General features: G+C 33.3%; 6 protein-coding genes and 1 long non-coding RNA gene across 12 annotated transcripts; 6 read left to right on the top strand and 1 right to left on the bottom strand.

Annotated features, from left to right (window-relative positions):
* Window positions 1-224: 224 nt before the first annotated feature.
* On the top strand, window positions 225-2,105 carry LOC122583677. The gene is made up of 6 exons (XM_043756057.1): window positions 225-618; window positions 703-784; window positions 882-948; window positions 1,129-1,311; window positions 1,416-1,476; window positions 1,906-2,105. Exons 1-6 carry the CDS (start codon window positions 225-227, stop codon window positions 2,085-2,087), a joined length of 969 nt encoding a protein of 322 aa, XP_043611992.1. The 3' UTR covers window positions 2,088-2,105.
* A 1,909-nt stretch (window positions 2,106-4,014) lies between these two features.
* Window positions 4,015-7,982, top strand: LOC122581055. Its single transcript, XM_043753193.1, has 2 exons — window positions 4,015-4,223; window positions 6,140-7,982. Exon 2 carries the CDS (start codon window positions 6,178-6,180, stop codon window positions 7,762-7,764), a length of 1,587 nt encoding a protein of 528 aa, XP_043609128.1. The 5' UTR covers window positions 4,015-4,223; window positions 6,140-6,177; the 3' UTR covers window positions 7,765-7,982.
* Window positions 7,983-9,026: 1,044 nt separating this feature from the next.
* LOC122581056 (probable 3-deoxy-D-manno-octulosonic acid transferase, mitochondrial) lies at window positions 9,027-14,045 on the top strand. Of its 4 annotated transcripts, none has more exons than XM_043753196.1 (13): window positions 9,027-9,264; window positions 9,596-9,689; window positions 10,460-10,502; window positions 10,876-10,998; window positions 11,099-11,218; window positions 11,296-11,374; window positions 11,468-11,584; window positions 11,695-11,792; window positions 11,932-12,022; window positions 12,137-12,256; window positions 12,363-12,433; window positions 12,551-12,728; window positions 13,763-14,045. In XM_043753196.1, the coding sequence occupies exons 1-12, from the start codon at window positions 9,078-9,080 to the stop codon at window positions 12,725-12,727; spliced, it is 1,320 nt and encodes a 439-aa protein (XP_043609131.1). In that variant the 5' UTR covers window positions 9,027-9,077; the 3' UTR covers window position 12,728; window positions 13,763-14,045. The 4 variants fall into 4 exon arrangements, with proteins under 4 accessions (XP_043609131.1, XP_043609130.1, XP_043609129.1 ...); XM_043753195.1 differs by lacking the exon at window positions 13,763-14,045 and adding an exon at window positions 12,960-13,080; XM_043753194.1 differs by lacking the exon at window positions 13,763-14,045 and having other exon boundaries at window positions 12,551-12,823.
* A 4,357-nt stretch (window positions 14,046-18,402) lies between these two features.
* Window positions 18,403-20,751, top strand: LOC122581054 (leucine-rich repeat receptor-like protein kinase PXC1). Its single transcript, XM_043753192.1, has 2 exons — window positions 18,403-19,787; window positions 19,907-20,751. Exons 1-2 carry the CDS (start codon window positions 18,464-18,466, stop codon window positions 20,569-20,571), a joined length of 1,989 nt encoding a protein of 662 aa, XP_043609127.1. The 5' UTR covers window positions 18,403-18,463; the 3' UTR covers window positions 20,572-20,751.
* A 3,399-nt stretch (window positions 20,752-24,150) lies between these two features.
* On the top strand, window positions 24,151-25,836 carry LOC122584011. The gene is made up of 2 exons (XR_006321385.1): window positions 24,151-24,245; window positions 24,703-25,836. It is a non-coding gene; the product is annotated as an uncharacterized LOC122584011 (long non-coding RNA).
* A 250-nt stretch (window positions 25,837-26,086) lies between these two features.
* LOC122583676 lies at window positions 26,087-27,511 on the top strand. The gene has a single exon (XM_043756056.1). The coding sequence runs from the start codon at window positions 26,087-26,089 to the stop codon at window positions 27,509-27,511; it is 1,425 nt and encodes a 474-aa protein (XP_043611991.1).
* Window positions 27,512-37,164: 9,653 nt separating this feature from the next.
* Window positions 37,165-41,749, bottom strand: LOC122583791. 3 transcript variants are annotated; one of them, XM_043756164.1, is made up of 7 exons: window positions 40,806-41,726; window positions 40,133-40,277; window positions 39,980-40,033; window positions 39,807-39,898; window positions 38,728-38,963; window positions 38,471-38,632; window positions 37,165-37,590 (listed from the first exon to the last, which is right to left on the bottom strand). In XM_043756164.1, the coding sequence occupies exons 1-7, from the start codon at window positions 41,519-41,521 to the stop codon at window positions 37,493-37,495; spliced, it is 1,503 nt and encodes a 500-aa protein (XP_043612099.1). In that variant the 5' UTR covers window positions 41,522-41,726; the 3' UTR covers window positions 37,165-37,492. The 3 variants fall into 3 exon arrangements, 2 of the variants coding, with proteins under 2 accessions (XP_043612099.1, XP_043612098.1); XM_043756163.1 differs by having other exon boundaries at window positions 39,980-40,277; window positions 40,806-41,732; XR_006321325.1 differs by having other exon boundaries at window positions 37,352-37,590; window positions 38,471-38,649; window positions 39,980-40,277; window positions 40,806-41,749.
* Between the last annotated feature and the right edge of the window lie 19,199 nt (window positions 41,750-60,948).

Below are 60,948 nucleotides of genomic sequence, written 5' to 3'. Positions count from 1 at the left end.
ATAAATTTGTCGATAATTTAACTTTATTAATTCAAGTTCCAAAAGATAATTAAAACCAAAAACCGTAGGAGGGATAGCAATACTGTAATTGGTTAAAATAAAACGTTTCATATTCACGATATCATCTGTTAATTCCCAAAAGCCAGTTACAACATATTTGTCACAACTCACAAACAATATCTCACATCAAATCTTACCTTAAATCAATAACAAATTAATTAACAATGGCAACCAAAAGTTCTATCACCAACAGTGTTGTTCATGCTGCTTCCAATGACACTAGTAACAATAAAAACGAAAAAGAAACAACCAAGAATGTGGTCGTTGTTGCTTCTGATGACAGTAGTCCTATCAATGAACAAAATGATAAGAAAGCAACAGGAATCAAGAATGTTGGCAACGTGCCTAATGAGAGTACTCCTAACATCGTAAAAGAAGACGAAAAACAAAAGAAAATTGATACAAGTATTATTTCGTTGGATAAACTTAGTCTTGGTCCTAAAAAGAAACTACTTGTGCTTCCTCTTGGCGGATTCATTGTTCACCGAGCACATCGTAGGGGGCTAAACACCATCCCCAAAAACCGCCGTCCTGATTTCTCTTTTGGAAATTTTTTTGGTGAGTAAAAACTTTTAGTACAATCTAGCCTATGAAGGGTATCATTTAATGTTGGGTATTTACATTATTTGAATATATCTACAGTATACAAAAGGCCATTTTGTGAAGAGTTTTTGAAGTTTTGCTTTGAAAGATTTCATGTTGGAATATGGTCTACTACTAGCGAGTAAGTATATATATTATATATATTTCTTTAAATTTAATTTATATATTTTTAGTTTGATATTATTTATTATTGACTTTTATCTATTTTTTCTTTCTAGGCATAATTTACTAGGAGTGTTGAACCCTGTTATGGGAGATCTCAAAAGCCAGTTATTGTTCACTTGGGTGAGCTGAAACTGTAAACTTACTAATTTTGCTATTACATGAAAAGAACTCTTCGCTAGAAGTATTAATCGAACACTATGTAAAAAAAATTAGGCGACTAATGGTTAGCAAAATCTTTTACTATATACTAACTTGATTGACAAAATACTTATTTTGTGTCATTTGTGTTTACACTTCTAGGATCATAAACAATGCACAAATACAGGATTCACGTGTTTGGGTAGCAAAGACAAACCTTTGTTTCTGAAAGAACTTGATGGTATATGGCAGAAAAAGTACTCGAATCTTGCTTGGTGTGATGGTGAATACTCGGCATCTAACACGTTATTGGTCACTGATCCTGTGAAGGCTCTTTTAAATCCTGTATTACTCTATACCCTTTTCTTTTACTTACCAGTGTTCATGTTAGTTTACGGGTCTATTTACAAACAATTACATAGTTTTATTTTTATATTTTATTTCTGCAGCCAAACACCGCGATATTTCCTCAGAATTATGATCCTGAGGATAATGAAGATGATTTTTTAGGTACAATTAATAATTTACATCTGTACTAGCACTCTAGCTGGTTTCGGATATTATGGCCCATAATGTATGTTATAAAATTGGAAAACAGCCCAAAACTGATGTCGTGCTAGTATGGATTGAAAATGAAGGTTGTGTTGGGTTGACCTGAAAGGCTGAAACACTTTTTTTTTTTTTTTTTTTTTATCTAATTACTATTATAAGTTTCTTATTTATTAGATACATCCTTAGAAAAATTTTATCAATCAATTTAGTAAATTTTATTTATAGCTGCAAAATATGTTCTCGATGGTCGTTATCCGTGAAGTGGCGTAACCAGTGTAACCCATTTTACTTGTTCTTTTTAGCTATATTCATTTTTATATTCTTTATATTTTTAGTTAAAAAAATGAAAAACCCTGTATATATATATAATGGATATATGTTGATTAGGTCCAGGTGGTGAGCTACGAATGTTCTTGGATGGGCTCGCACATGCTAAGGATGTGCCAACTTATGTGAAGGATCACCGGATAGGGGAGCCTGCAATTACATCTTCTCACTCGGATTGGGGCTATTATTCGAAGATAATTCGTGCTCTCGGGAAGAAGGAAATGACTGATCATAAAAACTGATCTGATTTATGAAGTTAATCCGGGCTGTTACTGATTTTCTCTAATAATCTTTTGTTAGTTTGAGAAATAAGCTTTTATATTTCAGTCTAAGAAAGTCTCTGGTTGTAACTTTGGACGTATCAATGTCAAGTACATGTTTTTTAAGAGAATCATGTACTACACTTGATAAGTTTGCATCAATGAATTGTATTTTTTTTTAATCCAAGTTACGTAAGGCAAAAAAAATAATATCCAAAAATAAATATATTTTCAGTCTTTATTATCCTTTTAATGACGGATATTAGATAAAATAATTTTTTTCCAAATGCAACAAACATCATTGAAACCTTATTTTAAGTAACTATGATAAACACAATGAAAAATTTGCATCCACCAAAACATCTTTGAATTACTAAAGGGCCTATTTTATCAAAGTTGGCCCAAAATGTCTCATGATGTATAATCTTACCGGACTAACGGTATTACCAACAAGGCAACAAGACATAAGTCCAATAACCCACAAAACTCAAAACCTATGTCATTCAATATAATTATTTAAATTTTAAATACAACTTATCATCTTCAGTCAGCATAAATAATGGCTCTTTTCTTAATTATAAATCCTTGCTTTGATATAGTATATAAAAAAAAATGTCAGACAAAAGTAGATGCCAACGAATTTGGTGTTAACAAGACAAATTATCCATCCCGACTGCCTTATAAGTTACAAATAATAATAGAAAGATGCTTTTTAAATGTCACTTTTCTTGGCCAAGATGAAAATTGCAATTAGACAATTACGACAATGTAGGACGAATATATTGTTTTGCACCTAAACGACCGGAATCTACAACTTACAACAGGACACAAATAGCCACTGGAAAGAAAAGTACTAGCTGTTTCTAATTACTTTCTACCAACAAGTATACGACAAATTAAAACATATAAATGATTTTGTTCCACTTGGCGAAATCAATAAAACATTGTAAAATCCATATGTATTATAAAAATAATACATGTCTCAAGATATATAAGCTCATGTGTTTATATTCTTGTTAATATTATTCATATATTTGTTATGATTCATACGTATGTCATCGTGTTCATAATTAAGAGAGTTTTGTTTGATCATAATTAATGTATAGTAATAACTATAAACTTCGTTCATATAGATTTGATTTAATCTATCGAAATCTAAAAACAATACGACAACCTCCTTGAAGAAGTGTTGTGATGTATACAACATAAGATGCGAAATCGAAACAATGTTAAAAATTGATAAATGTTAAAACCTATGACCAGTTGTGGATGTAATACCAACTAACTTCCGCATATACTCTTTTTTGACTACTAAATACTTTCATTGATTGGCCCAAGAACACACTTGTAAATTGATACTTACATTTCTAGTAAAATTTTGATGGAATAAAAAACTAGCACTTATATATAATTTTGAAAGCGATTTGTAAGTTGTCTTCTTCTTGTCTATTGCTTGAACCGAAAATAAACCTTGTGCGCGCAAACGATACGCGGGTTTGAGTGATAAGTGGAAGATAAAATTATTTATTTTCCTGGTAAAATTGATCGAAAAACCATTAAAAAGACCCTCTCTATAAACAAAGTTGCTATTTTGCGTTGAGTTTCCTACAAAAGCATATCTTGCGTAATTGTTGGTAATCCGTCGTACTATTATTTAGGATGATTATGTTGCCAAAAACTAGTTCCAAGTTTTATAATAATACCTAACTTGGTAGGCAAAACAATTACATAAAATCGATTTATTTGTAGGCGTATATTTTTGTCGAATCTTTTATCGAATGAATCAAACCATTTTTTTTCCTTTAATCGAATTTTTGACAATAAAAATATACTTAATCTTTCACGTACCACTAACACCACCTCCAATACCACGTCGTATCACAGACATATCACCTAAAGATCCGCAAAACATATGCCAAGAAAAAAAAAAAAAGTCCCTAGGATTCGCCGACTTGGGACGCATTTATTTCGAATCATCCCATCTCTCTCTCACTCGCCATTTCCTTTCCCTCTCTCTAAAAATAAAACCTATACATACATGACATTCTGTCTCTATAATGTTTCTATTTGACCGGTCAATGCTCTGCTTAAAAACCCATCTCAGCTTGTATATTTTTGGTAAGTTTTTCTTGATTCACATATACCCACTTGCATTAATGTCTTAAATCTGTGATTAGTTGTGCAATTTCATGTGAGTTTTGTAAAAAGATTTGATCTTTAGTTTGCATTAGTTTCATTTAATATGATTGCAGTATGAAATTGGGGTTTTAGTTAGTACCTTTTGCTTGTTCATATTTGGATGGATTGTTGCATTGTTGTGTCAAATTTGTGATTTATTTTTGTGAAATTTCATGTTGGTTTTGTGATTTGCTAACAAAAATTAATAATTGAGAGTTAAATGGTTTTTTACTGAGTTTTATATTCTTGTTCATACTTAGATTATGTGCTATTTATAGACTCAAATCTGTAATTTTTTTCGGAAATTCAATCTGGGTTTTGTAAAAAGTTGAGATCTTTTATTTGAATTCTTGTTAGTTTGTTACATTTATTATCTATCAATCTATCATAATGTATGCAGAGTAAATGATTTAGTGGCACTTTCGTAATAAGTGTTTTACTGTCCAAAAATAGTGAATTGATGTGCAATTTCATTTGGATTTTATAAAAAGATGTCATCTTTTGTTTGCATTTTGGTAGTGTAAGCAAAGTATCTTTCTTCAGATGCTGAATGGAGTTTTTTACATATTTTTTTAAACCTACTTTTTTTTTTTGTTGCATTATTGATTCAAATCTGTGGCGTGTTGTGAAATCTCATGTGGGCATGTAAAAGATCCGATCTTTTGCCGATTTCAGACGAAAAGTTGAATATTTTCGGGTGGTTTGTTTCTTTGTTTTTGTTTTAAACTCAGATAGCATGTTGCATTATGAAAATCTGTAATTTGTTGAGAATTTCGTGTGCCTTATGACAAAGAGACGAGATCTTTTTCATTTATTTGATTTTTTAAGCTACGGCTGCTTCAATGTAGATTTAAATCAATTTGGAGTGAGTTTGCAGGATATTGTTTTCCAAGTTCTTACTACAATCAATTGTTGATAGGTCAATTAGAACATTTATCTGGTCTTAATCAAGTGTTACGAAGCTTGATCCCGTAACTCTTTCTTTTCAAAAGCAAATGAGTTAGCGTTTAACTTCATAGTTAACGAGATTTATTGAATAACCAATAGTTTAATTTGATAATTGTATTATAGAAAATTATTCATTGGTAGCTTAATATCTTGAAATATCCAAGTAAATTTTGTTCAAAGGTCTAGGTTTGAATATTGAAAGTAAACTTGCGTTGAGGAAGGAGTAGGTTTTTTACATTGTATTTCTTATATTCAATAATTAGATTAAGAGCCTTTGTTAAAAACTTGACACCAGGTTGTATCTCTTTTTTTTTTCCCCCGGAAAGGAGGGTTTATGTTCATTCTTAAAGAAATACCATAATAATAGAAGTGACACAATTGCAATTCGAGGCTAATGCGATAATAATAAGGAAAGATGTATTAAGCCAATATGGTATGATGGTCTTGCAATTAGGGAAAGAGGTAAATTTTAGGATGTGGATTTTGAAAATTATTACGGTCTATGATTTTGAGTAGTAATAATAATAATAATAGATGTAATAAAAAGTGGTGTTTGGATGTGCTTGCATTGTTTGGAGTTGTGATGATAATATTGTCGACTGTTTGAGTGTTTGACATATTTTAATTTGTGTACAAATTAAAGAATAATATGACCGAAAAGGACATTCTTTTGAAAGATAGAGACATGTCTTGTAAGTTGGGTATGCAAGCCCCCCAATCTAAGTAAGTTAAAAGAAGGGAAAGTTAGGTAATGGTAATATATTCTTTGATAATGAAATTTGTTGCACTCTGTATGAAATGTGTTTACTAAAACAATAAATTATTGATTTTTACCACTTGTTTATTTGGTTGTTAACTTGCTAAAGGAAATCCTGGCTAATTTTGGAAACTTATGATTTATGTATCAGGATTAGTGAATATGTTGGTTGATTAATTATTTTTAAGAATGGGGATCGAGGCAATGAAAGAATTATCATGGTTTAGTCCTATTTGGAGGTCCTCACGGAAGTCGACAGCCTTGGACCCAGAAAGGCCCGTTATTGGAATAATGTCATTTGAAGTCTCCAGATTGATGACTAAAGTAGCTAATATATGGCAGTGTCTGAGCGATAATAAAATGTCACGATTACGAGAAGAGCTCACTAACTCCCTTGGGACACGAAAGCTCGTTTCAGACGATTATGGTTATCTCATGCAGCTTGCATTGATTGAGATTGTTGATAATATTAAGTGTGTTGCAGAAGCAGTTGCTAGGCTTGGGAAAAAGTGCACAGATCCAGTCTATCGTAATCTTGAACACATTTTCGATAACCCCTTGAAGATTGATATAAATTGGTGTGGTTGGGAGTATAAGCTAAAGAAAATGGAGAAACGGGTTAAAAAGATGCAGAGATTTGCTGCGGTTAATTCACAATTATGTGAAGAGCTTGAAGTATTGTGTGAGCTTGAAAACGGGCTGAAAAGAATGCAAGATAGTAATGCAAATCAAATGAAATTGAATGAATTTGAAAAGAAAGTTTTGTGGCAACGTGAAGAAGTTGCTGGTTTGCGTGAAATGTCTACCTGGGTTCGATCTTATGATTACATTGTAAGGTTACTTCTTAGATCTCTTTTCACTATAATCCAGCGAGTGAAGGTTCTTTTTGGAATGTCAACCCAAATTGGATCTCCTAAAGTAAGTGATTACCCAGAAGGTCGCTGTTTTGTTCGCAGTAATTCCATTTCTGCCCTTTCTGTTTATCCCTCTGGAAATATTATTCAGAGGTCGGCGTCAAATCTTGGAGATAAACCAAAAAGGAGACTTCAAACTCACTACCCGCGACAAGCCTTTTGTGGGACGCACACCCCCGTGAAATCAAGAAGTTTGGCTCAAATTGGACCTCTAAGAAAATGCATGACATCTGATCTTGATTCTCCTAAAACCAATGGTACAATTCAATCCGCTTCCGTGTTACTTGATTCCAAGAAAAGATTTTCAAAAGGTCAAAATAGTAAGAAACCAACACTAGGTGATGCAGCTTTAGCTCTACATTATGCGAAGGTGATCATATTTATCGAGAGATTAGCCATCTCACCACACTTAATTAGTCCCGAATCACGTGAAGATTTGTATCATATGCTAACTACAAGTATCAAGAACTCACTTAGAGAAAAACTCAGTATATTCTCTAAAAGTGATGCTTCAAAGGTATATAATCGTGATCTTGCACAAAGCTGGAGTTCATCAATGCAGAAAATACTCGATTGGTTGACACCACTAGCTCATAACATGATAAAATGGCATTCTGAGAGAAATTTTGAGAAGCAACAAATGGGTTCAGGAGGAAATGTCCTTTTGGTGAATACTTTACACTATGCAGATCAAGTAAAGAGTGAAGAGGCAATCACAGATCTTGTTTTGGCTCTTCATTACATTTCAAGATTTGGTAGAGAAGTTAACGATAAAGCGTTTATGGAGTCTGCGTGTGGTACAGATTGTGATGATTATATGCTTCATAACCATAAGTTAGCTTCACTTGCATTATATGACTAATTTAGGCCATAAGTTTTACGTCGTCTTGACAAAATGGCATTCGCGCATCTGGGTATCTACTTATCTTGACCACAAATAACATAGTTTGTTTCCAGATGCATATATGTGATTGTAAATAACATTCCATGTTGCAAGATGCTTGTGGTTTGTTCAAACATGTAACGTATCGTGGCACATTTGAGCTTTACTTTCATGCGTATATTATCTCTTTCAAGGTATCTGTTCAAATTTTGTATCCTCAGATGTTTTCCTCGGTAAATGTATATTGAGTTGCCTATGTTCTTTGTTTAGTAGGATTTGCACTATTATTGCCAACTATGTTGTCATTTGCACATATCTTATTTTTATATCCATTCACAGCATAAAATTGCCCTCAAATTCCGATCTTGAAGACAACTGTCATATGGTATCCCTGGTGATATAACAAATGAGCACTTACAAATGGCCAAAACAAAAGGCTAAGAAATTGTAGACAACGTTTGTAATTGTGTGACATTCATAGGAATTTATACAGTATACTCGAGGATACCCAAAACCAAATATATCCAAAGATTATATGAGAAACATGATCGATCATATCATGGATGCTTAGAAAGTAAGAAGCATTGATTATATGAACCGACTTTGGGCGGGAAGACCCAGATTCAAGTCTTAGGACTAACAGGTCTTGTCTCTGTCTAGATGGGTTGGTCAAGCTAATAATACCCTGTAGTTATTCGGTATCATATACGAAGTTCAGATTATAACGTGTTTAAAAAACAATGAATTAGTAAGTATCGAGTTTTACCCAAAGTTTTACCATTATTGTAGGACCAACGTGTCTCCGTCTTGATGGATTGGGCCAACTAATAATAGCCTTTAGTAAGACGAGAGCAAGTACTCGCGCGTTGTGGCGGTGAGATGGTGGGGTTAATAGGTTATAGAGTGTGATAGCCAAATACCTTACCCATACGGGCTCCGTCCTCGGATTTAAATATTCGTCGAAAGTATATCGAATGACATATCTAATGAAAGAACATGAAATTTTAAGAACGCCCATATAATTTTTATAATTTATCGATGTACAGTTTTTGAAATAAAAATTTTTGAATAAATTGAAAAAATATTGAAACTTAAAATGTAGAAATGGGAGATTTGTTTTATAATATAGTATGTATATATATATATGTAAAAGTATTCCAAAAATTGAAATCAAAGTTACACTTTTAACCCCTAAAAAGTTCCAAATACACATAATTAACTTCTTTCTTTGCCGGAGCAACTGAAATTAGCTCTCAAGCTTCAAAACTGAGAAAAACGGAAAAAATACAAAAATGGGTGAAGTGATATACAACATATACAAAGCAGTTACATATACACTCTCACCATTCATCAATTTCCATATCCGCTTCCGCAAATTCCGGGGCCTTGAACATCCTCTGCGGTGGCCGGAGCGTCTCGGCCGGCCGTCTCTTCCTCGACCACCTGGCCGTCTTATTTGGTTCCACGCTGTTTCCTTAGGTTTATATATGTATATATATATATTTCTTTTAATTTTGTCATAATTGTTACTTTGGGTGTATTTGATAGGTTAATTGTTTGCAAATGTATACAACACTCTAATTGTATATGTATTGTATTAGCTGTGACGTCACAATAGTGATTGATACATACAATAACAATATTTAAAAGTTTGATACAGAGTGTTGTGAAAGTACTACTAACGGAGTAACGGATACGTATGATAACAATATATAAAATTTGACTATATATCAAACACTTGTTGTATTATAATGTATATGTATATTACTATTATTTAAAAAGATTATGTAATGGTATTGATGATGAACAGGTGAAGGAATGTGTGTGGTTCCTGTGATTAAGCGGTGTGTTGAACAAAGACCTGATGTTACTGTTTTAATGACTACAACTACTACTTCTGCATTGTAAGCAAAATTCTGTTAGTTTATTTTTCCATTTGTGTACACGAGTAGATGGAGAACGTCTCCCGTGTTTAGGTTACCCGGAGGCTATCCGGATATGTACTCGTCTTTAGCAGGGTATTCTTTTGTTTCCATTTCCAAACTCTTTTCTTGGCCACCTATAAGATGTTTGCCTAGGGAGACTTGAACTTCGGACCTTTTGTGAGGACATCAGGACCACTAGGCCACCATGGTGGATAGTTACTAGTTATTATGTTGGGAGAAAATTTTATGTAATTAGTTATTGAGTCATACCAATAGGGAATTTGATTATCTTGATAAACACATGGCATGCCTGAATTCTCTAATGCATATACCTCATGATGGTCACATTAAATTTAGTCAATTCTTGTTGTTTAGTATAAGATCGCGTCACTTTCTTAATTGACTAAACTTCCATAAAATAGAACTACACCATGAATATGAGTCCTTTTGTAGCTTATACAAGTTAGCAGCATATGATGTAGTGGTCTTTGTTCCTACATACTAAAATTTACATGACAAAGATGCATTTAAAAGGAGTAACTTATTTGGAGGCATACTTCAGGTGTCAACATATTGACTGTGAATGACTTCTATGAAATTGCACTAAAAGTTTGTCTCTTGTTTTATAAAAGGCGCATGTGCATGTTGAATCCCTTTCCTTTCCCTTGACCCTCATTCCCTGCTCTGGTTTACCTGTTTGCCATTCTATTTCGTGCATTATGGATTAATACTTTTAATTGTCGATACAGTGAAGTAATAAAGACTTTGCTTCCTAGTGATGTCATATATCAGGTATTTACTCTTATATCTCGTAATACAAGTTCCATTTGCAAATTTTCTGCATGTGATCAGTCACCTTCATGATTATTAAACCCTATTACAGTCTGGCATGTGAAAATAATGGCAGTGGCTTTTGTATCGTTAGTTTTCTTTTGTAACGGATTATTAATTTAGAGTAGGAATTTCCGGTAGTAATAATTTGTTATATTCCTTTTTTTGTTTCAACTTTAGGGATTTATTGTTAACTAATTACTAGTTAACATGTTCGTTGGTGGGTGTTAATTAGTTGATGATTAGTTATATAATCTTAGGGTCCCTGCCATGATGTATTAACCTTCTCTTTGTGTATATATAAGTTCACAGAGTAATACTAATATCTTGTCAGTTTGCTCCAGTTGATACACCTGCAGCTGTGAATTCTTTTCTTGGATATTGGAAGCCATATGCTCTTGTGTTAGTAGAGAGTGAACTATGGCCAAATCTTGTTCTTGGTGCCTCAGCAAACGGTGTAAGCATATTTACCCTTTGTATTATTCTGGTCATGAAATGATAAACAACGTTTTAAATTCTTATCTGTTATGTTATTTCATCTTCGTTTCAATGTGCAGGTTATGCTAGCATTAATAAATGCACGAATGTCAATAAAATCATTAAACAATTGGTCAAAACCAGTAGTTCGGTTGCTTACTGCGCTGATGCTTTCCAAATTTTCATTGATACTCCCGTTGGTATGACCTCATTAGTTCATCATTAGAATTATCAATTATATCTCTGTTATGATCTTTATACTTTTGTCCTGATGCAGAGTAATATTCAGGCAATTCATTTTCAGCTGCTACAAGCCCCACCATCTGTCATTAACTTCTGTGGTGACTTAAAACTTGGTATGTCCTTTGACTTTCTTGGATTTGATGTAACGGTTTAATACCAATTATGTTTGATGTTGTCTAATCTTCATATGATTTTCCCTTGCTCAGGTACTGAAGAGTTGTTCAATGTAAGCAAAATTATGAGAAATACAGAAGATATAAAAGAAAAAATTGCAAATAGATGTGTTTGGATGGCTTCATCAATACATAAGGGTGAAGAAGAAGGTGAGGTACTTTGGGGTTAATATGGGTAATTTTGATATGGGTCAGGTTGACACAGACTAATCTTTCCAATATGAAATTTTTATAGATTATCTGATTTTATTTTCCCACAGTAATGTTAGGTGTTCACAGAGCCTTAATGCAAAAGCACCCCAATATCCTTGCTATCTTTGTGCCCCGTCATCCAAATATCGGGCTGGAGATTGCTCATGTATGAGTCTGTAGCTTCTCTCTTAATATTACATTGTAACTTAGAAATTTTCAGTTGGTGTTATACAAATTGTGTATGTTTCATTATTGAAATAAGCTCAAGCAGTAATGTCAACATAGCTGGTGGATGATGTATGCAGGACTTGAAGCAAAAAGGGATTAATGTGGCTCTGAGATCCCGCAGCGATTCACTCACATCTGAAACAAGCATATATATGGTGGATACATTAGGTATCTGTGTGTAAATTTTATGCTGGTGTAATCTCTGTTTACAGTTAGAAAATTAAAAGTGTATTTTTACCCTAAAAAAGAAAGCAACTGTCTATTGTTTAACTGATTGTGTAGGTGAATTGAGGCAATTTTACAGTCTGACACCTATAGCTGTAATTGGAGGCTCATTTTTACCTGGTTTAACTGGCCATAATATTTCTGAGGCTGCTGCTGCTGGCTGTGCTGTTCTGACTGGTGAGTCTAGGTCATGAAAGTCAAAATTGTTTTTGTACTTCATTCGTTTTTCTTTCCTGTTTCCGAACTTCTATAAGTAAGCATTTTTCTCTTTTACGGATATTAGGTCAACATGTTGGTCACTTCTCACATATGGTCATGGCAATGCAGCGATTGAATCCTTTATCTATATTGCAGGTTGGTACTGGTATTTAGTTATCTGCTCTGCGATGGTTGTGGCATTTTTCAAAAGTCAAAACTAGATAGTGAAGTGTTCATTTTTTTGGTAATATGATGACGTGATGGATTGTATAGGTAGGTGGAGGTATGGAACTTGAAGAGATTTTGGACAAGCTCCTCAGTAAATCTGAAGTTCTGGAAGCACGACGCATGGCTGCAAAACAGGCATTTCATGCTCTGTCGAGTGGGGTTATCGAAAATGTTTGGACCCTTCTTCAACACCATATATTTAGAAATGCTATCATCAGATGAGGTACTTCTTACAGAGTCTCTAATAGAGAGAGGCATAAAATTACAATTTTCTCATTTATTATTCACGTCTTTTATATCTTATTTCATTTTGAGACACATACAAGAGGTACATAAGTAGAGTCTTGACTATTATGACCCCCATAACCCCCCCTGGCGAGATCGGGTAGCATTGTTGTTTTAACTATAAACATGAATCTGACCATCCCTAGTCGTGTGTTACTCTAAACTACAGATCAGTGATGTGTACTTGATGGAATCAAAATAGAACCTCTGCAACAAAGATTATCATCGTTAATCACCTATCTTTTTCCAAATAATGAGAAATTTCTGTGTCTCAACAAGATTAAGCTTTACCTAAGTCCGAAATGATCAAGGATGAAATTCACGTGTCCTGTTACAAGTGGAATGTCCATATCTTAGTTAGAAGTTTTCCTCAAGGGATGAATTTATAGCGTACGTATTCGTGTAAATTTGCACAGCAAGATTGAATCATACAAAACGGTAAAACCTAATAGTATGACATGACATCTGTTTTAATCTTTCACATTGAACCTTTGCCTATTTCACTGCATTTTAAAATATCATGCTTACCGACTTTGCTTCTTAATGGACCTACAGTATCAACTACTAAGTTTTGATTTTTAAAATTTTTATGTTTTATGTTTTGCAAAGTACCAATGAAGTTCATATTGCTTCATATTATTAGTAATTTTGATTTTGGTTAACAAGTTTCTATTGACCAGCGGTTAATTATCTCTATCAAATTATCTAGCAAGCTAAACATTGCTTTTTGTTTAGGTAAAATCTAGTATGACAATAGGTATCATTCTATGAAATGAAAAGACAAACACAACTAGAATTGTATATTCATGTGGATAGTTGTTAGAATGAGAGGATTGGATGTTTTGGGCTTTATTCTCCTTGATTGTAAAAGCATAACCATAACTAACACATCTTTATTTACTTTTCTTCTTTTTTTTTTTTGTAACCAACATATCTTTATCTACTTTTCTTTTCTTCTTTCTTGTTTTTTAGTAACAATTTTGGGCTTTTGAAAAAAGGTGACAGTAAATGGAGATAGATCTCAGTGAATCCAAGGAGCAATTATAAATTTATAATAGCTCGATTATTTACCCTTGTATGTATTATAAGCCACCCTACTCTCAAGTCTCAATAGCCAAGGAAGCGATTCATCTGGCTTCTTATTAAACGCCAAAGACTAACATGGCTTAATTTACCTTTGTCACTTGAACTCACAACCTATGGTTTGCTCTTTACCTGTTGGGCCAAAGACCTGTTGGTATTTAAGATTTATATCTGTATTGTGAACAGAAAAGACTAGCAGAAAGGCAAGCCAGGCCTTGGGTATGTTAAATTGTTCAATCTACTTGAGCCTTAGAACCCAATTCTTAAAGACTTGGTGGTGTTATAAATGATCGCATAACCTTGATTAAAAACTGGAAAGTAAAAAGAATCCTATAATATAGCCGCCATTTCATATTTGAAAATCTGGTATCACTAAATTTGTGTCTATTTTATTTTTGACTTTTTTTTTTATCTTTGGTATAGCGTTTATTGCTCGGATAGTATGTGTCTATATGTTTCTTCAATATCATTACACTTTCCCAACCTTATAAAAATTTGCATTGGTAGCTTACGGGGTCATTATTTTTACACTCATATAAAGACCGCAATTTTTCATGTCTAGTGTTATCCATTTTATTGGTGCTTATTTCTATAAAACACTAAATGTCACTGTACCAAATTTTCATCCAACACACTTTCCATATCTAATTCCAAGTTTACAACTGTTGATATGTGGATCTAAAATTTGTCACTAACATCTAAGAGCAGAGGTTCAATCTTTGGCTTGTTTTTTTCTTTTTTGTGTGACTTCTCTTGGAATAGAGCTATATGCTGGGCTTATACTACCTAGTAATTGTCTTCGTTCGCAAGCGTAAAAGGTAAAAGTTATACTCACATGGCCACACCTAGATTTGTCTGAAATGCAAATAGTAGTAAAACTATAAAAGTGGTTACATATCTACGTTGACATGATTGGATATGTTTTGGGTTACCTTTGGTAATCGTAAAAACTGTAGTAGGGACTGTTTATTTGTTCACTCTTTTTACCTTTTTAGGCTTTAGATAAAATGATAGTAACTTTTTTTAAAATATTTTTGAAGGGGATAAATTTGTGTATTGGGGCTTTGTATAACTATTATTTCAATTTTATATTGGAATGTTGTTAGTTATCTTCTAACAGTTTTACCGATAACCGATGTCCATTACTTACGAGAGAATTGTGGACGGATTGGGTGTTTTTCATACGTAACAAAACGAGGGATGGTATGTCTGTGTTTTGTTGCGGGTTTAATTACCATACATTTAAATAATAAAGGGGGAGAAAAAACTGTAAAGATTTAAAAAAAGCTACTAATTAATCTTTAGGACGAAAAATGAAATTATTAATTAGTTCGAGGGACATATGGTAGTATGCTACCACTTGTGGGTAACGTGCATCCCTACAATCTTGTTTGGCCTCCTATCTCAACAAAGAAAATGTTTCCGAATTAAACAACCGATTGTGTGTTTAAGACATGTTCCCATGAACCTCATTAGGTTCATATCCTTTAAAAACATCCAATAAGACGATAACTAAGGTTATTTCAGTTTTGACCGACGCAATAAACACGGTCTACTCATCAAACCTCTTTAAATGTTAAGGTTCGTTTCTTTAAAGAAGTTCTACTCATGTACTTAGGTGTTCAACTTGTTCCATAAAGAATGACGAATGAAATTTCCCTTTGCTCTTTCTTATCAGGTATATATGTATATTTAATACGACTATAATAGCAATAATATTTTACTCTTGTTGTCCACATTAACTTGACTTCCTTCACGATAGTTGTCAAACCTATTTAAGTCCCAGAATTACCTTAGGCATACCAAGATTATGGTACATGAAAAGGTATTTTATGCACACTATAACCTCACATTGACTTTTTTTCTAAATATAATTTCTTTAGATCATGACAATATAATATCAAGCTTGACTTTATATGACATAGTTATTATGTAGCATAATACTACCATGATTTATCATTTTTAGTTTTTATGTTTTAAGCATATATAGTTCAGAACCAAACAAAATTTTATCACAATTTTCATGATACATTTATTCATATTTTTTAATTTCAAATATAATTCAAACGTCACGAGAAAACTAGGGTAACTTTATAACCCCGACCATTAATACTAATTCAGTGTATTGCATTATTATTTAGGCCTTGACCTAGTTACTATTACTATTAATTTTTATACATAACTAGGTTTTTGACCCGCGCGATGTGCGAGCTGTATAAAAAATATATAATACACTTTATATATGAAGAAACGATAGCGAACATATTTCATTAGAATTACGTGATGTGAACTATATAAATAGTTTAGTAATATATAAACATATGGTTGAATAGAAATAGATTCAACCAAAAGCTTGACAAAATATGAACTTAAAGAGATAGAAGGACTTAAGCTATTAAGCTATACTTTAAATTATCATTAAGAATTTAGTAATATGTTTTTCTTCTAGTAATTCTAGTAATTTGCCTTTTGTTGCCACTAAATGATCTACATCTAGAACATGTATCATGTAGTCGTCTTGTTACAACAGAACTCAAAGACATACAATTTGATCTTTAATGTAGAGTGACAATTCCACTACATTTCTCTCCAAAAAAGTTAAAAGTCACATGAAAAATTACAATTGGCTGGATATATAATTCAAAGAGGATAATTTGACTATGCCTTGTGTGTTGAATGTTCTTCTTAACATCCAAAAAGTAAAACAGTTATATTCATCTGAAGGTGTTGCTGCGATTTTTAAAAATGGATTATCAACACCATGGTGGTTTTAATTTTTGTTTAATCTAATTGACTAATCCAGAAGAGGTAGAATGTGTCATTCCAAAAAAGAAAGAAAGAAAAAATTATAGTTTTGAAAACTTCCACATAATCATCATAAGAAAAAAAAGAAAAGAACTTTATGTAATGTTGAATAAAAAAGATAATGAAATATCATTAGGTATAGACGTAATTTTTTAGTTAAAAAGAAGATATTATTTTATCTAATGAGTACAATATATTTATTTATTTATTAATTAATTAATATATATAAGTTTATTTTTTTTCTAAATATATAGTTTATTTTTGAAAAAAATATAGAGTTGACACATAGGATAAAATCTTATGTGGCATTTTTTTAATATAGTTTTAGATTGCAAGAGGGCTTTAAAAAGCTTGGTTAACTATTTTTTTTATAAGAGTTATAGATAAGAAGTAATTAAGGTTGTGTGTTACATTTTAATCATTGTTAGTTTAGTACTCGTATGATAATTATTGTTTGGATTTAACACACACTCATTTATAAGAGTTTACCAAATAGCTAAATCATTTATTTTGGGTAAAAAAAGTTGAGAAATGATGAGAGGAAGCATGCTTTTGAAACTTTTTCATCCATTCCATGTGGAAGAATTTATAAACACAATCATACCTTCAACCACCACCATCTTTTCCTTACTTGAGTGCCCTTTTCTTGATTTAAGGATTTTGATTAATTTCATAGCATTCGAGACCTTGGTTTAACCAGCTGAATTCTAATGCTGATTTTGATTTGACATATAAATATTCTGTTAATATAATAATCTTATAGATTTGTTAATAAAGGATGCCGAATATAACAATTTTTATATAAATATTCACCACAAGAATTCTCATACTTCATTTAAAACCTTTAACTTTAGGAAATTCAAATTATGATAAAGAAACAAAACTAATAATCAAAAACTTAAAAGTAAGTAAAAAAATAGACACCTTCATAAAAAAGAATGAATATATAAATTCATGTTAGGTGACTGGGGTCTGAAAAGGACTACTAGGCGGTCGAGTATTTCAAATTTTGTGATTAGAGGTAATTAAGAAAACTAATATAAAATCATAAACAGAAAGACAAAACCAACTTTAGACAGATTATTGATATCTGGCTTTGCTACAACTTTACCTATTTGTATCAGATCAAGGAAAAAATGTTTATTACTCAGTATTATATATTTTAAAAAAAAGTATAAAAAGAATATGAACCTCATGGCTTTACTACAACTTCACTAATATGAACCTCATGGCTTTGCTACAACTTCACCGATTTGTAATGTATTCGTTATTTCGTTTAGAGAGATGATTTGTACACAACATCAAATTGTTGTAAATATATTATATGAGATATATGTGTTATTCATCATAATTCTTCCCAACTTTAAAGTTTGTAAAAGAGATTTTTTCTAGCTAACTATCCTAAGATGGAATGTTATTAATTATTGTACTAATATTTATATTTTTACCAATGGAGTAAATTTTATTTATTATGGAAAATTATCAATTAGTTGTATGTATATATTTAGGAAAATGATATTCCTGCAACACAATTTAACATCTACAACAATATATGCATTATGAAATTATACTGTGTGCAATAAAATTTGTATCTTTGTTGTTGATGACAAAATTATGTCGTAAGAATATATTTCCCCATATATTTATGTTTTTACCAATGAGGTAATTTATATTATTTTATATGGAAAATAATATATACTACAACTTTACAAAATGTTAGTCACTTTTAAAAACACACTCTATATCACACTTTCTTTCCCGCGTTACCATCACTTATCTTCTCATATGGAGATTTTCCATTACCTTTTCCCCCTCTTGATTTTCCTCCCACATTCCCTTTCCCTCTCCGCAATTTCCGACGTCGATACCGACACCGCCGCGTTATCCCTCTTTCGTTCCCAAACCGACACTCATGACATCCTTCTTTCAAACTGGACTCTCTCTTCCATTACTCATTCCACAGCTTGTTCTGCCTCATGGAGAGGCGTAAATTGCACCAACAACCGAGTCACATCACTTTCCCTTCCTTCTCTAAATCTACGTGGCCCTCTCGATTCTCTTTCGTCGTTAGATCAGCTTCGTATTCTTGATCTTCGTGATAATCGTTTAAACGGGTCAATTTTACCTCTAGTAAATTGTACTAATTTAAAACTAGTTTACCTCTCTGGTAACGATTTATCCGGGCCAATTCCAAATGAAATATCGTTGCTAACACGTTTATTACGTGTTGATTTATCTGATAACAATCTCATTGGCCCCATTCCCGAGACCATTTCAAAGTTAACTCGTGTTCTGACAATCAGATTTCAGAACAACGAGTTAACTGGTGAAATTCCAGAGGCTTTATCTGCACTTGCGCAGATAAAGCAACTGAATCTTTCAAATAATGATTTATTTGGTCGGTTACCTGACAATATTGCTGAGAAGTTTGGAGACAATAGTTTTTCAGGTAACAAGGGGTTATGCGGATCAAGCCCATTACAGGCTTGTTCCGCAAATCAACCTCCTCCAACCGTACAATCAAACCCAAGCTCATTACCTACTATGACAAATATAAATGGAAGAACAAAACATAAAGGGTTACATCCAGGTGTCATTGTCGCAATTGTGATTGCAAATTCTGTACTAGTTTTAGTCATAGTTTCATTTTTAGTAGCGTTTTATTGTGGAAAGAGAGCTAGTAACTCTAGCTCAAAAATTGGTTCTGAAATTGGGAAGAGTAGAAGTAGTTATGGGAGTGAGAATAGAGTTTACGCCAATAATGGAGGTGGTGGAGATAGTGATGGGAATAATAAATTTGTGTTTTTTGATAAGAAAAAGAAGTTTGAATTGGAAGATTTGTTGAGAGCTTCGGCCGAGATGCTTGGAAAGGGTAGTTTGGGGACGGTTTATAGGGCGGTTTTGGACGATGGTTGTACCGTGGTGGCCGTGAAAAGGTTGAAGGATGCGAATCCTTGTGGGAGAAAGGAGTTTGAACAATATATGGATGTGATTGGAAAGCTTAAACATCCGAATGTTGTGAAGTTAAGAGCTTATTATTATGCTAAGGAAGAAAAGCTTCTTGTTTATGATTATTTACCTAATGGAAGCTTGCATTTACTTCTTCATGGTAAGTCTTCATTCATCTACTAGAATTTTACAGTTGTAGCATTCCATATCATATGTGTGAATTGTGGGTTTGTATATATCTTGTATTAAAAAGATTGAATTTTGTTCTAATGGATACAGGAAATAGAGGTCCGGGAAGAATTCCGTTAGACTGGACAACAAGGATCAGTTTAGTACTAGGGGCAGCCCGTGGGCTAGCCCGTATCCACGAAGAATACAAGGCTGCAAGAATTCCTCACGGAAATGTAAGGTCATCAAATGTGCTACTAGACAAGAATGGAAATGCTTGCATTTCTGATTTCGGGTTATCTTTACTTTTGAACCCGGTTCATGCCACTATAAGACTAGGAGGGTATAAGGCACCCGAGCAACACGAAACCAAGAGACTATCTCAAAAAGCAGATGTTTACAGCTTTGGGATTTTGCTATTAGAAATGCTAACGGGCCGGGCTCCATCACAATACCCTTCACCATCTCGTGTAAGTGTTGACGAAGAGGAACAAACGGTGGACTTACCAAAATGGGTCAGGTCAATAGTGAGGGATGAGTGGACGGCTGAAGTGTTTGATCAAGAATTATTAAGGTACAAAAACATAGAGGAGGAGCTCGTCTCGATGCTTCATGTTGCAATGACTTGTGTGGCTGCACAACCCGAAAAGAGGCCAACAATGACGGAAGTCGTGAAAATGATAGAAGAGATACGGGTTGAGCAGTCACCGTTAGGAGAAGATTACGACGAGTCTCGTAATTCCATGTCCCCTTCCGTTGCCACAACCGAAGGTTGATTAAAGGATGGTTCTTCCATCTAATTTATCAAGAGTTTATTTATGCATTTTTTACTTCCTTGTTTGTAACTTTTGCTATGTGTTTTGTGATTATTAGCATTCTAAGTTTAGATTGTAATATGGTAATGTAATTTTGAAGCCCAAAGTTAATCCATCAATGATCTTATTAGGTTGATGTAATTTCTAAAGATTCAAAGACCATAAGTAGGTTCAAACTTTGGTTTAATGTTTTGTGATATATAAAATGGAACGACATTTTTAACTTTAATTTAAGACACAAATAATGAATTTGAATTTAAAACTTAAATGGAAGGTTTTATTTTTAAATAAAAAGAAAAGGTAAAAGTAGAGGTTTAAAGAAAGGGACGATTGCAATCTCATGCTTGAAATGATGGTGTCTCCGGGACAAATAAAGCCTAAAGGCGGTTGCATCACTTTTACTCCATTTATTTGCTTTTACATAATTTGAGACTTCAATTTCACTCAATAGCTAAAAAATTGTTCCAATTTCATTTCTCTTTTCAAAATATATACATGTTAGTTTGTTAATAAAGGTATTTATAAAAGCAAATAATCATGTTCGTGACATTAATTCTCGACATTTTATTATTTTACTAGCATGGGACTTCATAATGCAACAAGATCGATCACTCGTGATCGATAATGAATGATGGTTAACGTAACTTAGTTTCATTATATTTTACGACTTAGTGGTATTTATATTAATGTGATTGAAATGAATGATAGGGTTAATTAAGCCGTTAAGGTATTATTAGTAGACATTTGCTAACTAGTGCCCCTAGTGCACTAGTTAAGAAGCATTTAATGAAGTCCAAACTTTTTTAAGATATGAAAATATGTATTAATTATTGACTTAAAAATAGAAATTGTTAAGTTGAATTAATACACATTAAATACAATTTTTGATTAATAAGGAAATAACAGGTTCATTAAATGTTCCTTAACTAGTACATTAAGGGCACTAGTTAGCCAATTCCTTATTGATATTGGTGAAATAAATACTAGTTTTGATTAAAAATATTAAGTGGTTGAGATTAATAATTAAAGTGTTTGAAAAATGAGAGGATGTGATGAAATGATGAATCAATATTATATTAATTATAAGAATAAGAATATAATGGGAATTTATTATTATATGTTTAGTAAATTTGTTAAAATGTAAAAGAATATATAAATAAATAAGTCATGAATTTGTATCTTAGTTAAGTTTAAAGGGTGGTAATAGTGTGAGTTTCTTAAGATAAATCACAATTTTAATTTATATACGAGAAATGATATGTACATGAAAAATATTGATAGGCACACTAAGAAATACCGATTTAATAAGGTATCATCTAACAAGGCAAAAGGACCAAAAAGTTTTGAATGTACAATTACCTCGTGTTTACATTTCTTGACTATAACTTCACTATGAACTCTCAATTTCTCGGTATCAGTTACTCACTATATATGGTAACTCAAATTTTAAAAGGATCTTCATGGTTATCTAAGCTACGTGGTTAAAGACACAAATACTTGTGATCCAATCAATCTTTGACAAATAGAAACAAAAATGTTTTTACTTGATGGGCTATTTAAATACCATTATGTTAGCAAAAGTATTTCTTTTTTAATATGTAAGTGCCATAATCAGTTGCTTGACTTGAGGGATTAGGTTGAAAGCAACTTAGACAAATGTAGATCAAAGTTTTAAAAGCTCATTTCAAACATTTTGGATTAATACTATCATACCCATACTCGCAAAACATACATATCAACTCAAGTAGTGACTTTTCCAAATAATGGAGTTTTGGGTTCAAACACCGTTTGCAACGTGTCTGGTGAGTTGCTTGAAGTTATCTATACTATATTATAAAACATATTTTCCTTAGATTTTCAACATTGAATTTGAAATTTTCAATATTGATTTTAAGTACTTTCCCAAAATGTTCATCCTATCTATTCTATATTTATCTAAAATAACTATAATACTCTTTCCCTCTCCTCAAATCTCAACCAATCATGTTTTTTCTCTCTTTTCCATAAATCATTTATTCCTCCAATTCATTCAAAATCTTTTATCTCAAAAACCATACATCGATAAATTATAAAAATTATATGGGTGTTCTTAAAATTTCATGTTCTTTCATTAGAGAGGTCATTCGATATACTTTCGACAAATTTTTAAATCCAAGGGCGGAACCCGTACGGCTAAGACATTTGACTATCATACTCTATGACATATCAACTCCTATAACATATCATACTCTATGACCTAGGTATCACCCCATCATCTCACTACCGCAACGCGCGGATACTTGATCTCGTTTTATGTGTAATAGACAATGAGTGCCGCAAAAAAAAACAACACCCAACGTCTCAAGTCTCAACCCATCCCAATCTAGATCTATTGGGAATACTATGTATGACATACATTTTTATAAAATAATTTCGTTAGTAACTTAGTATTGCTGTAGATTCGAATTACTTTCTACCTTGTTCTTGAACGTATATTAAAACGATCGAGTATATGATTTGACTAAAGTATTTTGATTACCATCTAAATCCTTTAAAGGATAGTAGGTAGTAGATATATACCATATTTTCTAAATCTATTATGATTAAGTAGGGTGTTCATCGAACTGGCAAATCAGATCAAAATGAGGTATTTGTGTTGGTTTGGACGAATTGAGTTGTTAAAATTTCGTGTAGTGTTTAAGTTTTGAGAAAACCAAGGTTATTTGGTCCAGTTGCGGTTTGTGCAAAAGAAAAAATTATAAAAATCAAATCGGGCCGTTTCTTTATAGTTTCCTCTCATGTCATACAAAAACGGGTATAATATTATTCTTGATGGATGTATCTACAACTTAGTTGGAGTATTTATTCATGAAAACCCAATTTTAAAATGAGCTAGCCGGGATATTCAACAATCAAGGTTCCTTAAGAAAAAAATAGAGCTTCCACCATCGGGATTTGTACAAATCGAGCAACAAACCATAGACTTGGCCACTAACAGATTTAGTTCCTTTTTCTAAGTTTACAGATTATATACAGTATGATTATGAAAACTATAAAAGACCATATAACTATATAAGGTGATTGTTTGTCGTGCCTCTTCATTACACAATCTGAAACAAATATACATAAAATTATATAGAAATAAAAAAAAGAGTTAAAAAAACTCAATACCGTCAAATCGGACCCAACCAAAGGGTTTGGTATGGTTCGGTCCGGGCTGACAACATATTTTATCTGACATGATGTGATATATGTTTGAGACCGGATATAGAAGTTGCTATCGCGTATTTTATATACATACATTTATTTTACACGATATATTCTTTTTTTGGCAAAGATGTTTTGACCGCACATAAAAGCAAAAATCACCTCACGGTCATTTATTTTGGGCTTGCAATTTATTTTGGGCTCTCCGTCAAAAGGCCACGAGTGAAGTTGGCAGCCCAACGTGGGCATCAAAGTCAAAGTCAAGTACATTACTTTGTGACATATTTTGACACCTTCTAAAAAAAGGAAAAAAAAAGGTCATAATAGGCTTCATTGCCAGAACTACAAATTTCCCCTGAATCAATGGTGGGTCTTTTTCCTACAAAGTACTTGTAAATAAATCAAGAAAACGGTGTAACAACAATGATCGATTGGGAGTGTAATTTCAGGTACGAATTCCATCTTTAAACTCTTACATTCAACTAATTAATGGCTTTTGATGCATAACACAATAAGCTAGGTCTACCACCACCGTAATGCAGCTGATAAATTGTCTTTTTTAGCTGTTTATTTGATATAATTTGCTATAATACAGTTTCTTTTTTAGTTGTTTGTTTGATATACTTTGAGTTTTTTAGTTGCTTATTTGATTAAAAAAAAAAATGAGTCTTTTAACTGTTTGTTTGATCAAAGTTGGGGTCTTTTACAGTTGCATACTCGTATTTGATATAATTTGAGTTTTTTAGTTGCCTATTTGATAAATTTTTGAATCTTGTTTAGTTAATAAGAATGGAGTCTTTTTTAGGTGATAAAGATAGATTAATTGTTTGATTAAAAAGTTTAATATTTTTTGGTTGTTTATTTTGCAAAAATGAGTCAGAATCTAATTTTGTTATCTTTCTTTAGAGTTGTTGATGATGGAGCAGAATAAGCATGAGGAGGTTTGTGGTGATGATAATAAATTTCCTCCTTTATTTTCAAAATATCCATGGGTTGGTATTCAGAATCTTGAACATCTTACTCACTCGTCTTTCTCCACCTTGTTTTGAATCCCCGAGTTGTCAGGGAAACGTATCCGAGGGTGTTTCCATGGGTGGATAATTCTATCTAATCATCCACACAATGATATTTGGTCTCTGTGGAACCCCTCGTCCACCTAACATAATATCTCTTCCTCCCTTGCTTTTGAAAGACGGAGATTATGATTCTATCCGAGAGTGTTGTTTGTCTGCCCCTCCTGATAATCCTAATTCAGTTATCCTGTTACAAAAATCAATAAGCCCACCTTTGTTTTTTGTCAACTAATTCCTAAAAAAATAAAACGCCTAAAAAATAAGCCAAGATGGACCGAGATGTCTTATGCTTATCAACTCAGGAGAGTAACTTGGGATGGAAGTTTACTACATAGCCTAACTTGTTGCAATGGTGATATATATGCTTTAGGTGATGACAATTCTATTTCTCAATTTGTCATACGGGTTGAAATTGTAGTCAAGGATAGAGAAGTTGTGGTACAATTATCATCATTTGGCGTGGTCCCTTTTCCTCCTTGCTTTCGTTGTTCCAAACTCCTTCATTTTCTGACAGGGTCTCGTACAGAGTTGTTTTACATAGCAGTTGGTTTTCGTAGGGAAACTGACAAAACGCCTGGTGATGTGTTTTTGTTTAAATGTGACATGACTAGTATAAACTGGAAGGTCTTGGAATGCCTCAAAAAGTGGGACATGACTCGTGTGAAAGAATTGGAAGAAGGTGTGGGTTTCACGAACGATTTGGAACCTACTCAACAATTGTGGGAAGAAACGAAAGACCTTAAAGGTGTTAGATATTGTGGGATCAGAAACGTGTTCATCACGTCCCGAGAAGACAAGATCAAGACTTAAAGCCCATTGATGCATATTTAGGCCCAAGATTAAAATTAGAGTCGGTCTAATTTAGACCTATGTTTCCAATTATTGTTCCAAGCTCTTGTATAAATAGAACCCTCATGTAATACGATTAATTAATAAAATCAAAAAACCAAAAATAATTCCATTCGTTTTCATGGTATCAAAGCCCTAAGTCGACTTGGGCTTCATCATCTACCTCGTTAATCCCTAATTATATCACCTAAATTAAAACTGAAGCCACCATGGCCGGAGAAGAAGGCAGCGGCTCCAGTAACGATTTGGCATTACAATTAGCAACTCTTTTACAAAACAACAATCACCAAACTCAGAATCCGAAGTTATCGGACAACCTTCAAATTAATCTCAAGCTTAATAGTCAGAACTATGCTCTATGGACTTGAATGATTCGAGTTGCCATAGGTGGAAAATCAAAAAATCTATTAAATCACTTAAGCGACTTACCTCCTGAGAAAGCCTCATCCGAAAAGTTTGAAACATGGGAGCAAGAGGATCTTATTGTATTCTCTTGGCTCATCCAAAATATAGAGCCAAATATTGCCGGAAACTTGACCGAGTTTTCCACCGCCAAAGAGTTGTGGGATGCTCTCGTCACTACTTATAGTAGCGGCAAGGATAAGTTACAGGCTTACAATCTTCATGTTAAAGCCAACGAAATCAAACAAACCAACAAACCCATCGAAGACTTTTGGATTTCACTTCAAGGGATTTGGGGCGAGATTGATCGTATCGATCCGAATCCAATGAAGTGTCCAAAAGACATCAAAGCTTATAATAAAATTCGATCCGATCAAAAATTGTTTCAATTTTTAAGTGGATTAGATCAAAAATTTGAATCGGTCAAAAAAGAAATCCTTCGACTCGACCCTTTGCCGGCGGCTGAAGCCGCATATGCAACCATAAGGAAAGAGGCCGCTCACCAACAAATTTTGGGAGCAACCACCACCACTGCCGCCGTTGAAGGAGCACAGGGCATAGCCACCGGATTAATGGTTAAGGAAGAAAATGGATTCGAGTTTGCCACCAAACGATTTAATCGAAGTAGTGACAAACAAAAATCTGTGATTCAAGATGATAAATCACATCTTACTTGTGATGAATGTGGCCTGAAGAGACACACCAAAGACCAATGTTTCCGATTGGTGGGTTATCCGGAATGGTGGGTCGAAAATAAAAAGGGTCGGAGATATAACCCATCCGATAGAGATAAATCTTCAACCACTCGCACTAACCCCACCAAAGAAAGTAATAGTAGTGATGGCCGGAGATCGGAGACGGGATTCGGTGGGGTGGCGGCGGCTGAAGGTGAACAGGGGGGTGGGTTTTCGGTGGTTGATGGTAAGAAGAAAGAGACAAGTCTCTCAAATGATTTTATTGAGAAACACCGATCCACACAACACCACCATTTACCAAATCCACCTTTATATATTAATCTTTTTTATAATAGGCCGGTTTTTAATGGATCGGGTAATGGGCTTCCTGCTCTAAATCGGCCAGCAAAGATAATTGGGCCTAAATCAATTGCGAAGGGATTTGTGGCCCGTTCTGATCATTCAAAGTCAAACGGGTCATGGATTTTTGATTGTGGTGCCACCGACACTATGACTTCTGATATATCAGATTTTTCTATTTTTTCAAAACCTAAAAGGACCCATATTCAAGCTGCTAATTACGGGAAAATGGATGTTATGAATGGAGGATCAGTTATGATTTCTCCAAACATCCGTTTAACTAACTGTCTTTATGTTCCATCTTTGTCTTACAAACTTTTGTCAATAAGTCATGTGACAAAGGAACTTAATTGCTGAGTTCTCATGCATCCAACGTTTTGTTTGTTATAGGATATTAGGACTGGAGAGATCATTGGGTGTGGCACTGAGAGAGAATGACTGTATTATGTTGATGAAGTTGCTGAAAACGGGACTGTCATGCTTGCTTATGGATCTAGTGAGAGAGAAGCATGGTTATGGCATAGAAGATTGGGGCATCCGTTAGTCAGTTATTTACATACCTTATTTCCGAAACTTTTTCCTTTGAATAAAAAGATTGATTGTGAAACTTGCATTTTTGCAAAGAGTCATAGGCAAACTTTTAAACCTCGTAATACTAGAGTTGATTTTCCTTTTTCATTGGTTCATTCAGATGTGTGGGGTCCTGCTCCAATTGTTGGAGATCATCATTTTAAGTATTTTGTGATTTTTGTTGACGATTGCACTAGAATGACATGGATTTATTTTTTGAAAAATAAAGATGAAGTTTATGATAGATTCACTGTTTTTTAGAACATGGTTCAAACTCAATTTCAAAAATCTATCAAAATCATGAGAACCGATAACGGTGGAGAATATGTGAATTCACGAATGAACCAGTTTTTTCAATCCAAAGGAATTATTCATCAGACCACTTGTCCTCACACCCCCGAACAAAATGGTGTGGCAGAAAGGAAAAATATGATACTTTTAGAAATGACTAGGGCTCTTATTATTGAGTCCTTCGTTCCAAAGGGTTTTTGGCCCGAAGCCTTAGCTACTGCTACATACTTGATCAATCGGCTTCCTACAAAGATTCTCGATATGAAAACCCCTTTGAAAGTTCTTTCTGAGTTTCATAAGCTTCCATCGGTTCTTACTTTGCAGACTAGAGTGTTTGGGTGTACAGTTTTTGTTCATATTCCAAAATCATATCGTGATAAACTTGAACCGTGTGCTGAAAAATGTGTTTTTGTGGGATATGGAGTTACTCAAAAGGGTTATAGGTGTTACAATCCTAAAACTTGTCGTATGTTTACTACGATGAATTGTGATTTCTTGGAAACCAAGTATTTCTACTCTCAGGAACTCAGTGGTCAGGGGGAGGAACAAAGTGACACACTGAGTTGGCTTCAGTATTCATCAGATGTTCAGACTACAGATAAAGATCAAGATTTACAGTCCTCAGATCAAGATTTACAGTCCTCCTATCAAAGTGTCAACCCAAGTCCAGACCTGATATCTGAGGTAAGTAATTCTGAACCAAACCATGATTTAGATATTCCAGTAAATGAAGTGCAGGGAAATGTGAATGAAGGATCAGAAAGTGTAGAAGAAGTAATTCCAGAAAGTGATTCAGCAGTACTTCCAGAAAGTGCTTCAGCAGTAAATGTTCCAGAAAGATATATTCTTCCGCCAAGGTCTACCAGAGGAATACCTGCAAAACGATATTCTCCAGAAAAGAGTTCCCGATCTAAGTATCCGGTAGGCAACTTTGCTGGTGTTGCAAATGGTGTTTTCTCCACAGAAGCAAAGGCATTTACAGCAAAATTATATTCAGAAGAGCTTCCATCAGGAGTAGAACATGCTTTGAAGTTAAAGAATTGGAAAGATGCTATGAATAGTGAAATGGAAGCTCTTATCAAGAATGATACATGGGAGAAGTGTGTTCTTCCAACAGGAAAGAATCCAGTAGGATGCAGATGGATATATACCATCAAATACAAACCAAATGGAGATATAGAAAGATACAAGGCAAGACTTGTTGCCAAAGGATACACTCAAACCTATGGCATCGACTATTCAGAAACTTTTTCTCCAGTTGCAAAGCTAGATACAGTTAGGGTTCTTTTCTCAATAGCAGCAAATCAAGGCGGGTCTCTTCATCAATTTGATGTGAAGAATGCCTTCTTACATGGAGAATTAGAAGAAGAAGTGTATATGGAAGCTCCTCCAGGTTTTTCTCATGATTTCAAACACGGGGAAGTATGTAGATTGAAAAAGTCCTTGTACGGGCTTAAATAGTCACCCAGAGCTTGGTTTGGAAGATTTACTCTTGTTATGAAGAAATATGGATACCAACAAAGCAATTCAGATCACACTTTATTTCTTCGTCATAGAGGAAATCTAGTGACATGTCTAATAATTTATGTTGATGATATGATTATTACAGGAAATGATGAAAAGGAAATGAACGAACTAAAAACAGCTTTGTTTTCAGAATTTGAGATGAAAGATTTGGGAGATCTGAAGTATTTTCTTGGAATAGAAGTTTCAAGGTCAAACCGTGGAATTTTTATTTGTCAAAAGAAGTATATATTGGATCTTCTAGCTGAAACAGGAATGATTGATTGCAAACCAGCAGATACACCCATGGTCATCAATCAAAAATTATTTGTGAAGACAAAAGCTAAAACTATTGATAAAGGTAGATATCAAAGGTTGGTAGGGAAACTTATTTATTTGGCTCATACAGTTGGAGTGGTAAGTCAGTTTATGCATCAACCTCAGGAAGACCATATGGATGCATTTCTACGAATTATAAAGTATCTTAAGAAGACATTAGATCATGGAGTGTTATTCAAAGCTAATGGTCATCTCAAGATTCAGATATATACAGATGCAGATTGGGCAGGAGATAAAGGTAATCGAAGATCAACTTTTGGTTATTTCTCAATGATAGGTGGTAATTTGGTTACATGGAAAAGTAAAAAACAAAAAGTTGTTTCCTTGTCAAGTGCTGAAGCGGAATTTAGAGGCATAGCTAGAGGGTTAGCAGAAGCGTTATGTTTAAGGAAGCTTATGACTGAAATAGGTTTTGCTCCGAAAGAAAGCATTAAAATAATGAGTGATAATGAAGCTGCTATCCAGATCTTAGAAAATCCAGTTCAACATGATAGAACCAAACATGTGGAAGTTGATCGTCATTTTATAAAAGAGAAGTTGGAGAATGGGATTATTAAACTACCTTTTGTTAAATCTGAAGAACAGCTTGCTGATATTCTAACCAAAGCAGTAGGGACGTCTATGTTTCATAAATGTCTAAGCAAGTTGAATTTCGGTAGTCCCGCTATTCAACTTGAGGGGGAGTAGATATTGTGGGATCAGAAACGTGTTCATCACGTCCCGAGAAGACAAGATCAAGACTTAAAGCCCATCGATGCATATTTAGGCCCAAGATTAAAATTAGAGTAGGTCTAATTTAGACCTATGTTTCCATTTATTGTTCCAAGCTCTTGTATAAATAGAACCCTCATGTAATACGATTAATTAATAAAATCAAAAAACCAAAAATAATTCCATTCGTTTTCAAAAGGAGGCATATTTGTTGTGGATCTTGCTGATGGCAACTCCGAGTTTTACAACTCTGCAATTGGCTCGAAGGTAGGGGCTATATAAATATCCATCACAAAATGGACAAACTAATATATTTATATCACCTCATCAATAAAACCATTGTCCCAACTCCCGTTCCGTTTTCACTGTTGCCAACAAGCCACATGTCAATGTGGGAATGCGAGTATTGCTTTTTTCCTCTTTTGTTTCTAATTGTTTATTTGTGTCATAAATATGTGTTGGAAAAGTGTAACTTATAATCATATTCTGTAGGTTAGAAGATAACCATAGAGAAGCTAATTCACGGTTGATTCTAAACAACAAGAGGATGAGACATTGATTACTTTAGTCACAAACAATGAGGTTGAAGTTAGTGAGTCTGGCTTGCTAGATGTTCCATTTGATGTTCTGGAGATGATTATGAAGTTTTTTGTTGGTGTGGAATACATGAACTTTTGTGCTACATGCAAACATTGTCATCTAGCAGCTCCTTTGATAATATGGCGCACCCAAATAGAATTAGAGAGATTACAGAATTTTTCACTACCTTCACCTTGGCTGACGGTTGTAGACCAAATTCAAGGCGTATTACTTTCACAGCTCCGCTGTTGGGTGATAACTACTTTATGAGAATCTCTCAACTATCAATTGCTGATGAAGCAATATGGTGTTCCAGGTTTGGTTGGTGACAATGAACCTGAAGGGACTTATTCCAATAATATGATGGTTGTCCCTCTTTGATTGGCTATGATGATGTGTTTAGATTCAAAATGAAGTTGAGGTTATGTTTCCTTGGCATGGCATTTGAGTTGTGTATGTGACCTTGCTGTCACATGCCAACGTTCTTTAATGCAGCCATGATGAATCATTACTCTTACTTGTGCATGTCTCTTACTTGTGCATGTCTGAGCCTTCACAGTCTATATACCAAAATCTGTCCTAATTACGAAAGTTAAGGTTGTGATGTTTGTCCCTCTTTGATTGGCTATGATGATGTGTTTACATTCAAAATTAATTTGAGGTTATGTTTTCCTTGGCATGGCATTTGAGTTGTGTATGTGACCTTGCTGTTACATGCCAATGTTCTTTAATGCAGCATGTCTGAGCCTTCACAGTCTTTATACCAAAATTTGTCCTAATTACGAAAGTTAAGGTTATGATGTTTGTCCCTCTTTGATTGGCTATGATGATGTGTTTAGATTCAAAATAAAGTTGAGGTTATGTTTTCCTTGGCATGGCATTTGAGGTGTGTTTGTGATCTTGCTCTCACATGGCAATCTTCAATGCAGCCATGTTGTATCACTACTCTTACTTTAGCATATCTGAGCCTTCATACGTTGTTCATAACTTTTTTTTGGAAAGCAGAATATACAAGGAATGAGTTAAATATGGGCTATGTTTTTTGGTGCATTTAATAAATATATAGGGCAGGGAGTGACGCTTTGGAAACAAGAAGATTTCTTGGAAAAACCATTCAAGAAATTGGCAGAAAGTCTTGCAGTATCAAATGGTTTATGCGACTGTAGAAAAACCAAAATCCAAGCATTGTCCTCCCTGTGTTGGTATGTAAAGTGAAGGCCGGTTACTAATCAAAATATCATTCTTTTGGTACACTTCCATCCCCTTTGTTTATCATTGTACTAACCTGCATTTAGCAATGAGTAGAGAATCGGAAAGACTATGTTGCTGGTAAGTCAATGAAACTTTGGAGTATAAATACTGGATGAAAAAAAGTTTTGTGGTTGTTACGGTAAAAGATTGAAAGTTTTCTGATAATATTAACCCTCTTTTTCTTTTTTGTCAGTATGTGCTTTTAGCTCATGTTTACTAATCAAAGTTAGTTGTCCTTTTCTTATATACATTTTCATTTTATTTATAGGAATATAGGACTGTGCTTATGAATGAGTTTTCTTATTCATAAGGATGGGTGAGAAATTAAATGATGGTCTTAATATAGAGTGTACAATGTGATCCATGTAAAATATGCAAAACGATGTCCTGGAACAATTTCTAATGATGGAAACGACAGTGATAATGTTTGTTGAACATTCAACCAATTTTTAGGCTTCAGTGTTCCTGTCAAATTACTCATTCATAGTCGAACGGTTGTCTGATTCTTTACCTTAAAGCCCAAACACCCCCTTATATCATATCAACAGATTTCTCACCGCTATGAAGTTTACTAGCTGTAGCACAATTACTCTGATTGAAAATAGATCACTGACCGTAACTTTTTACTTTAGTCTATTATATAGTTCTGATGCGCAAGTTGGGTGAGCTGGGTAATAGATCAAAATGAGTTCAGGTTGAAACAGGTTGTATTTGTACTGTCAAAGGTTGTTGGGCGGGTGGAGTTGACTCACATACACATTATTGTCCATATAATGCATAAGCTATGGTTACAAAAACAATGTGATAGATAATAGTCTAAATTTTTTAATACAAATGCCTTGGAAGTTGTCTGCATTACATGTAGTCTAAGTTATCTGATACATTTGATGTGTTGTTAATGTATTTATCACTTCTTGGTCCTTTTTTGTTGTATTTTTATATGAAAATGATAAAATGTGATAAAATAATAACTTTAACTATGTGTAACTCTATAATATTAACTGCCCAAATCATAATGTAATAAGCAGGTGCTTTTATTTTATATATTATGGATGTATGTTGGGATGATATGGTTGGATACCAGACAGTGGTTTAGGAAGAATGCTGAACGACTGTCGTAGGCATTCATGACAATAAGAATGAGTTTGAGAGTGACAGTTGAGAGCGGAGGTCAGAAATGATAGCTGCCATGTGGAAGATGCTAAAAATACGACAATATAAATAATCTTAAAATTACAACATGACTATTTTTATAAGATGTTGTAGAGGATTGACTAACCTGTATGTTTTGGGTTTGTAAACTGCATGTTTTATTTCATAATTTTTGAAATAAATTGGAGTTCATAATTTTGAAATTAGGTTAATTGTTATTGAAGCTTTGATCTTTTAATTGTTTTTACTTTATTCATGATGCAGTGTGGAATACAATGTCTCCTACATTATACTATGGCGGTGGTTCATGTAGTGCTGTCTTTTTCATGGAAAATAAACAACTAAAAATAAGGATCAACATAAACAATTAAAATAAGGATCAAATCAAGGATAGATAAAAGCAAAAGTCATTGAATCATTTTTGTGTCAATTTTTAATTTTATAGGTGACTTAATATTTTCTATATGGAAGGCAACTGAAGTTAGATGCCACAAGACTACACGAGTAGATGATGCCAGCGCCGGTAAATGTATTTTTGGGGATAAGTGGTTAAATAATTTATATTCGTAGTTGGATCCTTCAAAAGAGAATATAATTACTTATTAGATTATTTCGGGTTGAGTTTATCAGGTTGGACAATGACCCTATTTGCAGTTGGTCATAACACAATGGATGCAACACTCTTTTGTTTAATTAATAATTAAACAGTTTTGCTGCAAAATGATTGCAGGTTGCAAAAATGGATGCAACTCAGAAAAATTATTGCGTAGTAACGACTGTTACAATCACTGTGCAGTTGTTCGGTAGTGTGCACACAAAATAGTTGAACCGCAGCAAGCCCCGCCACTTACTCAACCAACTGCAGAAGCTACATCTATCGCAGGTCAGTTTGCACCACAGCTGCACCCACGAACCTGGGCACTAGAACAGCAAAAACAACTCAAGGAGATTTAGAGGAGCATATTATTACTGGCTAATCCTTACCCTAATTGCGAAAGTGATGTGTAAAGCTCATATGATTTTCAGTTCTAAATTAATTTTTATTGGTATCATCCCCCTCAGGATGGGAAGGGTTTTTGATGCATTATATGACTGGGGGGTTGCGGCTGATGTTGGTTGTGGTCCTTGTGGATGTTCAACTGTAGGGTTAGAGTTCGGACAAAACGTTGTTCTTAATGTTTAAATTTGTTCCTGTATACTTCTTCATGGTTGTACATATATTCATACCTAGCAAATTGCTATTAGTTTGTTGTTAATATATAAATCATCTCTCTGCTTATCAAAAAACAAAAAGTGTAGAGTTAGAGAGCTCTGGGAGGGGAGAGAGGAAGCGTGTGTTTTGGTCTTTGTTTGTAATTATTCTGACTTTTTATGAAATTCAATTTAACACACTTCACTCTCCGACTTATTATTACTAGATTGTTTCTAAAGTAATTTAATTATGTTTAGTGTTTACATAGTATTCTTCAATATATACAACTGTTGACACGATGTGAAACGAAAAAAAATTCTTGGTCTCTTTAGAGGGGTCTAACAAGTGGGAATAAAAAACACTCTAAACTACCCCATTTAACTTTTATACTGTATATATTGAATGAACGAGCCCAAGTTGTGAACATGTGCGGGTCAATGTGGACCAAAATATGGTTGGTCTATGTGATTGATACATTCATCTCCGAGCTTTAGTAATTATGGTGATCATTTGTCGCTAGGCGGTGGTTTGGAACTTGCAAAATGTAAATATGATTAATCTCGGTGTTTAAGGGGTTTAGTGTGGTTTTTTTTATGTCACTCAGCTAGGTTATAACATCCGATAAGATAACCAACTACCCTAGCTAATTAGTAGGCCTTCACTTGACTTGGCAACCCGACATTCTGCTAACCTAATATTTCCGGGCGCGGTTAAGTAATTGGCAAGAAAACGCCACCTGTGCTGCTCAATGATTTCAAAGTTTGTCAGTTAGCCTTGCCATAATAGAATGGACCAACAGAGATGATGTGAGTTTGGTATTATTTATTGTTAACATCATCTTAGGTTTGTTGATTTCCCATATTGTAACGTTATGTTGTTCTGCACTTGTTTGAGAATTGCTTTCCATTTTGAATATAGGACACTAAATTAGATTAATACTAGATTTTAGACCCGTGTTCAATACTGAACACGGGGTTTACGATATTATCAATATTAGATTTTCATACATTTAATTTGTAAAGTGTTCTAATGTGCAAATTATAGTACAATAATCGAATGTTCGTCACTGTCATTATTAGCTGAGACATATTGATGGAATTGTTTGACGTATGCTACAATAGTATCCCTGTAATAGAAGTTTTTGAAACCAGTTATACTCATAATGTAATATTATTATGAAAATATATATAATTAAGAATTAAAACATAACTATATTTGTGATCTTGTACTTGACATTCAAGTATATGTATGTGGTCATGATGCGGGCTCATTTTCAATCACCTTTCTTATGATAATTAGATAACAATTATGATTATTTTCAATTTCTTTGTTAACAATTAGGACTCGTGATTTGAGTAAAAATTGTAACTTAAAAAAGTTAAATATAAATATTTTTGAAACCTTTTTCAGAAAATTTAAAAAAAGTCCTCTCAAGTTGATGGTTAAAAATAATTATAAATTAAGTATTGAGGGCTAAAAAGTGTGAATTGTTGATGGAAAACAAAAAAGTGTAAATTAATAAGACTTTTTCCACAAATTAATATAAATATTAATATAATAATATATTTTGATAAATATTATAAGGATTTTTAATTTATAGTTTATCTAAATGATGACATAAGCGAGAGTAAATTTAATAAAATTGAATTGGTTAATAAATTATTAGTTCAACTGTCTTATAGTATATATTATAGTATATATTAAGATTAAAATAATACGAGTATAAGTTATTTTGTTATGAAAGTGAGATAGGTGAATGTGCGTAGAGGTAGAGAGAATAACCAAAATACTAGAATGAGATGTATAATTAAAATAACCACATTTTTTGTGGGCTATTTATTTTATTAATATCTTACTACATGTATAAAAAATAATATTTTATATATAATCTTTGAATTTTTGCATAACAATATATAAATTTCGATACACCGATTTTACATTTGACATTTGAATTGCTTCTTTAATTCAATGATGTTACATTTTAGCATATAAAACTATTTGAATTTGAATCACTTTATCATCTATGGGGTTGAAGTATTCGCTCCATCAAGGAAGTTGCATGCACTGCTACTCGTGCTTCTTCCAAAATTTGGCTTAACCTTTGAGACTTTTCATATTTAATAGATATGTTGCTCAAACTTTGTAGTTTGTACCTTTAGTTAAAAAAGAGTTAACCGGAAGCTTTTTTCTTTCAAGACATGATTGATTTCTCATATGTAAGACACTGTTGCCTCAAGTCTAAAATCAACTAATGACAAAAAAAAGGTCACCAGTAAAAAAAAATGAATAATTTACTTTTATATTTATATTCCATATTAAAATTTCACCATATATTTTGTTGACACGTGCATCATAACCTACTTATAGTTATAATGCACTAATCCCATATGAAAATGAAAAAAATGGTTAATCGACAAACATATGCACAAAATAAGGGTGAAATCACCACCCAAGATCACATCATCTTGTATATAAGTTCGGATACAAGACCTTGATCACAGCCTAACACTCACTCGACTATGGATATTACAAGATTTTACCTAAGACATCTATGTCAGATATCATTTACACGTCACATACAATAAACAATACCCACCTCCACTTCAATATGTTGTCTGCTTTTCTTTAGTCGAAAGCCAGCAATATACAGCAACAAAATTTGGTGGGCAGTTTATAACGGGACCTGAGACACAAGGATGTTTACAGTGACATGTGAGGGGTTTCGATGTCAGTATACAGGTTAAATAAAATTAGTCAACCCTTCCCGTCTGATCAATTAGCGTGCCAACTTGTTCTCCAGATAATGCTCTTGATATATTTCCAGGCTCGTGAAGATTGAATAAGACAACTGTAAAAAGAAAAAAATTAACAGGTTCAACGAGCAATTTAATTGGTCTTCTCAATTCATTTTGCAGTGCATATATATGCATATATAAACAGAAATGGAATTAAAATAGTGGCGGGGCACTGTAAACAGATGGGGCTAATCAAGGAAGCTATTTCTGAAGTTTTAGTCATACCCAAAGTTATATCTAAATGCCAATGTTAAGTGACCAGACAATACAAGTACAACTACTCATCAAAGACTAATGCAACTCCATTCATTATAAAAACACTGACTATTGTTTAGTTTATCTAAAGGCTGGAAAGGAAAGGAGAGAAGAGGAGAGGAGAAAATTATAAAGTGCATTCTTAAGATTTTTTCAAGTGTGGAAAGGAAAGGAGTGGAGAGGATTGGAGGGGAAAGTTTAGTTGTTTTTTGTTTCAAAAGTTTTCCCCTCATTTTTGAGGTGATTAGAAAGGAAAACTTCTCTTCCCTCTCCTCTCCTTTCCACCTTTAAATTAACTATGTAAATCCATTCATTATAAAAGACTAATGCAATTGGAAAATGACCATAATAAGCCAGCCAGACAACCTCGAATTCCATACAATTAGGGTTAACCTCCTACTTTTTACTCTCTAGTATCCATCTAACTGGCAAGACATTCTATTTTACTCTTGGATAACCGACTTTAGTTCAGTTAGCATGATACTGAACGTTGAAACTGGTTACTTTGACGCCCGCATAATTAAAAATAATCAGAAGCATGTCTAAATGGAAGGGAGATATAAAAAGATGAGAATTGATCACAAACTTGTGATGTACAAATCATATATACTAGTGAAACACCATATGATTTGCTCTAATCTAACTGTGAATTGACAACAAGGTCAAAAAGAAACAAACCAGGGATCCCATTCTCTTCGCAATATGTGGCAGCCATCATATCCATGGGTGATGGACCTCTTGATGCCAACTCCCTAAATGAAATGTGATCAAATGCAACACTGCTCATAGAGTCATATAAACCGTCTGCATTAGTACCTTTGATAAAGGCATCAGCATGAACTGCACATGAACAAAAACTATCAATAAAGCTAATATTAAGTCAATTTTCCCATCTTGATGATAAATAATCAAAAATCAAAGTACTTGGGCCATACTTTCAGAGGCTCTAAGAGCAGCAGCTGTGTCAGTAGAGAAGAGTGGATTTCCTGTGCCAGCCCCAATGCCACCAAATATTACCACCCTCTGTTTTTCTAGATGTCTGATTGCTCGTTGCCTGCTGTAAGGTTCAAAGACCTCAGGCATAGGAAAGGCTGACATGACACGTGTATCAACATCCAACTTCTCCAATGCTGACTGAATGATTATGGAATTCATCACAGTTGCCATCATACTGGTAACAAAGACAACCATCGTTAATTATAGATACACATACAACTCAATAAAGCATCATAACGACGATGTACCAAAGACTTCATTTTTCCATGTGCTTACATAATTTAGAATGATTAGATTCAAAAATCATTAAATGAACGTGTTATGCATCCACTTAACCATGCTTACACAGTTAGGGGATATGGGTTGTCTTATCTGACAGACTGACACGGGATGAATAAAAAACTAAGAGGGATGTAGTTGTAACTAGTAAGGGTCAAAGTGGTTAAAAAAACCCAAAATATATTTATTCCCAAAGGTGTAGATTGAGGGGGGATATTCCTTGACACCAGGTGCCTTTTGCTACCAGCGATTGTCCACTCCACAAGGAATTGCTTCACGAAACTCCCCTAGCACAGTGGGGCAGGCTGGAGGCAGGGCTTGAACCCAAGATCTCCTTATTCCCAAAAGTCTCTCCCCAGTGGGCCCATGGCGGGTGTGAGTACCACTTGAGCTAATGCTCAATTGGTCCCAAATTAGATTATTAAAGCACAATATCTCCTAATTCGTTTGATCAATGATTTATATCATTACCAACATAAGAATAAAATATATAACTTTTAGCAATTTATATAGAAAATTTTAGAATACAAAGGTATTTCAGTATTTGAGGGTTGACCTGACCCCCTGCCCAATCTGATAAGCAGAAGAGAACTATGTTAAACTCTCCAATTTAGCATAAGAGAACTAATCTTCTTGCCAAAGTTACTTTAAAAAATTATGTTAAACTCTTATCAGCTGAAAGGAAAGACAGATTCATAAAGCAGATATAATAAAAGCTTCAGGAAGTAATAGCAATTACCCAATCTGATAAGCAGTGCTTCTATCCATACCAGCGGTTGTAACCCATGTGTCTCCACAAAAGAAATTGCGCCCACCAACTACTAATGCCACCTAAAATCAGCTTGCACTTTAGATAATGATCAAAAATAATTTACGAGATTTGAAAGTTATATCTGACAAAAAAGTGAATACCTGAACACCAACATTGCAAACCATTGCTACTTCTCTGGCAATCAGCATTGCCACCTGTACAATAAAAGATCGGCAGAATTGCAGAATCACTAGTATTAAAAAGATTTTTACATGTAACTGAACCGTCCATACCAGTGTAATAAGATAATGTACCTTCGGATCAACACTTTGAGAACCAGTTCCAGCCAAAGAAGTGCCACTAACTTTGAAGACAACTCTTCTCCATCTAGCACTAGTCACTGGTTTTGGCTTTATGGTAGTCATCTGACAACTTGGACTAGACGTTGCAGTGGTATATCTGCAAAAATATTGTTTGTATTTTGGAGTCATTAGATACTTGCTTAAACAAGAACGTTGTTTGAAATCATTCTTACTAACAACTGGACTAATGTGAACGATAACACTTGCTTATGCTTCACAAATAACCAACCATTATTGACAAAGTTTTAAAAACACATTAAGCTTCACCAAACACATGATTTTACATTATAAAGTTTCCATGTATGATTCTTTCTTTTGCATTTACATCCACACAATTATTCCGAACTACAGATCCTTTAGTATTAAACTATTTCCTACTTCCACAAGGTATTCAATTTGCACTTCAAAAAAACCATCATTTTGAATATAATACGCCACACAAAGCCATTTCATCTGCACTTACAATTCAACAACTCTTCCTAGTCCCACCGTTATATAGTTAACTGTTTTCCATTTCACAATATAAACATTAACTTTAAAACAAAACGGCTAAACTCACCAAGTCAAGATCATATATTTCTAACCATACTCAATTCAATTCATTAGTTCAGCAAATAATATATACCTTTTGGACTGTCTACCAGGGCTACTCATCCCGCCACTCCCGGAATTCTCTTCGCCCAAAACCGTCTTTAAAGGCAACGCATTCCCGACAATCTGTTCCATCTTTTTAAACCAAGGCCAATGACTCGTAGAATTCCCATTCATGCCATTCCCACTACTATTCATCATCATCCTATGTCTCTCCAACTTATATCTCTTTTTCAAGTTATCAACTTTATTCTTACACTGCTCCACACTTTTCCGTTGCTTCTCACACCGCTCGCTAACCACCGCCGCAACCTCTTCCCAGTCCCTCCCTCTCAAATTTCCCCTATTCAATACCAAAAACTTATCAAGATAAACATCCAACAAACAAGCAATTGCATCATCACTCCATTCTTCTCTATCCTTCCTATACTCACCACCACCGGATGACGTCACCGAAACTTTAGATTTTTTATTACTATAACTGTACGGCGTTCCACCGTCGCTGAATTCCGATCTGTTCTGATCGGAATCCGTTTCGTACGGCGTAACCGCCATCTGCCGTGAGCAGAACGCGCCGTCGTAACCGTTGGATTCATGTTCTGTCCCTGGTGGTGGCGGTGTGTTGATCGGAGGTAGTAAGTGAGCTGCCGCGGCGGTGGAAGCAGATAGAGTGTGGTGGAAGTTAGGGTTTGAGTGGTGGTTTCCGGCGGTGGTGGTGGTGATTGGAAAGTCGTCGTCGGAAGATGCCATCGAAATTAGGGTTAGGGTTTGGTGAATTTGGGGGAATTGGAAATTGGATAGACGACGGACGTTAAGTTTTGGGGTTGAAAGATCCGTTAAATCTAGCGGAGTTAAGACGTAAAAGTTTGTGTCAAATTTCACGTCATATTGACGGCATCCGTTTGTTGTCACAAGTTAGGCCGGTCCTTAAAAACCTTTGGCGGTGCGTCCAAAGTACGTCCGACGCGAGGGGGAGGAAGCTACTAGCACCGTCGGCGTCTAGGTGCGTCTGGGCCGAGCACTTCCAATTTTAGACGCAAGGGGGAGCGGATTGTGGGGCCCGAAATAAAAAAAACATTTTTTTATTCTATTTTTTGAAATTCAATAGGCTACTTTAGTTTTTATGTTTTTTTTTTTTTCAAACCTATATTTATTCTCAACTTCATACTACAATTTCACACATTACTTCTTTCTACTCATTTTCATCTTCCATAAACCATTTGATATATCATTTTTCATAAATCATTCCATTCACAATGTCTAGAGGTGTGTGGATTCAATCAGAAGATCTTTGTTTGTTGAGGTGTTGGGTGTTGAGGAGACCGGACCCTTTTACGGGTAGGTGTAAAATGAATAATCCCGGCGTATCCTTTTGGGATGACGTTACTGAAATGTTCAACACGGAGACCATTGGAGGACCAAGAAGCAAGGCTCAACTGCAAGGTCACTGGACCAGAATTCGGAAGGAATGCAAACAGTTTGAGGTATTTTGCTCGCAGTTGAATGCACAGGAGTGGCCGGCAATGATGATGAGCAATATTATGCAACGGCGCATCAGATATATCGAGAGAAACATGGCAGGGGCTTCGGATACAAGTACTGTTTCAGGCAACTTATCTTTGTTCCTTTTTAGTTGTTGTGGATTATGAAGTAGACTTTCTAGTTTGATTAAGTGTGCTTTAGTTTTTTTTAAGTATGTTTTAGCAGTTTGAATTGTGTGTTGTCTTTTACAATTGTAATGTTTTTAAGTATTTAAATAAAATAAGTCTATGAAAGTCCTTTAGCCACCGGATCTACGAGATTAGATAACTAGTGTTTAAGTGCGGAAAGTCTTGAACACTAGCAATCAACAATATTCGGTAAACGGAAAACACGAATAATATATGAATGGAATAACGAAGCCTTGTATTAATTCGGTAATAACGATTACAATTAACACACGAGCTTATGAAAACCGAAAATACGCACTAGAGAGATTCCCTTAAGCATAAGGTCTAATCTCCTATTTATACTAATCTAATAGGGACCGAAACTTATTCTCAAGACCAAAGCCCGAACCAATTCGGCCCAATGAGGTCTAGCTAGACCTCCAAGGTCGACCTAGACCAACTTAGACCTTCCTAGACCGGTCTAGTTACCGTTTCGATTAACTTGGTCGTTTATGACCTTATTACATACAAAATAAAACGTTTAACTAATTACGTATACAAAGGACTCAAAATAAACTTCTATAATGATGTTTTCACCCGGAAATGCACCAACAGAATCACCCTTGACATCAGCATTTAGAAGTTTTCATCAATCTTCAAAGTCTTCAGTTGCAATACATAAGCAATAGTAACAGAAATGCACAAACGGACACCCCTTGACTATTGCCACCAATTCTGGCAATCATTAGTTAAAAAATCTGCATCAACAGACTTCCGTTTAACCAATGATATCAGGTCTTCTTTCGGTAAGACTTGATCTTCATGCGCTGCACACTAATCTTTAAACTGCAAAATCTCTGTATCCTTTTGACCGCTAACAAATCCAATACATGGATTGTAATTCTCCCCCTCAACTCTATCCTTCTCCAAATTAAGCTCCAAGCAATATTATCATGTCAAACATCATAACTTCAAAGTAATCGATAAATCATTGCTTCCAAGCAATCCAGATATCATCGATTCCCCAAGCAATAACAAATATCATGCAAGACAACATAGCTAAATCCATTTGATCTTCAAGCTTAACCGGCATATGACAGAGAAGTTGAATCTCTAACAATCAGTATTGAATTTAATCAGCTCCCACAAAGATAAGAAATTCTGTAACTTGAATCTCAGGTATGCAACACTCACAAGATCTATGTCTTTAACCAATCGTGTCTGACTTTGTCTTGTAACTTCAAAAATCCACCAATCACCTAACGTCTTTTGTACCAAATCTCCCCCTCAAGGTAAGCATCTCCAAAATACATAGAGAACCACTTAATCTGCAACCCTTTCACTAGTCACCGGATTAATTATCTCTACATCATTGGCATAAAATTAAGGTTTGATCATCAACTACTTGAGTACAAATGATTAATTTCATCCCAAAAGCTCTAAGACAAAATCCCAAACACATGCTCAACAAAGATCATCTACAGTTTAATCGACTTTCAACCCTAGTCTTTAATCTTCATCTGATTCATCTGAATCACCTAATTTATAATCAGGCGCCTTTGATCCAAAAATTAGGTCAGACACATGTCACACGGATTCAAAACCAGAAAGATACCATGATTGAACTCTGTCAAAACTTATTGATCTTCTTTATTTCAAGCAACCAGAATTTTGTATAGAAAACATGGAAGATTATAAATTTTTATCCCCCCATTTTCTCTACAAAATTTTTAAAACAGCTAGTATGTTTGTTTTTGGTTTCAGCTAACCTCTCATTCTTATCTTCCTCCCACGGTTGTTCACATATGTAATCAAGAGGTAACCCAGTAACTCCTTGTCAGAACAACCTTTTTGTCCTGATCTTGAATTTTCCCTAAGATTTCCCAGAATCTTCTATAGAAGATAGACCTCGAGCCATCAATGTTTCAAAAGGATAAGTATAGAACCTAAACTTGACCAAGCTTACAAGTCCCAAACTCGAATACGGAATTTCAAACCAAAACTCAAATGAGTTTTCAAGTTCAAAAATCAAACAAGTTAGACCTAAGCTTAACCAAGATTACAAGTTCCTTAGTTCAAGGATAAGTTCGGAACCTCACGATTGTTCAAAGTCTACAAGTCCAAAACTCGAAAGACACATTTCAAACCTTAACTCAAGTGAGTTTATGAGTACAAAAAATGGTCGGAGAATTTCAGACCTAAACTTGAGAAAAACCGAAAAAATTCGTTACCCAATGAAACCGAACTAGACCTTGGTCGAGCTAGAACATACCATAAAAACCGAAACACAAAAACCGTAACGTTGTAAGAACTTAAGATTGTTTAAGTACACAAGTTCAAAATTCGAAAGACGAAGCTTCAAATACGAACTCAAGAAAGTTTCGAATTCAAAAACCGCGTCTAAGAGTTTCAAAACTTTTACCTTAAAACCAAACCTTCGAAAAACTTACAAATGAGTCGATTGGTTTTTATAGGACAAGGAACCGAAAGGAAGTTTACTTGATCGGAAAGAAGGTCAAGCTAGACCTTGGTCAAGCTAGACCTTGGTCGAGCTAGACCTTGGTTGAACTTGAGTTTGAACGAGCGGCTCACAATTGTTGAAATTCTAACCCTGAACCAATAACGATCCAAAGCTCTTGATACCAATTGAAAGTCCCTTAGCCACCGGATCTACGAGATTAGATAACTAGTGTTTAAGTGCGGAAAGTCTCGAACACTAGCAATCAACAATATTCGGTAAACGGAAAACACGAACAATATATGAATGGAATAACGAAGCCTTGTATTAATTCGGTAATAATGATTACAATTAACACACGAGCTTATGAAAACCGAAAATACGCACTAGAGAGATTCCCTTAAGCATAAGGTCTAATCTCCTATTTATACTAATCTAATATGGACCGAAACTTATTCTCAAGACCAAAGCCCGAACCAATTCGGCCCAATGAGGTCTAGCTAGACCTCCAAGGTCGACCTAGACCAACCTAGACCTTCCTAGACCGGTCTAGTTACCGTTTCGATTAACTTGGTCGTTTATGACCTTATTACATACAAAATAAAACGTTTAACTAATTACGTATACAAATGACTCAAGATAAACTTCTATAATGATGTTGTCACCCGGAAATGCACCAACAGTCTACTTTAAAAACATAAGTTTATTCATAATTTTGAAAACATTACAAACTTACGGCAGAAAAACATACAACATAATATTAAAAGAGGCTACTTATTACCTTTGGGCATAAACTGCTTTGGCAGTGTTGATGAACTCAATCAAGGTGATGACCGCACAAGCAATTTCTTCCACAGTTTCTTGAATCTTGTCAAACTTCCCCTGCAAAGGAAAGGCAAGAAACCGGTTAGTGAGGCGTCAAGTGTGGCTACTATTGTTGACTCCATTCAATTCTATGCGGATGAGAAGAAGAAAATGATGGCGGAAATCACTGAGAATACAAAAGCTATTCTGGACCTCCAATATCAACAACAAAAGGAAAAGAGTGAGCGGGATGACTACAAGTTCTTCAAGAAGCCGCATGATGATGAAAAAGATCTGATCGTATTGGAATGGGTGCTCAACAAAAAACGCCACATCGCCAAAACGTACAATTGACCTTTCGATGGTTAATTTATTATCTTTCATTTGTTGGAATGGACGTTTAACTAATTTTTATTTGGTTTTTATGTAATGGACGATATCGTTTAATCGTATTTTTACTTGTTTTAGTAGTTTTGTTTGCGTTGATTGATACGGCCATCTCCAAATTGATGAAAATGGTTGATTTTGTTTTAGTCAAAGTGGCCGCAACATATGATTTTGGTTGATTTATTTCTTTGTTTAAAGTCAATGTTATTAATATAATTATACTTTCTTTTAATTTAAAAAAAAAATTTAATTTGGGAGGGTTGGAAATTTTAATGAATGTCAATGGATAAAGTTTAGAGGGTTGGTTGAGAGGGTTGAATAGTAAGAATGAGATGGAAGAATTTGATTGGCAAATTTTGGGAGGGTTGATAAAATCATATAAACTACTCCTTACCCCCTTAGCTCATATAATGTGTTTGCGTATTATTACTATTATAATATATATATATATATATAATATCCTAATAAAAATTTTTATGAAACTTAAATTTTTTAAAAATATAATTTCTGTTTCCAGTTCTTTTTTTTTCCTTTACGAACAAATTTTTTTTTGTTAATTCACATATTGATTTCTCCGTTATTACCAAACAAAAGAATTCATATCATTTCTCAGCCAATTTAATTTCTCTATAATTTATTTTTCTGCTTCATTTCATTTCTCTGAATTTCTCCCTACCAAACGTGCCCTAAGAGAATTTACCAATTTTTTCCATGTTTTTTTTGCTATTTGCAGGGCACTACCATACATGGCTCGGTCAATGGTGAATGAACGGAAAAATTTAGGAGTATTTTGACCAATGGAGTGACTATTCAGCTAGCAAATTTCTAAGTTGATTTTGGTATCTATTTAATATATTTAAATTTCAATTTTTTTAGCTTTGGTTAATATTTATTTAAAGACTACCCGTCCATTGGACGGGTTTAAACACTAGTATAGTATAGATAAAATTTAATAGAACAATTTATTAAGGGAACTTTTATTCATACCAATTGTTTTAATTAGAGACACCAATATAAAAAAGGAAAAATATGAAGTCTGAATGAATTTCTAGATTGATGTGATTTCATTATTAATGTGGGTATTTTTATAGCAAAAGTGGGTCCCACACTTCTACTTATTTTCTACCAATAATCTATTGTTTTCATCTATCTATAAACCCTTATAAAGAGTATTGGGTTTAAGACATTAAGCACTTTTATTTCTTCCGAAAATGCTCTTACAAAAAGATAAAACCTATCTGTCGTTCATCACATCTTCCTCCACCACCACCCACCAACCTTCAATCTCCACCGCTGCCTTCTATCTACACCACCGCCTTCCATCTCCACCACCTCCTTCGATCTCCACCGCCGCTATCAACATCATCACTGCCCTTCACCACCATCGCCCTGCATCTCACCGCCACCGTCCGTCACCGCCGCCTTCCATCTCCACTACTGCCATAAATTGGCATCACCATCTCCCTCCATCTCCATCAGATTTTTTGCAGATTTTTCATATTTGCAACTCGGTTAGTTCCTCCTCCATTATTATTTTTATTAATATTGTTTTTAATTACGATGTACATATTTCTTGAATTTTTTAATTCTTTGTTCCTCCTCCAGATTTGGTATCCATATCCAACCCCCTCCTCTGCCATCACCAATCTCTCATAATCACATCTTTTACTGGTATTTTTCTCTCTTTTCGTTTTGAATTTGCCGGGTATATTTGATTTTTTTAAAAAATATTCTCAAGATAGATATATTGATGGCAAAAAACATCTAAATTTTTTTCCCACAATATATTCTATGATCAAATATAATCAGATCTGCGTGTTTATAGGATAGATATATGGCTTTTGCCTTTATATGTTTGCACACCCTAATGGCCTAATTGCTTTTCACATTTTCTCTATGGTCAAATGTGGTTTGTATGTTGAACTATTTAAAGCGGTTAATGATTCTCATACTTAATACACCTCTTTATTCTTAGTTTAGTGAAACTGCATTTGTTAAAGAGGATACCAATATTATAAAGAAGATATGTGATTAATTATGTGGAGCAGTTGATGAAATACTCTAATGTCTATACTATGATACTACAGTAATTTGTAGAGGTAACAAAATGGGCGGGTCGGGCAAGTTGTTGTAGACAATTATTTTGGTACTGATCATTATTTCTATGTCGGGTTTTGGAATGTCAGCAAAAATGCATTTGCAGGAATGGAGGTTGAAGGAACGGTACTGTTGTTGCATGTTGAAGGGTCTCTCTTACTTATCAAAAGAGTTAACGAACGGATAATGCAATATCTAATATCTGAATAAAGTTCTTCCCAAAATGGCCATTTCTTTGACGTTTAAGGGTGTGTTTTGTTGAACCACCATACTTTCTGATGACTGTGATACGACTCTTTTCTAACGGTCTTCATGTTACTTAAGCTCCTGGTAATGCATGATTTGGTTACTTTTTGGTTTACTTCATTAGTTATCTCTAGAAATAGTTATATTATTTTATCTTTTTACAATATATGATTTTTATAAATATATATATACTTTATGAGCTTTTAGGTGGGTGTTCCAGTTACATTTACGTTTATGAGTTTGGAAAAAGGAGAGTTGTATGATGAAGAATGTCAAAATTTATACAATATGATGTTGGTAGAATTGTTTGTGGGGTTAGGGGTGCTTCCGTGCAAGCAGGGTTCAGGCCATTTGGTGTCTGTATTTTTATTATCATATATTTTATTGGACATGCATGTATGCAGCCAACTTTTCTTACGTGTATGTCCCACTTTCCCAGCCTTTGGGCTAGACTTATCATCGTTTTCGTGACTGACTATACCAGCAATGCTTACAAGTATGTCAATTTTCTGCTAGAGCTATTGGCGGGAAATTCTATCAATTAATGTATGAGTGAGTCAATTGGAACTGTGGTTGAAACGAGTGAAAGTGGTTGAAAAGGCATAAATGTAAATTGTTAGCACATAACTCCTTAATCCTTATTATCTGAAGATTGAGATTTATATTTGTAACAAATTTGCATTGGCTAGGATTGAAGGGAACAACATGTTTGTCTATAGAATGTACATTGTGTTGTGTCTTTTTGCTTTTTTTATTGATTTGGGCTAATTGAGATTATCAGTTTTGATTATGCATTATGCAGAGTTTTGAATTAGCTTCGAGTTAAGGTTATGGGCAAATGGAAAAGGATGACGGTTAGGGCTGCTTCCTTGCTGCCTTTCACAGAGGTTAGTATATGAGTCCCTAATGAGTTTGTATCATATATATAGCCCATTTTTTATTATGTGATTAGTGAATCATGTATCATGGTTGATAAGTTAAGAGATCCCCTTATAGAATAGATAAAGTATTTGTGATATGGAAATGTCATCAAAATTGCTCCATTTTATAAATTTGTATTTTGGTTCAGAAGTATAAAAGATTTTTGTGTAAAAAAGCTTTACAAACTTTATACAAAACTGTAAACAGTTGAGAAAAAAATAAATAAAAACTTGGATTATGAAAGTCTGAAACAACATTTTAAAAGTTTGTATTCCACTACACATAACCCATTAGTTTGTTCGTATAGTGAAGCAACAACCCAATACTGCCTCTGTTCACGACCACTATCTAAGAAATATCATCGTAATGTGCTGGTACCATACTAAAAGTTGTACATTATTGTCATCTCGACATCTCGCGCATTGTAAGTTATGTCCGCTGCAACGCGCGGGTACTAGGCTAGTTTTTATATAAATAGTTAAATTATTTATATCAAAAAAAAAAAATCTAAATGTAAGATATGATGGCCGTTTTATAGTTTTTGTTTTATTTCAAAATCATAAATGTTTTTATGTATCATTGTCAATGTTTTAAATACCGGTATATTTGCATTATCGGCCGGTACGACAATTTTTTATTGAGTTAAGTACTTTTTCCGTCCCTATGGTTTATCGTTTTATCATTTTTCGTTCTCGCCGTTAACTTTTGGCTAAAATCATCCTCGTGGTTTACATTTCGTCCCTACCGTTATAACTTTGCCGTTAAACCCTCACATGCAAGTCACGTGAGGGGCATTTTCGTCTTTTCAACTATTTAAGTGCAAAAATCGTCCCTGTGGTTTCTCGTTTTTGCATTTTTCATCCTCGCCGTTAACAAACAAAAAATTATTGGTAATAACTTAGTCCAAACAAAACAAAAAAAACTATATATACATATATATATTTGAAAATATAGTCAAAACACCTTCAAATGCAAACGCGTACATACAATATTTTAAATACAGGTATATACCGGTCGATTTTTGATTTGAGTTTGTTTTGGTTTTTGATTAAATTCTTGTTTGGGGTTTGTTAAAGACAAAGATGAAAAATGTAAAAATGACAAATCATAAGGACGATTTTGCACTTAAGATTGATGAAAAGACATAAATGCCCCTCACGTGTAAGATTGATGAAAAGACATAAATGCCCCTCACGTGCAAGGCACGTGAGGGGTTAACGGATCCAAGGACGAAATACAAACCACGGGGATGATTTTAGCTAAATTTTAACGGCGAGTACGAAAAGTGATAAAACTATAAACTACTGGGACGAAAAAAGTACTTAACTCTTTTTTATTATTATATTAATTTATAAAAATCCTCCAAAAGCTCGTTTTAACGAAAATAATCAAAATACAGTTATAATTCATTCAAAAATAATATTAGATAAGTATCTCATAACAAAATATAAGTTTTAAAGTTTACAAATAACACAAAATAACATTAAAGTATCTTAAAAATAACAAAATATCAGTTTTGAAAGTATGCCCACGTCTTCCATTGAATAATTTTTGTAAAAAGTTTGACATTAATCTATATGAGATAAATAAAATTTTAGGAAAACTAAGTATCTTAAAAAAAAACTTTTTTTTTAGAAAACATACTCTACTATACGACTAAACTACAACAAATTATTAACGTGAACAAATATAAAACTAAATAAATTAGATGATTTATATTTTCTTTTACATTAATATACGACATTTGTTACTAATCTTATCTTGAAAATAAGCATTGAAATTGAAATGTATTATATAACTAAAAGAGGAGATTGAAGTACATTTGACCCCCGTAAAATCTCTTTTTAGGTCTAATGCTCTCTTCTAATAATCACTCAATAATATATTAATATGTGTAAAAAAATGTCTCATTAATTTACACTTTTCTGTATTTCATTAATAATTACATTTTTTAGCCCTGAATACTCAATTTATATTTATTTTTAGTATCAACTTGAGTAGATTTTAATTATTTTATTAATTAAAAAAATTTCAACATATAAGATATTGTCTAAAAAAAATTATTTCAAAAGATAAATCCAAATCAATATGAACCCCATTCAACATTCATTTAATCTTTCAATCAAAAAGGTATAGATTTTTCTCCCTTTTTATATTAAACTAGTTTTGCGTATTGAATAAATAATATATCTAAAACTCTATCATAAATTTTTTTTCTATCAGAACAAATGTTGAACCCGCCGCAACGCGCGGGGGTAATATTCTATTTATTATATATACAAGCTAAATTTTTATTAGTTATCCTCATTTATATTATTATCTCCTTCATATCTTTAATAAACAAATCAAGTTAAATAAATTTCTCAACAAAAGAAACATACGGGTTTTCTTTATATCACTTTAAGGTATTTTGTTCGTATTTGTTTATTATTTGATATTTGTTATGTTATTGTTAATTTCTTTTAATTTAGTTTGTTGTCAATTATAATTTGATTATGATTTCTTCTTTACTACAAAAGAGATTATTATTTAAAATTTGTTTTGTTCATGTCTTGTTATTTTTTTACTTGTTTTGTTATTTATTATTTTGATATTTTTCTTATCAACTAATATATAACACAAATAAATATACTTACAGTCAAAGCTAGACTTGACCAGTCAAAATAGAACAATTAAAATGGAACGTATAAAATATTATTATAAAAATAATTATAAACATTAATGTGAAAAACACATTATGACATAAGTCGTAAAAAAGGAAATTAAAAAAAAATACTCCGTAGTAAACTTAAACGCCTTACCAAAAGCAAAAGTAAGGTGAGAAGGATTTTCTTGAAAAGTGTTTACTCGAATCGTCATTTGATATTTACCAAGAATATGTTGGGCTTTGAAAAAAGAGATATTGTAAATGTTAACTAATTGGGCCAATTAGGGGATAAAGATGTCATGCAGGAGAGATAATAGTGGGGCCTACTCAAAAAATAGTATTTTATTGGTAGCAATAACTGAATCCTTTCTTAAAACTAAATCCCCGTGCCCTTAATATTTGCACGCTTATAAGCACTGAATTCTTTAAGTTTCTAAGAAAATGATGACATTATATTGTGTGTAGGGCTTTTTAGTAAGTTTGATAGCATCTAAAGTCGACAAACCATACACACATAGATAATAGCAGCAAAAGTATAATATACACACACACAAATACACGTAGATATGATCTTTCTTCTATCTGTGATCAACCACTACATCTCTTTTTTCACAGTTTTAATTTTAATTGAAAATATAATGATAAACACAAACCAAGAACTATTTAGAGCCGTAAGGATATGGAATTTGATTCAAAAGATTGATTATTCAATCACAACACACATATCGAAAAGGACATCTATAGAATACATACACTAATAGAAATCTATTAGTACCGACATAACATAATATTTAAGGGGACATTCATCGAAGAGTGCATCCGAACCGTCTAAATGAAGAATAAGAGGAGAGCAAACGTTAATGGGACCGAAACACATGCGGAACATAATGGTCCGTTTATAGCTAAAAAGATGTGTGATGTTTTATAAGATGTGTGATGTTTTATTTAATATTAAGATAGATTAAATGGGCATTAAAATAGATTTTAGTGTTTAACATAGGATATACTATATTTTAGATTGTCAATATAAAAATTAATATATGGGACAAAAAAAACTTATACGTTAAATGTAAAAAAAACCTAATAAGATAAATAAGAGAAAATCATTATAGTTTTTGCTTTTTATTATATAATAGACTTTGTTTTATAATTAGAATAACAACCAACTTTAGTTAAAGTTTCGGCAAAAAAAAAAAAAAAAGAGAAACAACAAAATTGATTGGTCATATATAATCTAATAATATCCTAGCTTTATAAAGTCATCTAACTCAACTTAAAAATATTTGTAGACTTTGCCACGTAGGAATTTTCTTACGTGTCGCCTCGATATTTTTTTCGAATATTTATATACAATATAATAAAATAATAATATAAATATATTTTATATAATAAAATAAAATATATTATTATCAAAGAAAATCTAGACAAAGATATTATTGTATCTTACGAAACTTGACAGTGTATACTCAATTATAATTATTGATATAGTATGTTAAATAACTTAAACCTAAATATATAAAATCCTTCGAAATCAAAATCAAAAGAAGCCAAATCAAATGGTAGTCTTCAAAGTTGTATATATTTTAATAAATAATATTATTTTTGTCAAATATGTGTGCGAATTTAGTAGATGTATGGACGTTATTTTATTTTTTTAATATGAGTTTTGATATTATTTTTGTCAAATATGTGTGCCAATTTAGTAGATGCATGGACGTTATTTTATTTTTTTAATATGAGTTTTGATATTATTTTTTTATCTTGTGTATATAATTATGATTAATATATTATATTATATTTAATAAAATAAAATAGATTATTTTGAGAATAAATAAAGGTTATAAAATAAATATATTGTAAAAAATGTATGGAGATGCCACGTAGGATAAAATCCTATGTGGCAATATTTAAAATTAGCTTTAGATTGAAAAAAAATTTTAGAAGGCTAGGATTCTTATTGTTTTAATATATATATAGATATAGATATATAACACATTTAGATTTAAAAATTTGACAATTTATTTTATCTTAAAATTATATAAACATCACGTTCAACATACGGAAATAATAATAAATATACATATAATAATAGTAAGGGTAATGCTAATGGAAGCCCTTTAGGCTTTAGATAACAATAATAATTACATTAAATTTAATTAAAAATAAATTAAAGATTCTACACATTAATTTCTTATGACCAATTAATTATCCTTTTCCATTTTTGAATCAATTTATCCGTCAATTTCGAACCAACACATCTATATGCTTTTTTTTCTCCCCAAACTTGTGATATTGAAATATAAATATATTAATTTTGCAACAATAAAACTCATGACAGAGATCAATTACACAAACTATGATATGTGATCAGTAGTATATGTGCACGCACAATACTGTATAAAAAAGCATGAATCAAAGTTTTAATACGTAAATAAAAACAAAGGTATAAACCAAAATATAAACCGTAATACAAAATAGATCAAAAGACGAAATAAGTTAAAATGTGGTGGCCTAGTACTTCAAACTAAATACCGGATTTAGCCCAAGATAACGTGCCATTTCTTTCCTCCTTTTTTGTGGCTGACTTGAAGAGACGTTTTCATCACCAACAATATTTTCCTTGTTACCACACGTAGGTTTCGTATGTCCAAGTTCTTTGCATATAGAACATCTATTACGCGTCTTTTCTGCCAATTCCTTTCCACCCTTAATACGCCTCTTTTTTGGACGACCTTTTGATGCTGATTTTGGGGGGCACAAAATGTTGGTTCCTTTTTCCGGTTCAATACCTTGAACAATACTTGTTGGAGTCAATGACACATTTGGCGATACGGGTTGCATTGCACAAACACTCTGCAATGAATCTAGACTCCAACGTAAAGGAAAGTATGCTGGTGGTATCTTAAAACAATCCTTGTGAAGAAGTACCCGAAATATATGACGACAAAGGATTCCCCAAAACTCAAAATTCTTACAACTACACAAAGCATTATGTCCATCCCAAAACACCTGATGATGTTTATGGTTTCCAACTTCATAATATTGTATGATAAAGTCATTACCTTCGATATGTACAATTAAATATTGGTTTGCTCTTTCAAATTCAGCTTGAAACATCTTGAAAGCAAATGGTGTAAGAATCCCATAAGCTTGTTCTTCCAATGGTGATTTGCTCTTTAAACAAACACGTTTAATTGCGCTTGACATTTATCTTTTGCCTCGCCAATTGTAATATCTACAACGGTTAAATCAACCTAAAAGAAAGAATAACAAGTACAATGGTTATGATACTTTAAAAGAGTATTATTTTAGAATTATAACAAAATATAGAATATATGATACTTGTAAGGTAGTACCTGTTTAACAAAATCTCTTAAACTTGTGTGTGAAAAAACAAATCTTTTAATAAATGCATTTATACTCTCTGATCTGCTAGTTGATTTCATTCCACCAAAAAAGTAGTTTCGAAGGTAAGCAGGTGCCCATGACATTCTAGTTTTGTATAAACCTTGCACATGATTGTTCTTTTGCAAGTTATACTTTGAAACAATTATTGGCCAATTATGCTCAAACTCTTCTATAGAAGTCATCTTATAAAGTATATAGAAATCAACACACCAATTTTGATACTTAGTGCGGAGAAGAGCTGCAAACCAACAACTAAACTTTGTAGTGATATGCCATATACAAAAGCTATGTTTAGTAGTTGACATTTCAGTTGCAATTGCTTCAGACATCCATGGATCTTGGTCCGTAATGATTGTCTTGGATGGTTTTTTCATGAGGCACACAAAAGTTTGCATAATAATAAAAAGAAGGCGGATATGAATGTGATACTATAAAAAATAAAGATTAATAGAATATCTAGAAATACATACCTTCATCAACCATGTAAATGTTTTTACAGTCTCATTACGAAGAAGTGCACTTGCAAACAAAACAGTCTTTCCATGATTATTAATGCCAACAAAAAATGCACATGGCATATCATATGCATTGACCTTATAAGTGGTGTCAAAAACAATTACATCACCGAATCTTTGGTACCATTCAAAACTTTGAGGATGACACCAAAATATGTTTTCTAACCTCATGTCTTCATCAACTGTGTAGGCATATTGAAACTTATCATTTTCATCCTTTGAAGCTTGCATGTAATTTATAAGGTCCATTGCATCATTTTCTCCAAGTGCTTTCCTCACTTTAGTAAACAAATTACGGACATCTTTTTCTTGGAAAGAAAGATCACCATGTTTTACTTGTTTCTAGAGTTCCATTACATTAATAATTTGTCGAACATTAAGCCCAGCCTTTTTGTATAATAAGATTTGTTGTTCATCCTCTGGAGTGATAATACGGTTAGAAGGAAGAAATCGCAGCTCATCAAGTGATAGTAACTCATGATTGTGTTCTTTTACAAACGCTGTGACATGCCATTCTTCGGGGAATATATCACAACTCCTTTTCAAAGTAACTCTCATATGAGCGTTGCACTCACATTTTACTGACAAACTATTTCGTTGATTCTTGGAAAGATCAACTACTTTTAATTGCTTCTTTCCTTCCCGATGACAACAAATATCCCGCATAACCGTCTTATCATTTCTTTTATTAGATCTATATTTACGAACAGCAAAACCTTGTCGTTTGGCATAATTATCGTAAAAAAGATATGCCTCTTCAAAAGTGCTAAAAGTTTGGCTAATAAAGGGTTCATTATTCAATGTTTCATCGATATCATCATCATTGTATTCCTCGTCTGGAGGATTGTTCAAATCCAACATTATTCCTAATCGTCTATAATATTGTTAGTAACAATTAATAAATATTCAAAAAAACGAAAGCATAGTACAGAGTCAAATGGAGATAAACTGAAAATAGATGCAAAGCAACAATGTTTTATGGCATATAAATCAAATAGCTATAGCACATGACGTACGAGACAAACAAAAATAAGAGTAAAATTAAAACAATGACTTTTATAATGAATATACTTACTTCAATGGTAGAGATAGCGACAGACCATAGTTACAGAATTCGCTCAGAAACCTTCGAATTTCGTATTGGTACAAAATGTACCGAACGCAATACGAAAACGTTCCAAACGATGCGGGTACGTCGAACCGAGTCGATAGGGTACTGTGAACCGAGTTGGCAGGGTACGACGAACTGAGTCCAGTTCCAATCGTCGAATTCCGTCTTGAAATCGCTGAATTCAATTCGTATTCTTTGATTACAGTTTGTTTTTGAACAGGAAAAACATGTCCCGTGACTTCCAAAGCTCCAAATCTCCAAAAGACGTTCCATTTTCCAAGATTTTAAGTTTTTAACTATAACAACTTACTTTAGCTTTAAAAGCAAAACCAATTTACTTAATAAGAATCTTTTTAACAAACAAAGATCTTCATATTTATTACAAAATCACAAAAACTTAAGCACTAAACGGCTATATATATCATACTAACTTACTAACCTTTGCACTGAAATTGTAGCATTCCAATCCTCTACTATTAGATTTTAGTTGGTGTTTTTGGTTGGTGTTTGATTTCTATTGTATTTCCTAATGTTATGTTCTATCTTTTTATTGAGAACTTTTGTTTGCTCGTGGTTTTAAATTTTGGTACACTCACTGAATTCATAATACAACGTACCATTCGTACCGCTTTGTACCGAAATGAGTATACCCCCTACGTACCGAATTCGTCACAAAGGGTGAATTGCGTACCCGTACCGAAACGTACCGCGTTTTATGTGACTATGCAACAGACACGCACCAAATTGTTTTAGAGTGAAATAAAATGGTGGAGGAAAAAGTTTTATAATGTATATTTCATTTAGGATATTTAATTGTTTGATTTGATAATAGAATGAAATGATGGAGTAAAATTAGGAGTAATGAAATCATGGAGTAAAATTAGGAGTTAATGGTTACGGGTGATTTCCAATTAATGAGTGGAATCTTTGATTTATTTTTATTTAATTAATGTAATTATTATTCTTATTTAGAGCCTAAAGGGCTTTCATGAGCAAATCCCTAAATAAAAAAATAGTCTATATTATATTATAAAAGAAATAGCCTTTTTTATTTATGAAAGTGTTGAAAATATGTAATATTTTCACTTAGCACCCCTTAAAATATTTCAACATACACTACCCCATAACATTAATGATTAATTTACACTACCAATCCTTTATTCTTTAATATATTTTCATTAACCATTTATATCAATTATCCACACCACTCAACGCCGTCTCCACCACCAACACTCGACCTCTCACTGCAACAACATTGTCATGACCACCGCCGCATTGCGCGGGTAACATGCTAGTAAATGGTAACTAAAATCCTCCTATCTCATACGAGTATTTAATTTCTTTTTAAGTCCTTGTATTATTTTCAAAACCTCGTATCACATGCACTTATCGTACTTAACATATCTTTGACTTGTATTGTACTTATCGTACTTCCTAGTTTAGTTTCCTTTTTAATATAACTTTGTAATTCAGTATATCAATCACATGTTATATATAGATATAGTAATACGAGTAAATGGTAACTAAATAAACACGAGTATGTTAACATATATTAAATGGTGGATCGTCCTATATATATACGAGCATGGTACCCGCGTAAATGCAGCGGTGATGGTAGTGGCAGTGATGTGGTGGCATCGATGGATGGTGACGGCGGCAACGACCGTTAACGGCGGCAAATGAGTCAAGTTATGTAGGTATATGATATAAAAATATTTGATTTAAAAGAGTAGTTGATATATATTAGAAGATAATTGAATGATTGTGTAAGTTAATTAATTTAAACTAAAATGGTAATTTTGCATGTCAAAAAATTGTTAACTTTTCAACACTTTAGAAGAGAGAGTGTTATTTCTTTTATATAATAGTATAGAAGTATATATATATATATATATATATATATTAATATTAATATATATGGTGGATCTTCTTCCCATAAATTAAATTACTCGTAATTATTATCTGTAAATTATCGATTGGGATCTGCGAGTGTAATCTCAGGTATGAATTCAATCTTTAAACTCTTATTATATTCATTGATTTAATCTGTAATTGTCGATCGATAGCAACCACTGATTTCAGGCTTTTAGCTCCTTGTTAAAAGTTTGAGTCTTTTTTAGTTGTATATTCTATATAATTTGAACTTTTTTCTGATAAAAATAGAGTCTTTTAGCTGTTTGATAAAAAAAAATTGAGTCTTTGTCAGTTGTATATTTTATATCAGTTTCTTAGCCGCTTATTTGATAAAATTTAGAGTCTTTTTAAGTTTTTTATGCGACGAGAATAAGTATCCGCGCTTTGCGGCGGTGAGATGGTGGGGTGATAGCTAGGTCATAGAGTGTGATAGGTCATAGAAATATGATAGTCAAATGCCTTAGCCGTATGGGCTCCGCCCTCGGATTTAAAAATTCGCCGCAAGTATATCGAATGATATCTCTAATGAAAGAGCATGAAATTTTAAGAACACCCATACAATTTTTATAATTTATCGATGCATGGTTTTTGAGATTAAAGATTTTGAATGAATTGGAGGAATAAATGATTTATGGAGGGGAGAGAAAAAAATGATTGGTTGAGGATTTGAGGAGAGAGAAAGGGTGTTTGGTAATATAGAATTGATAGAATGGGCATTTTAGAGAAGTAAATGTTAAAACTTAAAATGTTAAACATGAAATCTGCTTTATAATATAGTATAGATATAGACAGATATAGATATAGTTTGAGTTTTTTAGTTTCTTCTTTTGATAAAAATCGACTCTTTTAGTTGTTTGTTTGTTAAAAAAACTGAGTCTTTTTTAGGTGTATATTTGATATAATTTTCAGTTTTTCCTTAGTTGTTTATTCGAAAAATTGAACCTTTTAGTTGTTTGATAAGGATTTGAGTCTTTTTTTCAGTTGTGTGATTGACATAATATGAATTTCTTAGTTTCTTATCTGATAAAATTCGAGTCTTTTAGCTGTTTGTTTGGTAAAACTTGGAGTCTTTTTTGTTGTTCATTTGATATAATATGAGTTTTAATTGCTTGTATGATAGAAAAAAAAAATTGAGCTTGTATTTGTTTGATAAGATTTTGGGGTCTGATATGTCCATTTATATGCATATGTCCATATCGTTTCTAAGTCATTTTGAGCTTAATTATGTGTAAATTATATGTATATTCGATGCTTTGATGGTATTGTTAGTGATTTCAGGCTTAGAACAGGTACCTTGGCTAGAAATAGCATTTGGAAGGATAAAAGATGCATATGGATGATTCTTGGACAAGCACGAGTGAAGACGAGTTGAAAAATACAAGTTTAGTAAAATCTTGGAGCTTGTGCGGCGCACACAAGAGGCATGCGGCGCACAGAAAGTGGAGAAATTGGACAGGGAATTTGGTGATTGTTCATGTGCGGCGCATAAACAGGCTATGCGGCGCATAGCAGGTATGGAAAGTCTAAAATATGGAAATTTGCGAGTTTGTGCGGCGCATGGAGAGTTTGTGCGGCGCATAAAAGAGGTCGGCTGAAGGGTTTTTGATTTTCACTATAAATACAAGACCATAACCCTCCCATTCGATATACAATCACTTTTAGTCGACTTTAGGGTTCTTTGGGGGTATTCTTAGCAACTTTTTCGTCCATCAAGGTCTAAGGGTTGTTCGTGATCTCCAAGGCATTCGGTTGTCGATTTTCTTAGCGTTTACTTGTTTTCTACACATTGGTACAATACGTTCTTCTATATTTTTACTCTTTGTGCTTTGTTTTTGATTATGAGTAGCTAAATAATTCGTCATCCACTAAGATGAAGTGATACATTGAATAATGGTTGCATAAATCTTTTGAATTCAAGTTGATTTGATTTAACGTTGTGTCGTAATCTTAGCTTATTAATTCTTTGTTATTTAACTTTCAATTGCGGATAGTTTTTGCATAACTTGAGTGGTAACTAGGT

Source organism: Erigeron canadensis, chromosome 9, assembly GCF_010389155.1.
Source record: "Erigeron canadensis isolate Cc75 chromosome 9, C_canadensis_v1, whole genome shotgun sequence".
Classification (NCBI taxonomy): domain Eukaryota; kingdom Viridiplantae; phylum Streptophyta; class Magnoliopsida; order Asterales; family Asteraceae; genus Erigeron; species Erigeron canadensis.
This window is presented reverse-complemented; position numbering and strand designations above follow the sequence as displayed.

Bases quoted from the DNA above. Each gene is read 5' to 3' on its own strand.
- LOC122581056 (XM_043753196.1), top strand. From the start codon at position 9,078: ATGGGTGAAGTGATATACAACATATACAAAGCAGTTACATATACACTC. The intron at 11,219-11,295 runs GTATGACCTCAT...GTCCTGATGCAG, and splicing joins TTTCATTGATACTCCCGTTG to AGTAATATTCAGGCAATTCA. The intron at 11,793-11,931 runs GTATGAGTCTGT...TGATGTATGCAG, and splicing joins TCGGGCTGGAGATTGCTCAT to GACTTGAAGCAAAAAGGGAT.
- LOC122581055 (XM_043753193.1), top strand. From the start codon at position 6,178: ATGGGGATCGAGGCAATGAAAGAATTATCATGGTTTAGTCCTATTTGG.
- LOC122583791 (XM_043756163.1), bottom strand. From the start codon at position 41,521: ATGGCATCTTCCGACGACGACTTTCCAATCACCACCACCACCGCCGGA. The intron at 40,278-40,805 runs GTATATATTATT...ATATTTTTGCAG, and splicing joins CCTGGTAGACAGTCCAAAAG to ATATACCACTGCAACGTCTA. The intron at 38,633-38,727 runs GTATGGCCCAAG...GTTCATGTGCAG, and splicing joins TGCTCTTAGAGCCTCTGAAA to TTCATGCTGATGCCTTTATC.
- LOC122583677 (XM_043756057.1), top strand. From the start codon at position 225: ATGGCAACCAAAAGTTCTATCACCAACAGTGTTGTTCATGCTGCTTCC. The intron at 949-1,128 runs GTGAGCTGAAAC...TTACACTTCTAG, and splicing joins GCCAGTTATTGTTCACTTGG to GATCATAAACAATGCACAAA. The intron at 1,477-1,905 runs GTACAATTAATA...TATGTTGATTAG, and splicing joins TAATGAAGATGATTTTTTAG to GTCCAGGTGGTGAGCTACGA.
- LOC122583676 (XM_043756056.1), top strand. From the start codon at position 26,087: ATGATTCGAGTTGCCATAGGTGGAAAATCAAAAAATCTATTAAATCAC.
- LOC122581054 (XM_043753192.1), top strand. From the start codon at position 18,464: ATGGAGATTTTCCATTACCTTTTCCCCCTCTTGATTTTCCTCCCACAT. The intron at 19,788-19,906 runs GTAAGTCTTCAT...TAATGGATACAG, and splicing joins CTTGCATTTACTTCTTCATG to GAAATAGAGGTCCGGGAAGA.